Here is a 72,089-nt window from a genome sequence, read left to right on the forward strand (position 1 = left end):
CATTTGATGTAGCCTATGCCTTTTATTTAAATGCATTCGTAGGATTTATCTGGCATTATTTTCACATTGATTTTGGTATTTGATGTCAACGTTGATAGCGTGCATTATTCATCTATTTCATTGCACTGTATGCGTTGTTCCATAAGTAGGTTAAATTAGTCAATGTAGCCTATGTATGATGAGGTTGATTTAGTATTACATTGTACACACCATTCCACAGACCTTTAAACCTAACATTAACCTAATATTGCAGTAAAAAGGTATGTTTTGGGGCATTTTTGTTTTTTGCTGTTCTCCAAATAGCATTTTATTGATTTTAAATTGTGTAGAAGTACTGAGCTTCAACTGGTGCTTGTATTTCTACACAACCCACTTTGCCATACCCTAGGTTTATCTGAACTGACACCACTGGCCCCCTTCAATTTCAATTTATGTTAGAAGAAATAGTAAATCGTGCAAGGGTGTCAATATATTAGACTGCAACTGTATACACTACCCGTCAAGTTTTAGAACACCTACTCATTTAAGGGTTTTTCTATATTTTTACTATTTTCTACATTGTATAATAGTGAAGACATCAAAACTATGAAATAACACATGTGGAATCATGTAGTAACCAAAAAAGTGTTAATATATTTTATATTTGAGATTCTTTAAATATCCACTCTTTGCCTTGATGACAGCTTTGTACACTCTTGGCATTCTCTCAATTGCGGTGGTTGAATATAAGCCTATTGTGGCTTTAAGAATGTTTTGCACATACCTTTATCTGTAATGTGTGAGGCACCTCCACACAGCAGTCATTTTTGACCAATGTGCTCCTGTAGTCAACCTTAAACCTCTTGAGGTGTAGAGTCAGAATCTCTGGGGGATGTTCCATCTCACAAGCCTAGAGGACACAAAACAAACACACAAATTATTAGAATTATTATAACCACTAGATGTAGAGCCAGGAACATGAAATGTATTAATGGAGCACTTCAATCAATTATTTCAAGAAGCTTTTGAAACTTTTTGTGATATGAGAAATTAACTGACAACCCAATAACTCACAATGGTTGCTTCAGCTTTACCCTGACAGACATCACAGACATCACAGTACATCTTGTCCCCACAGATGGAGGCAGGCTGGAAAAACATATCAAACCCATCCGTCTGCAAACGGTTGCTTTATCAGTTCTAGTATCCAGTATTCTCCATACCACGCTGTAGTCCACCCATTGAGAGGGGCAGAGTCCAAATGGAATCCCTTCTGTCAATGGTCTCATGACCATTTGAACAGGTGTAGCTGTAATGTTTATCAATCTGATCATGTGAAACATTCTATTTTCACCAGCTAACAGGTTTTATCCAATATGAGCTTATGTGCATCATTATGAGTGCTTCAAATCTTCTCCAAACATTCAACAGCATTCTGTTGCTGGTGTAATAGGATAAAGGAATATTACCCTCAGGTGAGAGGATGAATTTCTTACTGAGGTTGCTGATGCATAAAACCACACTATTTTTAATCTCTTTCCTTTAGCTCACCATCTCTAATGCCCAGCTTAGAAGAAATGCACTTTGTATCAGTAGTTCTTAATTTAAAGTTTCAAACAACCATTTCAGCTCAGAAGCAACAGTCTTCTGATTATAGCCAAACTCCCGGGTGTAGGAAGACATTTGAGATAACTATTCAGTTCGAGATAATTATTTCACACTAATGAAAATTATTCTACAACATTTTGCAGTAATAGAGATAAATATGCTTTGAAAGAAGAGTAAGACTCCAAACCTTTTCACAGCTTTTCTGAAGTCCTTAGTCAAGAATAGGACCTGCAGGACACTTTAAATAACAGGTTGCTCCTTGATTTTCCAGGCCATGGTAAAAATACCTGTCTAATACAGAGAGTATTGTGAATTAGTGAGTTACCATAAACTGATCAGATGTATCATGTTGTAAATTGATGCAGTATTCTGTAACACACTGTTCAAATAACATCTGTAAATCAGTGTCAAGGCCCTGCGACCGTTGAGCGTCCTTTCCAGGAGGGATTACTTGTACATCAAGCTGCCACACTCCAAAATCAAGATGTATTTTTGTCCGCTCTTACAGGAGTAATAAATAACTTTATTTATTAAATATTTCAATTAATCAGTATGTTCTGCAGCACCCTCAGCACCCCTACTTCCCGTGGCATTGCTTGATCTGTAAGATTTATATAGCATGTTCATGTTGTTTCCCCAGGTGTAGCACTGAGCTATATTGCATAGACATATCGGTAACTTGTCTGGCAGTAGCTGCAGCATCAGGACTCCTTGTGTCACGTGGTATCTCCTTATTCATCTCAGACGTATCTGTGATATGGTCAAGGCAGGCGGGTACAAAGTCCAGAAACAGGCAAGGGTCAAAACCCTGGGTGACAGCATCACCCATCTCATATGTATATACTGTATTCTATACTATGCCAGTCTGAAATATATATTCTTAATCCATTCCCTACTTAGATTTACGTGTATTTTGGGTATATGTTGTGAAACTGTTAGATATTACTTGTTAGATATTACTGCACGGTCGGAGCTAGAAGCACACGCATTTCACTACACCCGCAATAACATATGCTAAACACGTGTATGTGACCAATACAATTTGGTTTGATTGTAGCGTACTGTCACAGTTTATGTTTGAGAAAAAGTAGGAGTGAAAAGTTTTATATTTTGTTCAAAATGTACTTGAATAAAAGTGAATGCATTACAATATAAAGGATGAGAATAGCTGAATAAATGCTAATTACGGGGATACAAAAATATATTCACAGATCTGGACCATTTATCAATTTTGAATGGCCCTTTGCTCAATTCTGAACATTCAATTAAAAAACGAGATTTGATGAAGTTAAATCACCACAGAGGTGGTGCTGTTTGTTATAGAGACCCGTTTTCTACTGATGAGGGGGAGAGAGACCTCTTCGCAAAAGCTAGTCAACAGTCAGCAATTTATCATCCAGGATGTCAATACCAGGTGTTTTGTCCATATTTATAGATAGCATCAATTGTTACCTTTTCCGCACCCACTTTGTGTAACTCAAAACTACAGTGCTTGTCTTTCATTATTTGGTTCATTATGCATGAATATGAATGCTCAGCATGTCATGCCTAAATTTGCTAATCTTGTCTACAAAAAAAGTTATTGAACTGGTTGGCAATATCAAAGGGTTTTATTAGGAACAAGCAATCTGCCTCAATGAATAATGGAGCCGAGTTTGCTTTTTTGACTAGAATTTAATTTAAAGTACTCAAGAGCTTTTTACTATCATTCATCTTTGTTCCATAGTATAGTTTCTTCTTCTTTTTGTTTAGTTTAGTTACATGATTAATCAATTTACTGTATGTTTGCCAGTCTGCTGTGTTGTCATACTTATTTGCTATTCCCTTTGCCTCATCCCGCTCAGCAGTACAGTTTTTCAATTCATCATCTATTCATGGGGATTAGGCAGTTCTTACCAGGGATGCCAATTTAGCCATTTTGTTGCTAGATTTAGCAACTTTTCAGAGTACCCTGGCAACTTTATTTTCAAACAGCACCTAACAACAAATTTAGCTACTTTTAAAAATGTATTTGGAACTTTTAGCAACTTTTGAAAAGTGACTCAAACGCTAAAATGCATTTCCCCTTTAAATGACACAAAACTGATTTTCTCTGTCACACTCAGTCACAAAAGTGGCTGCAAAAGTGCATTGTGAGTGATGTCAGCAGCAGGCGCTCAGCTCGTGCACAGGCAGCATTAGGCCAGCAGCAATTTCAGCAAATTGCAAGTTATTGTTGACTGACTGCAGCAGCAGTAGTATGCGTTCAACGAGACAAACCCAATGAATATAGTTGGTCACAAATGTTTGATCTTGAAAAGAACTTACAACATCAATCAACATGTCTCAATCAAAATTGTACAGCCAGAAGTACAGAAAAGAGTGGGAGTCTGTACCTGAATTTAAAGGGTGGCTGAAGCCAGTAATTGGGGATGATTGTCGGGCATACTGTGTGTACTGCAAATCAGATATGCTTGCAAAAATGTATGACATCAAAAAACATTGTGCTACAGCAAAGCATATAAATAAATCAAAACTGTACAACCCCACAACGCAGTCTACATAACCAACTGTGGTAAAGAAAGTGGATAACTGCAAAAGCGCAGAAGCTACTATGGCAATGGCCATTGCGGAGCATTGTTTGCGGCTAGCATGTGACCATTTAGGTATGGCTTGCAAAGCTGCCTTTTCAGATTCTGTGGCAGCAACAAACTTCCAAATGCACCGCACCAAGTGCACAGAAATGATTAGGGGAGTACTGGCTCCTTATTTTCTCAAAAGGGTAACATCAGATGTGGGGGATGAGAAGTTCAGTCTCCTTTTGGATGAGTCCACAGATGTCAGTGTCTCGAAATACCTGGGTGTGGTGATTCGGTATTTCAGTGCTAAAAAAAGAACCGTTGTGTCCACATTTCTCGGGCTGGTTGAATTGGAGGGGGACGATGCCAGATCAATAGCAAAGGCGGTAGTTGAGTTTCTTGAGAAGCGTAACCTTAAAAAAGAGAATCTTCAGGGTATTGGCACTGATAATGCGTCCGTGATGACTGTGGTGCACAATGGGATGCACAAGATTTTAAAGGAAGAATGTGCATTGCCCAATTTGGTACTCATCCGCTGTGTGTGCCATTCTTTATAATTGGCTGTCAGTGCAGCATCCAAAGAAACCATCCCTGGGAGTGTTGAGTACTTAATGAGGGAAACCTACAACTGATTTTCAATTTCCCCAAAAAGGCGCAAGGAGTACAAAGCAGTGTATGCCACCATTAATTGTGGCCAGAAACCCCTGCAGATCACCAAAGTGTGTGCCACACGTTGGCTATCGATTGAGCCTGCGGTAACTCGTATATTGAGCCAGTGGGAAGAACTGAAACTCCACTTTGAGGTGAAACTCCACTTCCAAGGCCAGTGAGCGTTGCTACATGGCGGATGTGCTCCACGCCATGTACATGGACAAGACCAATTATGTCTACCTGACATTCTTGAAATCAATCCTGTCCGACGTACAAGTTGCAGTGAAGTCATTTGAGAGAGAGCAAACAGATCCTGTCAAGCTTTTGGACAATCTGGTACACCTCTTAACATCAATTTGCAGCAGAGTAGTCAACCCTATGGCAAAAATTGATGTCCTGAAGGATGCCATTGATGGACATCTCAGTCCATCACCATACTTTGGGTACCTTTTCGAGAGCACGGTGTACCAACTCAGTCTTGCGCCAGAGGACAAAAAGGTCATTCGGAGACGGTGCATCAACTACATTGTTGCTTTAAGCAAGGAACTGCAAGCAAGACTCCCAGACAACCTTGAAAGCCTTGTGAAACATGGCCTTGTTCAGTGTTAAGTAAACGCTAAAGCATAATAAAGGCACCACTGAAATTATTAAAGTAGCTGAGCTACTGGAATACCAGCCCCAAACAATTGATAAAATTGTTTCCCAATGGAGAAACATCCATCTGTTTAGGTGGGACTCAACTGAAAATACAGTCGAGTTTTGGAGTGAAGTGAATAACTACACGGACTCTTCCGGGTCAAATCCATTTGAAGAACTGTGCAAAGCTGCACTCGCTGCCCTCTCCATGCCACACTCAAATGCGGAGGTTGAACGGCTGTTCAGCCAAATGAGTGTGGTCAAGTCAAAGTTAAGAAATAGAATGTCACTGCACACTCTCAACTCCATACTCCTGGTGCGGTATGGACTGAAGCTGGCTGGTGATACCTGTTACCAGCATAAACCAAGTGAAGTTCTGCAGCAGTTTGGCATACAGCTTTAAGGCCACTCCATCCTCTACTGCTGGTTCCAGCTCTGTGACAATGCAGTTGGACAGTGAAGATGAAGAGGATTTCCTTGCCAATCTATGATTCATAATATTTACAGTACGTATGCAAGGAGTGGACTTTCTGTAACTGGCGGAGACACACAGCTGATGGTGGCAGTGTGTACTGCAGTGTGTCTGAGAACAGTGGCAATATCTGGAGGAAAAAATTGAACAGCTAGCCAGCCAAGCAGCACAACAACCTGGAGAGAGCTGGAGAGAGATGCCTAGCGCGCACATAATTATTTTTGTTAAGTTGCTTGTTCAATAAGATAGCATATATTCCTTGTTATTAGCTTGTACCTATAATTGTTGATCAGTTAGTTAGCATGTTAACTACCAATACACTGCTTAAAACTATAATTGTTCCGAATGTGTAGGTATACTAGTTGAAAAGAAAAGAAATAAAATGTAATTGTTCAATAATGTGTAATTGTTTAATAATTTAATGTGTTGTGTTTAAAAATGAAAATATCTGATCATATAAAATGTGTTGTGTTTATATTACTTTAACAAATATAAATATATGATAATAAACAAACAAATCTAAACTAACAAATGTCAAATCATATTTTTCGAAGAGATGGCTAGTCAATTTGAGTAACGTTATTGTGTATTCTACATAATGATTCAGGTTTACGTTTACGTAATGACGTCATCGCGCAATGACATCACAACGTAATTTAGCTACTTTTAGCAACAAACCGACCTGCCTCTAGCAACTTCCCCTGAAAATTAGTTGGCAACACTAACAGTCAGTTTCTTTCTTGATGTACCCAGAAGAAGTAGTTTCATAAATGCTTCAAGTGTAGCGTCAGGATGTTCCTCATTACACACATCATACCTACAAATATTTTTCACATCTTCGACCTAGGAATCATTGCAAAATCTATTGTATGATCGTTTATACACAATTTTAGGTCCAGTCTTTGGAACGTTGGTTTTTCTAGATATAACTATTATGATCACTACATCCCATGGGTGTGTATCTTGCTTTAGAGCAGATTTCTGCAACATTACTAAAGATCAATACACGTGGATGATTTAGTTCCTGTTCTGTTTGTAAATACCCAGGTAGGTTGAATGAACTTGAACCAGATTGCAGGCACTGGTTACAGTTTACTTTTGAGTGGGCAGTTTGCTGACAGGCTACCTACATTATGAGATTATTGTGGATAAGAGCGATACGCCCATTATTTGTATTTGTCAAACGGCAGCCAAGCATCGAACATGTCACTAGAATAAGACCCTCGATATTTTTGGAAAAGAACATCAAGCTAGCTCATCACCTTCGACATTCAACACCCTGTGGAGTTAATCATAATGTATTTAATCTCTAGCCTAATAACCTGAATGCTTTCCCGCGTCGTTATGGGAGGACCACACAACATATCATCATGTGACTATACGCTTACTTCGACATGATGGTTATTATATCAATATTTACGCATAAAGGCGTTTCCACCGCAATTTCTCGCATAATTAATTTTACCGACACAAAAAGATCCCACCATGTCCAACGAACAAATTGTCTGTCGGCATTTATACATTTGTACCGGCATTTCATGTTTCCATCAGCCAGGTCGTGACTTTTTTCACGAGTCATGTAGGCTAAATCATCCGCATGAAATGGTTGGATGGAGCCGTGGTTACTGTCACACATGACTGTAGGTTATACATAGGCTATGCTGGGAAGTCCCGCCTACACTTTTATTTGCTGGTCGGGATGTAATTTTTGGGCGGAAGGGTAGTCTATACATCTCACCTTCACATGCATGAAATAGCCTACAATAAAGTTATTATACGGAAGTATAATACAGATTCAGAGAAAGATCGAAAGAGAAAGTGAAACCTAAGGATGTTGAAAAAGAGTTCAGGGGATAATAGAGGGAGAGCACGTTGCCTTGCTCAGTCTTACAGACTACCTTCAGTGAGTGAACTAGCAGCTGAGAGACAGTGAGTGAAGAGAGCAACACGATGGCAACTCAACTGCAGAAGCCAGAGAAGCACTATGACCCCAGAGACACAACGCTCAAGTTTGTCAAGAGACCGGATGATATTAGTAAGATTTATTGTCAGATTAACTCATTAGACAATGGATTTTCACTCAAACCAGTAAGCCTAATGGAATCGTTATTCTGCATGAATGTTATTTTGTAATAATAGCTTTGGTTAAAAAAAAACAACGTTTCTCCCATTCCAGACAGCACAAACGTTAATAAATTGAATGAATTGTGGTTACAATTGGGCAATTCTTGAATTGCGGTGGTAAATGCTGTCCGTTGGCTTTGGCACCATGTAAAAACACTTCAAAATTACAAAAACATTCGTTTTATTTAACTGTTATTTAATAAGAAAACATGCATATCCATTATACTGCAATACATCTGTTTGTATCCATTGTAGAAACGACTGGGAGATAGCAAATTGGCTTGCCCCATGTTTTGGGGATTTAGAGATATCTATCTATTATTTTGAATGCTAGACAGTGAACAAAAGTATATAATATATTGTATAGATCAATTAAAACAAAGAAGGCTATTAAAACGTTATTTTAAGGTACACCTATTACATACTAATTTGTAGTTTATAGGTATGTAGGCCTATGTAAGCAGCTTATAAGGCCTTTATTATGGCTCATTAGCCATATGATAGGCCTTAAGTGATTTGTTATTCAAACATGATTAGTTATGTGGTACTGGCCAATCATTAACATAATTATTAGCCATAATGCATATTTATAGTTAATAAAGCACAAGTTACACAAGAAACAGACTCAATATGGGCCTAATAAGGGCATAGTACTTCAATATGTTTTACCTATACTGAAGTGTGACCACCATTTTACTTGCAGAAATGACCTCATTGGACAGAATGGGAAATATCTCCCCTCATTTTTAAAAATTGTACCTTAATTTGACTAGGCAAGTCAGTTAAGAACAAATTTTTATTTTCAATGACAGACTAATGGGTTGACTGCCTTGTTCAGGAGCAGAACACAGATTTGTACCTTGTCAGCTCAGGGATTCGATATTGCAACCTTTTGGTTACAGGTCCAACGCTCTAACCACTAGCCTACGCTGCCACCCAATGGTGTTCAAGCAAAAATGTTATGTAAACAACTAAAGTTCCATATACAGTTGAAGTCGGAAGTTTACATACACCTTAGCCAAATACATTTAAAATCAGTTTTTCACAATTCCTGACATTTAATTCTAGTCAAAATGCCTAGTTTTAGGTCAGTTAGGATCACCACTTATTTTAAGAATGTGAAATGTCAGAATAATAGTAGAGAGAATGATTTATTTCAGCTTTTATTCCTTTCATCAAATTCCCAGTGATTTATTTCAGATATTATTTCTTTCATCACATTCCCAGTGGGTCAGAAGTTTACATACACTCAATTAGTATTTGGAGCATTGCCTTTAAATTGCTTAACTTGGGTCAAATGTTTTGTGTAGCCTTCCACAAGCTTCCCACAATAAGTTCGGTGAATTTTGGCCCATTCCTCCTGACAGAGCTGGTGTAACTGAGTCAGGCTTGTAGGCCTCCTTGCTCACACACACTTTTTCAGTTCTGCCCACAAATGTTCTATAGGATTGAGGTCAGGGCTTTGTGATGGCCACTCCAATACCTTGACTTTGTTGTCCTTAAGCCATTTTGCCACAACTTTGGAAGTATGCTTGGGGTCATTGTCCATTTGGAAGACCCATTTGCGACCAAGCTTTAACTTCCTGACTGATGTCTTGAGATGTTGCTTCAATATATCCACATCATTTTCGTTCCTCATAATGTCATCTATTTTGTGAAGTGCACCAGTCCCTCCTGTAGCAGAGCACCCCCACAACATGATGCTGCCACCCCCATGCTTCACGGTTGGGATGGTGTTTTTCGGCTTGCAAGCCTCCTCCTTTTTCCTCCAAACATAACGATGGTCATTATGGCCAAACAGTTCTATTTTGTTTCATCAGACCAGAGGACATTTCTCCAAAAAGTACGATCTTTGTCCCCATGTGCAGTTGCAAACCGTAGTCTGGCTTTTTTATGGTGGTTTTGGAGCAGTGGCTTCTTCCTTGCTGAGCGCCCTTTCAGGTTATGTCGATATAGGACTCGTTTAACTGTGGATTATAGGTACCTTTTTACCTGTTTCCTCCAGCATCTTCACATAGTCCTTTGCTGTTGTTCTGGGATTGATTTGCACTTTTCGCACCAAAGTACGTTCATCTCTAGGAGACAGAACGCGTCTCCTTCCTGAGCGGTATGACGACTGCATGGTCCCATGGTGTTTATACTTGCGTACTATTGTTTGTACAGATGAACGTGGTACCTTCAGGCATTTGGATATTTCTCCCAAGGATGAACCAGACTTGTGGAGGTCTACAATTTTTTGTTCTGAGGTCTTGGCTGATTTCTTTTGATTTTCCCAGGATGTCAAGCAAAGAGGCAATGAGTTTGAAGGTATGCCTTGAAATACATCGACTGGTACACCTCCAATTGACTCAAATTATGTCAATTAGCCTATCAGAAACTTCTAAAGCCATGACATCATTTTCTGGAATTTTCCAAGCTGTTTAAAGGCACAGTCAACTTTGTGTATGTTAACTTCTGACCCACTGGAATTGTGATACAGTGAATTATAAGTGAAATAATCTGTCTGTAAACAATATTTGGAAAAATCACTTCTTTCATGAACAAAGTAGATTTCCTAACCGACTTGCCAAAACTATAGTTTGTTAATTAACAAGACATTTTTGGAGTGGTTGAAAAATTTGTTTGAAAGACTCCAACCTAATTTTATGTAAACTTCCAACTTCAACTGTACATGCTTCGTTTTAAAATGATGTCTCCAAGATGGCATAGCAGTCAGACGTCCTTTGTCCTCGTCTTGTCGTGTCCCGTGTATATATATATTTACATCTTTCTTCGCATATCTTTTATATATTTTCTTTTCCAAAAACTCAAATTCAAAACACTCTCCTGCAACCCGCCTCATCAATAAAATAAAAAGGTATTATTTACCTCAAATCTGAAATCCACAATAGAAGCTAGCCAGAAGCTAACCAGAAGCTAGCCAGAAGCTAACAAGAAGCTAGCCAGTTTACTGGCTAACGTTAGTATTCAGCTAACCACGGTTGGTGGTCATCAGCTATCCTTAAGCTCGAAAAGCTATCGCCAGTTTTGTACAATGCGACTCAGACCAGAACATACCGGACCTATTTTTCTCTTCATATCCCTGGATTTCAACCGCAAGCTCTGGACATTTACACCTGGATCTCGCAGCTAGCTAGCTGCTATCCGTGTGACTATTGGCTTACATCGATCCCGGAGCAAACATCAATTATTCCGGAGCTAGCCAGCTGAAGAGTTCCATCAGCCACTCCTGGGCTACAATCACCTATCCAGACCCGTTTTACTGCCGATGCGGAGCCCCACCGGGCCTTCACAATTGGACTACCGACGTTTTCTGCCCGAGGGAGTTATACAACTGGCCCCTCCGTCGCGACGTTACCTGAACGCCCATCTGCGGCCCGCTAATCGTTAGCTGTCTTATCGGCTGCTATCTGAATAGGTCTATCGGACAATTTTTCTTGGGTCACTATAACTATATCTATTTTGCCAATTGGATTGATCCCCTCTACCACAGTGAACCCCACTAATCTACCGACGGAAATGCACAAGGTGGCTAAAAACAGACCGCCATACTATGCTAGCTTGCTACCGATGGCCCGGCTAGCTGTCTGAATCACCGTTACCCCAACCAACCTCACTACTCACTGGACCCTTATAATTCACTCGACTAAGCATGCCTCTCCTTAATGTCAATATGCCTTGTCCATTGCTGTTCTGGCTAGTGTTTATTGGCTTATTTCACTGTAGAGCCTCTAGCCCTGCTCATTATACCTTATCCAACCTTTCAGTTCCTACACCCACACATGCGATGACATCACCTTGTTTCAATGATGTTTCTAGAGACAATATCTCTCTCCTCATCACTCAATACCTAGGTTTACCTCCACTGTATTCACATCCTACCATACCTTTGTCTGTACACTATACCTTGAAGCTATTTCATCGCCCCCGGAAACCTCCTTTTACTCTCTGTTCCGGACGTCCTAGACGACCAATTCTCATAGCTTTTAGCCGTACCCTTATCCTACTCCTCCTCTGTTCCTCTGGTGATGTAGAGGTGAATCCAGGCCCTGCAGTGCCTAGCTCCACTCCTATTCCCCAGGCGCTCTCTTTTAATGACTTCTGTAACCCCAATAGCCTTGGTTTCATGCATGTTAACATTAGAAGCCTCCTCCCTAAGTTTGTTTTATTCACTGCTCTAGCACACTCTGCCAAACCGGATGTTCTAGCCGTGTCTGAATCCTGGCTTAGGAAGACCACCAAAAATTCTTAAATCTCCATCCCTAACTACAACATTTTTAGACAAGATAGAATGGCCAAAGGGGGCGGTATTGCAATCTACTGCAGAGATAGCCTGCAGACTTCTGTCCTACTATCCAAGTCTGTTCCCAAACAATTTGACCTTCTACTTTTAGAAATCCACCTCTCTAAAAACAAGTCTCTCACCGTTGCCGCCTGCTATAGACCACCCTCTGCCCCCAGCTGTGCTCTGGACACCATATGTAAACTGATTGCCCCCCATCTATCTTCAGAGCTCGTGCTGCTAGGCGACCTAAACTGGAACATGCTTAACACCCCAGCCATCCTACAATCTAAGCTTGATGCCCTCAATCTCACACAAATTATCAATGAACCTACCAGGTACCACCCCAAAGCCTTAAACACGGGCACCCTCATAGATATCATCCTAACCAACTTGCCCTCTAAATACACCTCTGCTGTTTTCAACCAAGACCTCAGCGATCACTGCCTCATTGCCTGCATCCGTAATGGGTCAGCGGTCAAACGACCTCTACTCATCACTGTCAAACGCTCCCTGAAACACTTCAGCGAGCAGGCCTTTCTAATCGACCTGGCCGGGGTATCCTGGAAGGATATTGACCTCATCCCGTCAGTAGAGGATGCCTGTTTTTTTTTAAATGCCTTCCTCACCATCTTAAATAAGCATGCCCCATTCAAGAAATGTAGAACCAGGAACAGATATAGCCCTTGGTTCTCTCCAGACCTGACTGCCCTTAACCAACACAAAAACATCCTATGGCATTCTGCATTAGCATCAAACAGCCCCCGTGATATGCAACTTTTCAGGGAAGTTAGAAACCAATATACACAGGCAGTTAGAAAAGCCAAGGCTAGCTTTTTCAGGCAGAAATTTGCTTCCTGCAACACAAACTAAAAAATGTTCTGGGACACTGTAAAGTCCATGGAGAATAACAACACCTCCTCCCAGCTGCCCACTGCACTGAGGATAGGAAACACTTTCACCACCGATAAATCCACTATAATTACGAATTTCAATAAGCATTTTTCTACGGCTGGCCATGCTTTCCACCTGGCTACCCCTATCTCGGTCAACAGCACTGCACCCCCCACAGCAACTCGCCCAAGCCTTCCCCATTTCTCCTTCTCCCAAATCCAGTCAGCTGATATTCTGAAAGAGCTGCAAAATCTGGACCCCTACAAATCAGCCGGGCTAGACAATCTGGACTCTTTCTTTCTAAAATTATCTGCCGAAAATGTTGCAACCCCTATTACTAGCCTGTTCAACCTCTCGTGTCATCTGAGATTCCCAAAGATCGGAAAGCAGCTGCGGTCATACCTCTCTTCAAAGGGGGGGAAGCTCTTGACCCAAACTACTACAGACCTATTTCTATCCTTCCCTGCCTTTCTAAGGTCTTCGAAAGTTAAGTCAACAAACAGATTACCGACCATTTAGAATCCCACCATACCTTCTCCGCTATGCAATCTGGTTTCAGAGCTGGTCATGGGTGCACCTCAGCCACTCTCAAGGTCCTAAACGATATCTTAACCACCATCGATAAGAACAATACTGTGCAGCCGTATTCATTGACCTGGCCAAGGCTTTCGACTCTGTCAATCACCACATCCTCATCGGCAGACTCGATAGCCTTGGTTTCTCAAATAATTGCCTCGCCTGGTTCACCAACTACTTCTCAGATAGAGTTCAGTGCGTCAAATCGGAGGGCCTGTTGTACGGGCCTCTGGCAGTCTCTATGGGGGTGCCAAAGGGTTCAATTCTTGGACCGACTCTCTTCTCTGTATATATCAATGATGTCGCTCTTGCTGCCGGTGAGTCTCTGATCCACCTCTACGCAGACGACACCATTCTGTATACTTCTGGCCCTTCTTTGGATTCTGTGTTAACAACCCTCCAGACGAGCTTCAATACCATACAACTCTCCTTCCGTGGCCTCCAATTGCTCTTAAATACAAGTAAAACTAAATGCATGCTCTTCAACCAATCGCTGCCTGCACCCGCCCGTCCAACATCACTACTCTGGACAGTTCTGACTTGGAATATGTGGACAACTACAGATACCTAGGTGTCTGGTTAGACTGTAAACTCTCCTTCCAGACTCACATCAAACATCTCCAATTCAAAGTTAAATCTAGAATTGTCTTCCTATTTCGCAACAAATCATCCTTCACTCATGCTGCCATACATACCCTTGTAAAACTGACCATCCTACCGATCCTCGACTTCGGCGATGTCATTTACAAAATATCCTCCAATACCCTACTCAATCAATTGGATGCAGTCTATCACAGTGCCATTCGTTTTGTCACCAAAGCCCCATATACTACCCACTACTGCGACCTGTACGCTCTCGTTGGCTGGCCCTCGCTTCATACTCGTCGCCAAACCCACTTGCTCCAGGTCATCTACAAGACCCTACTAGGTAAAGTCCCCCCTTATCTCAGCTCGCTGGTCACCATAGCAGCACCCACCTGTAGCACGCGCTACAGCAGGTATATCTCTCTGGTCACCCCCAAAACCAATTCTTCCTTTGGCCGACTCTCCTTCCAGTTCTCTGCTGCCAATGACTGGAACGAACTACAAAAATCTCTGAAACTGGAAACACTTATCTCCCTCACTAGCTTTAAGCACCAGCTGTCAGAGCAGCTCACAGATTACTGCACCTGTACATAGTCCATCTATAATTTAGCCCAAACAACTACCTCTCCCCCTACTGTATTTATTTATTTAGCTCCTTTTCTCACCATTATTTCTATCTCTACTTTGCACATTCTTCCACTGCATATCTACCATTCCAGTGTTTAACTTGCTATATTGTATTTACTTCGCCACCATGGCCTTTTTTTGCCTTTACCTCCCTTATCTCACCTCATTTGCTCACATTGTATATAGACTTATTTTTCTACTGTGTTATTGACTGTATGTTTGTTTTACTCCATGTGTAACTCTGTGTTGTTGTATGTGTCGAACTGCTTTGCTTTATCTTGGCCAGGTCGCAATTGTAAATGAGAACTTGTTCTCAACTTGCCTACCTGGTTAAATAAAGGTGAAATAAAAATAAATAAATAAAAATGTCTGAGTGATGGAGTGGGCCCCTGGCTAAAAAACAAGAAAATGGTGCAGTCGGTTTGCTTTTTGAAATGATTCATACTTTCAGTTTTGATACTTAGGTATATTTTAGAAATTACATTTACTTTTGATACTTAAGTATATTTAAAACCAAATACTTTTAGGCATTTACTCAAGTAGTTTTTTACTAGGTGACTTTCACTTGAGTAATTTTCTATTGAGGAATATTTACTTTCACTTAAGTATGACAATTGGGTACTCTTTCCACCACTGCTTGCTGTTAATTCATTTAAATCAAGGGAAATTACATTTTGAGCAAAATTATAAATCATATCACTTTCATAAATTTGTTTTAAAGAATTGACTACCTTTTGTGGCATCCATTTCAGAAAATGCAAGTGTACCTAATATGTCTCATGTTGCCATCATTGGTGTTACTACTCTCCTACTGGTGACACAATGTTATTGTAATGGTTAAAATTATTTAAAGCCATTAGGCAACCATATTAGTTGATTGAGAATGGGAAGATGTACCCAAATATATTTAAATAAATAAATAAATATATATAAAAAATTATGTCATGCCCAAATGCCACCATATCTCAAGAACGACCCAATTATAATATCTTGCATAGTATGTGCTTGGGTGCTTTTATTTAACAGCCATTGCACAATGACAACTATTTTTTTCCTAATAGTTAAAAGGTGTCAGGTTGAAGGAGAATGTGACATAAAAAATGAAGAAGTTTTGGCATAACAGCCCTTACAGACAATTGAATCACAATATTGTTCATGTAAAATCATTTTCTGATCAAATGTCTTTTGATGTCTCAGCCGGCGATGATTACCCTGAAATTCTGAAAGCAGAGATGTCCTGTGGTCACGCAGTCACACCTGAGTCACTGACAGAATGGTGTCGCATGCTGCTCAACCAGGTAGGCTACACAAAATGTTTTCAGACATTTCATATTACAAACATTCTCAAAATATAAAAGTGGCTAAAAACCTCCTATTCAGAAAACCCACTAGGATATAGACGGGTGAGGTGTTTACCAACACGGGTTATAGGCTGGGTTTTTGTACAGAACTTTGTGACATCAGCTGATGTAAGAAGGGCTTTATAAATACATTTGATTTGAAAGCCGGTGTGCATGCAATCACAAATAAAAACAGTTGGCTTACAAACAAAGGATTATTAACAACATGTAAGCTAATTTTGTCTGCAAATGTTAATTGAAAACGTTTGCCCAGTAAGCACTGTTTGTCTTTCAAATACATTGTTACAGTTGTTGGTTAGCTTGCTTGCTAACCCTAGCCATATTAGTTTTAGTTACCCAGAGGCCCAACAGGACGTTACTTCAGGAAAATCCTAGCGAAGCAAACTTGACAGACCATGCTTGGGTTTGGGAAGTCAATGAGAGAAGTGAAAAATGAATCCTTAGTTGTTTATTTTCTCAAATTCTAAAGGCACAACCTAGATTTGAACCAATATCTAGAGCTGAACATGTTATTACTCCAACCTCGGGAAAGTGACAAAGGATGTGTTCGTAAATTCACAATGGCAATCTACTCCGATATCAGAGCACTCTGGTTTTAGAGTGCCAGAGCGCAGAATAATTTATGAATTTGTTAATGCCCAAAACTCAGTTCTTATGACAGATGTCAGTAAACGTCGGAAAAAATAACTACATAAATATTTTGCCAGTAACACAGATACAAACAGGAACCCTCTTGATAACATGAAAACAGGCTGTGTTCCAAAATGCATACTGTGTTCAATCTAGAGCGTATACTGAGTATGGTAGTCAACTGTCATTCTTCAAGTACGATTCCAAACATAAGAACGCGAAAAGGCACGTATGTACATGGTTAACCGGAAGTTTCATAAGCATACTTGGGAGGTCTGGAAACCAAACCACGCGTAGGAGCATACTTTTTCATTCCCTTCGCCGGGGAGGCTATCCCATAACACCTAGCAATGCAGCGGAAATTCCCAAAACTTCAGAATTAAGGGTGTACTGAGGTCCTCACATATTCCAGTCTGTGCTAGCAAAACAGTCCTGTAGCGTAGCATCTGTGTCATCTGACCACTTCCGTATTGAGCGAATCACTGGTACTTCCTGCTTTAGTTTTTGCTTTTAAGCAGGAATCAGGAGGATAGAATTATGGTCAGATTTGCCAAATGGAGGGCGGGGAGAGCTTTGTATGCATCTCTGTGTGTGGAGTAAAGGTTTCCTCTTGTTGCACCTGTGGTAGAAATTAAGTAAAACGGATTTAAATGTGCCTGCATTAAAGTCCACGGCCACTAGAAGTACCACTTCTGGATGAGCATTTTCTTGTTTGCTCATGGCCTTAATCAGCTGGTTGAGTACGGTCTTAGTGCCAGCATCGGTTTGTGGTAAATAGACAGCTACGAATAATATAGATGAGAACTCTCTTGCTAGATAGTGTGGTCTACATCTTATCATAAGGTACTCTACTTCAGGCAGCCAGGACACGGTGAAACATAAGATATTACAGCATTTAATGTCCCGTTGGTAGTATAATCTTGATCCTAGGTCATCCATTTTATTTTACAATAATTGCAAGTTTGCCAATAGAACAGATGGCAATGGGAGTTCATTCATTAGCCTATGAATTCTCAGAAGGCAGCCCGACCTCCGCCCCCTTTTTCTCTGTCTTTTCTTCATGCAAATGACGTGGATTTGGGCCCATCCCCGTGAAAGCAGTATATCCTTTGCATCGGACATGTTAAAGAAAAATTATTATTCCAGTTCGAGGTAAGTAATCGCGGTTCTGATTCCCAGAAGTTATTTTTGGTCATAAGAGACGATAGCAGCAACATTATGTACAAAATAAGTAAAAAATAAGTGACAAATAACGCGAAAAAACTAACAAAATAGCACAGCACAGGTTAGGAGGACGTAAAACATCAGCCATCCCTTCCGGCGCCATTCTATTCTATTCTTTATGTCGCTCACTTGTGGATGCTAAAATGTTTATTCTATTCTGCTCAGCCATTTACTTTGTTTGTATTTTTATCTTTTATTATTCCTTGTTGCATTGTTGAGAAGGAACCTGTAAGTAAGCATTTTGTTGGACCTATACATACGACTAATAAGACTTTTGTTATGTTCCCCAGCAAGAAAACACAAAATTGTCACTCAAACATAAGGGGGAACTAACGAAGAGTCACTGACAACAAACAAAACGAAACAGGAGGGTTTTGTTTTGGAGGGTTTTTGGAGGGTTTTAGTAGGGTTCATTGTCCTGCTGGAAGACCCATGACCTTCGATGGAGACCCAGGTTTCAGACACTGGATCCGACATTGCGCTCCAAAATGCCTTGGTATTCTCCTGATTTCATGATGTCATGCACATGTAACCTCCTTTCATTCAGTTGGCGATGGATGGTGCGAGTTGAAACTGTCATACCTTGTATCTGAAGGTCAGCTTGAATATGAGTAGCAGTTGATCGAGGTGCTTTCTCCACCATTCAAACAATCTTTTGCTGCAATCTTCCATCAAGTTCTCTCTTGCAGCCACGTCCATACAGGAACATCAAGGTCTCTGGAGATGGACTTGTAGCCATGAGATTGTCCATGCTTGGCTACAACCTTGTGGTTGGTCTCCTCAGATAATTCTCTGGTTTTCTTTCTTTTTTCCATGCTCACTGCGGTACACACAGTGACACAAAACAGGAGAATGAGTCCTTTTCTCTATTTAAACTGGTTTAATTAGTGTTTCTTATAATGCAGGCACCTGCGACTCAATTCCAAAGTAAAGGAGAATCACCTGCTTAAAATCGAATCATTTCTAACTACTTCAAGAAGGTGGCAATAATATTGTCTGGGCCATTTTAGGATTTCTTTGTGGAATAAGCTAACATTTAGTAAATAATTCCGATTTTTTTCTCCGTTTTGTTCAACTGCAAACCAAAGACATACATATGTGGATACCAAAATAATTTTAAATTTCAACAAATATTTGTTTTTATATGCATAAATATAATTAGAAGGCCTTCTCCTTTATAATATGCCAGTATTTGTTTTCTATCCAATGCATTTAGCTTACATTAGGATTAAGTAGTCTAAGCCTTCTAATCTAGTTGTATTGCATCATATCACCTATCAATATTTGTTATCATTACATTTTTACATTTAAGTCATTTAGCAGACGCTCTTATCCAGAGCGACTTACAAATTGGTGCATTCACCTTATGATATCCAGTGGAACAACCACTTTACAATAGTGCATCTAACTCTTTTAAGGGGGGGGGGGGTTAGAAGGATTACTTTATCCTATCCTAGGTATTCCTTAAAGAGGTGGGGTTTCAGGTGTCTCCGGAAGGTGGTGATTGACTCCGCTGACCTGGCGTCGTGAGGGAGTTTGTTCCACCATTGGGGTGCCAGAGCAGCGAACAGTTTTGACTGGGCTGAGCGGGAACTGTACTTCCTCAGAGGTAGGGAGGCGAGCAGGCCAGAGGTGGATGAACGCAGTGCCCTTGTTTGGGTGTAGGGCCTGATCAGAGCCTGAAGGTACGGAGGTGCCGTTCCCCTCACAGCTCCGTAGGCAAGCACCATGGTCTTGTAGCGGATGCGAGCTTCAACTGGAAGCCAGTGGAGAGAGCGGAGGAGCGGGGTGACGTGAGAGAACTTGGGAAAGTTGAACACCAGACGGGCTGCGGCGTTCTGGATGAGTTGTAGGGGTTTAATGGCACAGGCAGGGAGCCCAGCCAACAGCGAGTTGCAGTAATCCAGACGGGAGATGACAAGTGCCTGGATTAGGACCTGCGCCGCTTCCTGCGTGAGGCAGGGTCGTACTCTGCGAATGTTGTAGAGCATGAACCTACAGGAACGGGTCACCGCCTTGATGTTAGTTGAGAACGACAGGGTGTTGTCCAGGATCACGCCAAGGTTCTTAGCACTCTGGGAGGAGGACACAATGGAGTTGTCAACCGTGATGGCGAGATCATGGAACGGGCAGTCCTTCCCCGGGAGGAAGAGCAGCTCCGTCTTGCCGAGGTTCAGCTTGAGGTGGTGATCCGTCATCCACACTGATATGTCTGCCAGACATGCAGAGATGCGATTCACCACCTGGTTATCAGAGGGGGGAAAGGAGAAGATTAATTGTGTGTCGTCTGCATAGCAATGATAGGAGAGACCATGTGAGGATATGACAGAGCCAAGTGACTTATCAATGCATAAGGTGAATATAAAATTAAACTAAACTACAGTATCTTGAACATCAGTGTCATTTAATAATGCATAGTTTTGCATTAGTGTATGAATGCATAGTTGTATGAATTTGCACTACACAACCTGAAGATCACTGACATCATTTTAACTTGTATTTTTCTGAATTCCCAGTTGTCTTGAAAGCACCATTATCCCCTATCTCCAGTGACCAGAACCTTACCTATATGACAAGTTACTACACGTTTTTTTGATTTCACAGACAGACCACTTATGGTGCTTTCAGGACATCTGGGAACTCTGAAAAATACGAGGTCAAATCATGACGTCAGTGATCTTAAGGTTGAAAAGTTGGAGCTTGAGAAAGAGTTCCTGAGTTCCCGAGTTGGAACTCCGAGTTTGTTGATCGTTCAAAAATATTTTGCCCAGTCAGAGCAAATTTTTTTCCCCAAGTTCTCAGTTGTCTTGAACACACTGAAGTCGGAAGTCTGAGATTTCTGAGTTTCTAGTTCCGAGTTCACAGTTCTGTTGTTTGCTGTTGATATGTACATCAACAACAACAAGATCAACAACTAATGCCAACCAAAGTGAGATGAACTAAAAACGAGGGAACACTGGGAAAACCCTCTCAAACTTTTTCAGCTAGCTAGTTGGCCGTAAGAATTACACTGATAAACGATGGAGAATAGTAGCCTGCTCATCTTTCTGTAGTTCGCTTCTTAATGCGCGCTTGTCCCAACCCATGTTTTGACAACTGAACGGGAACTTGACCGCCTGCCAAATACATTTGATTGACAACTAAGAGATATGCTAACTGTGAATAACAGTCATTCAAGTTCAGCATAGCTAGCTACAGTTGAAGTAGCCACTGTATCACAATTCCAGTGGGTCAGAAGTTTACATACACTAAGTTGACTGTGCCTTTAAACAGCTTGGAAAATTCCAGAAAATGATATCATGGCTTTAGAAGCTTCTGATAGGCTAATTGGCATCATTTGAGTCAATTGGAGGTGTACCTTGTGGTGGCTTTTTTCAGCATTACCAAATGAGGAGAGTTACAAACTTCACACACCAATCAGAGTTATACTTAAATTACATCTTTAATAATAATAAGAGCTTTGCAATAGCAATTTGACTTTCAATGATGCGCCATCTCTAATGAACCATTGAAAGTACCAACAGAAAAGTACAAAGATCTTTTATAGATACACACCTCTCAACTTACATGACGAACAACAGATACATAGAATGGTCACAAGGTTAAGATTTGTATGAAAGATATCTATAAAACATAGCAGACAGCAACTGCTGTGTCAACAGATTTCATTGTAAAGACCAGTTGATAATGGAATTTATATGCTTCAATTAATGATTAGAATATTCCACCCTGAAACCATATAATTGTATGAAATTGATTAGAATCATAAAAGTATTATTAATGATGTGTGTAGTTTTAGTCAGTAAAATTATAATAAATGATGAGTGTAGGTTTAGTCAGAATTAGGGTAAAACAATATATCTGTACAATATGTCTTTATAGTATCTTAAACACAGACTGTCTGAGCAAAATCCGGTGCCGACCTTGCTAGGGGCCTCTGAGAGATTTGGGAGAGGGCAGGGAGGACTTCTCACGGTCGCCCTAATCTTTGTCGGCTGGGTAGTGATACAGTATGTGCATAGGATACCTACTGTTTGTGTGTGAATGTAAGTGCTTAAGGAGCCAGTATTAAATTAATGGTTTTGTACAACAGACTAGCGCTCTCGTGAATAAACATTTTGACTATCGTAGCTGGGCCTCCGTCTGTTTCATTCAACCAGAATCTTACAAATTCTGGCTTGCAGACTGAGTAGTTTAATTGAAATGGTTTATGAACATTGAGAACATAATTCTCGTAACAATTTGGTCCTTCGAGAGCCGGATTCCAATACCTGTCCCCGCCGTCTGAAGGTACCACGCCGAAAACCGTGCACGAGCGGGTCGTTGACCCGTAAATTAAAGACCTGTCCCCTGACATTGGGGTTCTATAACAGGCCGGTATATATCTAAGGTCGGCAGAGACGGTGACGGAATCTAACCCACATTGCTTTTCCCAGTCTATGAGACGAAGGTCAGTAAACCTTTATTCACGAATTTGGGGAATTGACGCTCGGGCTACATTCAGAAAAATATTTGATTGTTTTTGCATAGTTTAGGTGTTGATTTTAAAAATCCCACAGGGCATTCTTACCTGGTGACCTATTTTTGGAATTTTGTGTAGAGAACCCTGATATAGGTAGTATTCTAGGCAATTGGAAAATAGGAATTGGGTGTAGAGCCATCTAGGCAGCTGGAGAAGGGGGTCCGTAATGACCCCAGGTATCTGTGGCCACTTCCAATGTAAACTATCTAATGTTGAGACCTAACCGTTAAATTGGTCAATATACATTAGTCGATCTAACATACTAAGATCTAACAGTAATTGATCTAGAGTGATATGAGCAGGAAGGGGAGAGTCAGATCTTCGCACATCTAAGTCTGATTATCCAACGAAGAAGGGAAGCCTAATATAGTGGAGTGAGAAACGAGATATTAACGTCAAAAGAACAAGGAACAACAGAAAAATAGGCTGCTGACTAGGGATTTATGTCCCCTGGAAAATAGCTTACAGGTTGTTTACAGGTGAGACCTAATGTCTGATCGAAAGACACCTCTATAGATAAAGTTTCAAGAAAGGAAAAACACACATAGATTGTGCAGGATAACAACTATAGTAATTGGATAACGGTAAAAAGCACATACATAGATCATAGAAATACATACACATAGATTTTGAGAATAAGCATAGTAACTACAAAGTTTACTAACAATGGGCAGTAAATCCTCTAAGGGAATCCCGGAATTAACGGGAGATGAGAAATATATGCAGGGAAAAGCTAAGAGAGATAATAATAAGATAATATTTTGGCCTGAAATGGAGGAAAAAGTATGAATGTGACGGACGTTTAAATATAGAAAAACTGGAATCAATGATTAAACAAATAAATAGGGTTTGTGGGGACAAGGTAGAAGAGCAACGGACAGAAGGGCTCGACACCACTCGTATTTGGCTGGCTGAAGCTAGAGAAAGAGCGGAGGGGGCAAAGAAAAAGGGAGCTACTAAGGAGGAAGAATTAGGTAGCCAGGAGCAGACAGAGAGGACTCCCACGTCTCCCACAGAGACATCACCTAAACCCAAATTATACCCGTCCCTGGCAGACCAGGGGGAGAGGGAAAATCCAGATGACGAGGTGGTGGTAATGAAACGGAGGCAGCCGCATCAGGTGCCGCCCGTCCCGTTACCCCCTCCCCCATATGCTGGTCCTCAGGGAGCTGAGGGAGGAAGAGAGAAAGGAGGACAGGATTTAGCAAACTTATTGAGAAAGTGGATAGAGGTAGAGAAAGTTGAGAAAAGTGGATAGAGACAGTCAAAAGAAAAGAAAAAAAAGAAAAGAAAGGATAGATGCTTTAACTGTCACAAACCGGGTCATTTTCCTAGAGATTGTGAGGCACCGTGTAAACACTGCAATAAAGTAGGCCATAATCACCGAGTGTAAACAGAGAGAACAGGTTGAGTCAGAGCATCTGACAGTAACTATCAGGGTAATTGTAGACAAACATAAAGGAGGCCTTAAGGGGAAGGGACCTAAGAGAGAAGGGAAAAATGGACAGGATCAGACGACAGAAAATGTTTCAATTGTGATGAGACAGGACATTTTGCCCGGGAGTGTAAGGCTCCCTGTAAACATTGTGACCGAGTAGGACACAACCACCGAAATTGCAAACATAAAGGGAAGGACAGGCGCGACAATCGGGAGAGGAAGAGAGAGGCAGAGACAACGAGAGCGAGATTAATGAGAATCCTCGCTGGGGAAGCGCTTGGACCTTTAAATTAGGGCTATTTTCTGGGAATTGTCTCGGTAGTACGTGCCTGAGTTTACGACTACAGACAATTATAATAATAGGGTTATTTGCGTCTCTGTCATTTCAATAGTGTTGATGGTCCAGCGGTAGAATTCTTGCCTACAATGCGGGAGACTCGGGTTAGTATCCCAGCCTATGCACCAATAGACTTAAATTCAACTATTGATATTTTTTGCCTGGAAAGATACGGTTGTTGGTGTTTGTTTAAGATATAAACTGAACGTTTTAATAGCTTGTCTAGGTTAAATTGAAAGACTAATTCATTCTAAATAATAGCGAGGCAATTTCGATGTAATACGTTGTCTTGCCTAAATGGTCTGCTGGAATAACCTATTGAGAATGGAGTCGTATTTAAATTACTGAATCATAGAAGAGACAGTTACCTAAATCTAATGAATTCTAAATAATAGCGGAGAGATAATTGCGATAGAGTTGTGCCTACCGAAATGTGTTTTTATTCTTATGGATTGACTGAAGTAGGTTATACATTTTGGCGATTTACATATTACTTTTAAGTCTGGGACAATTCATAAGGGTGAAGCCGAAAGAGAAGGGAAAGGTGTAGATTGGTTAGGTAACACCAGGGAATTGGAACAGGAAGTTAAGATATTCTAACATTATAATTGGTTTCCATTACGTGGAACAATGTCAGGTCAGTAAAGTGGATTTCAGGTTGAGTTAATTTTATTTTGCAGGGACAGGGCAGATTAATCACAGTTGTGTGTGTCTAATGGCAGGGTATCCCTATCAAGCATTTCGAGAGACTGTTTGCAGACAGACTGAATGGGTTTTACATATAACCATTGAGGAAATGTAAAACTAATGATTGGAAGGAGTACAATGGAATGATCATTAGGTTTTGCTTGTAGTCAACGTTTGGGTTTCTGAATCGGGGTAGTATAATGAATGCTGACCAGGTGGTTTTTCTGGGAAAAGGAGTGCTTCATTGTCTTTCTTTGGAATGTTTTCTGGGGGCTGTAATCTTGAAGGGAGCGAGTGTGATAAAAGCATGTTTCTACCAAATTGAAAAGGCCTGGAAATGTTTTGTTTGTTTAGAACCTGGGGGTTGCCTTTGGGTTTGAGGACATTACCATTTTTCATAGAGACACGATATCTTAAAGGGGTACACACACATATGGAATATTAGAAGTTTTATTTTCTGAGTATTAATTAAACACGTGAATTCTTTAGATAAAGGGAATGTTCTGGGAAGCTGGGATACAAATGTAGAAAATGTTTGATGGTTTTTCTTTAATTTGTCTAATATAGTAAGAAACACGACTGTAAAAGGGTGGTATGACTTCTGACCTCTATCATGGTTTTCCTTTGTGGTCTGATCAGCCTCATGGGAGGGCCATTTGGATAATGAATTTAAGGTCATTTGTGATACTGATTTTAAGGTCCTTTATGTAATTGATAATTATGAACGAGTTTATAGTTTTTTGACATATTTGTAATTTGAACCAATGAGAAGATAGAAATGGCATAGCCTTGGATTAATGGTAGACTTATGTTAAGCATTTAGAACCTAATCCAAGCCAACAGGACAGGGATATATGACATCTGTGGTGATTCAGGATCATTGAGACCATCGAGATAACCTTAATCAAACTATGTAATAACCTTAGAGATTGCCACCACAGACAGGTGAGACAGTGAGACATTTAGTCATTGACATTTAGTCAATATTTGGAAACAACCCATATTTGATACTGACTGTTATAAGAAAGAGCGACAGACAGATAGAAGGAAGGGCAGACGGAGAAGCCCTCCCCGCACTGCTGAGACCTTGATGGTTGGGGAGTAGCATGAGAAGAGAAGATAGAAGTGACACAGAATGGGTAGATAACAGTTACTGAGTAGAGACAAAAGGGGAATGAAAGCTTAGTTGGTTTCAGGAACTAAGGTGTTAGACACCGAACCATTGCCTAGAAATTATTGTGCACAACAGGCCGAAATAGTAGCATTGACTAGTGTCTGCGAAATAAGAAAGGTGAGAAAGGTTACTATTTACACAGACAAGCACATAGGCATTTAAAACCATACAAAGCAGCACAGATACATCTTAAAGAAGATAAGACACTTGACAGAGAATTGTTACAGGATAGCCATGAACGAACGCCCCAGAAAGAATTGGACATGTGGAAAATGAAAGGGACGATCCTACAAGATAATGTCAGACATAAGGATAATTTACAGTACTAATCAAAGGACCTTGTGAAGATGCTGGAGGAAACAGGTGCAAAAGTATCAATATCCACAGTAAAACGAGTCCTATATCGACATAACCTGAGAGGCCCCTCAGCAAGGAAGAAGCCACTGCTCCGAAAACACCATAAAAAAGCCAGACTACGGTTTGCAACTGCACATGGGGACAAAGATTGTACTTTTTGGAGAAATGTCCTCTGGTCTGATGAAACAAAAATAGAACTGTTTGGCCATAATGACCATCGTTATGTTTGGAGGAAAAAGGGGGAGGCTGTCAAGCCAAAGAACACCATCCCAACCGTGAAGCACAGGGGTGGCAACATCATGTTATGGGGGTGCTTTGCTGCAGGAGGTTCTGGTGCACTTCACAAAATAGATGGCATCATGAGGTAGGAAAATGATGTACAGTGGGGAGAACAAGTATTTGATACACTGCCGATTTTGCAGGTTTTCCTACTTACAAAGCATGTAGAGGTCTGTCATTTTTATCATAGGTACACTTCAACTGTGAGAGACGGAATCTAAAACAAAAGTCCAGAAAATCACATTGTATGATTTTTAAGTAATTAATTTGCATTTTATTGCATGACATAAGTATTTGATCACCTACCAACCAGTAAGAATTCCGGCTCTCACAGACCTGTTAGTTTTTCTTTAAGAAGCCCTCCTGTTCTCCACTCATTACCTGTATTAACTGCACCTGTTTGAACTCGTTACCTGTATAAAAGACACCTGTCCACACACTCAATCAAACAGACTCCAACCTCTCCACAATGGCCAAGACCAGAGAGCTGTGTAAGGACATCAGGGATAAATTGTAGACCTGTACAAGGCTGGGATGGGCTACAGGACAATAGGCAAGCAGCTTGATGAGAAGGCAACAACTGTTGGCACAATTATTAGAAAATGGAAGAAGTTCAAGATGACGGTCAATCACCCTCGGTCTGGGGCTCCATGCAAGATCTCACCTCGTGGGGCATCAATGATCATGAGGAATGTGAGGGATCAGCCCAGAACTACACGGCAGGACCTGGTCAATGACCTGAAGAGAGCTGGGACCACAGTCTCAAAGAAAACCATTAGTAACACACTACGCCGTCATGGATTAAAATCCTGCAGCGCACGCAAGGTCCCCCTGCTCAAGCCAGCGCATGTCCAGGCCCGTCTGAAGTTTGCCAATGACCATCTGGATGATCCAGAGGAGGAATGGGAGAAGGTCATGTGGTCTGATGAGACAAAAATAGAGCTTTTTGCTCTAAACTCCACTCGCCGTGTTTGGAGGAATAGAAGGATGAGTACAACCCCAAGAACACCATCCCAACCGTGAAGCATGGAGGTGGAAACATCATTCTTTGGGGATGCTTTTCTGCAAAGGGGACAGGACGACTGCACCGTATTGAGGGGAGGATGGATGGGGCCATGTATCGCGAGATCTACACCAACAACCTCCTTCCCTCAGTAAGAGCATTGAAGATGGGTCGTGGCTGGGTCTTCCAGCATGACAACGACCCGAAACACACAGCCAGGGCAACTAAGGAGTGGCTCCGTAAGAAGCATCTCAAGGTCCTGGAGTGGCCTAGCCAGTCTCCAGACCTGAACCCAATAGAAAATCTTTGGAGGGAGCCGAAAGTCCGTATTGCCCAGCGACAGCCCCGAAACCTGAAGGATCTGGAGAAGGTCTGTATGGAGGAGTGGGCCAAAATCCCTGCTGCAGTGTGTGCAAACCTGGTCAAGAACTACAGGAAACGTATGATCTCTGTAATTGCAAACTAAGGTTTCTGTACCAAATATTAAGTTCTGCTTTTCTGATGTATCAAATACTTATGTCATGCAATAAAATGCAAATTAATTACTTAAAAATCATACAATGTGATTTTCTGGATTTTTGTTTTAGATTCCGTCTCTCACAGTTGAAGTGTACCTATGATAAAAATTACAGACCTCTACATGCTTTGTAAGTAGGAAAACCTGCAAAATCATCAGTGTATCAAATACTTGTTCTCCCCACTGTATATATATTGAAGCAACATCTCAAGACATCAGTCAAGAAGTTAAAGCCTGGTCGCAAATGGGTCTTCCAAATGGACAATGACCCTAAGAATACTTCCGAAGCTGTGGCAAAATTGCTTACGGACAACAAAGTCAAGGTATTGGAGTGGCCATCACAAAGCCCTGACCTCAATCATATAGAACATTTGTGGGCAGAACTGAAAAAGCGTGTGCGAGCAAGGAGGCCTACAAACCTGACTCAGTTACACCAGCTCTGTCAAGGGGAATGGGCCAAAATTCACCCAACTTATTGTGGGAAGCTTGTGGAAGGCTACCCTAAACGTTTGATCGAAGTTAAACAATTTAAAGGCAATGCTACCAAATACTAATTGAGTGTATGTAAACTTCTCACCCACTGGGAATGTGATGAAAGAAATAAAAGCTGAAATAAATCATTCTCTCTACTATTATTCTGACTTTTCACATTCTTAAAATAAAGTGGTGATCCTAAATGACCTAAAACAGGGAATTTTTACTTGGATTACATGTCAGGAGTTGTGAAGAACTGAGTTTAAATGTATTTGGCTAAGGTGTATGTAAACTTCCGGCTTCAACTGTATAGTGTACTTGTTCACTCATAAGCAGAGTTTCTTACCATAAAAATATGTGCTTCAAATTAAAAACAACTCCAAGTGTATTTTGAATGAATATATATTCAAGTTATTTAAGTTATAATTAAAGCGATTGAAATCCAAGTACAGTTTTAATGAGTGTGTTTAAGTTTAATGATAGTGAACATATGATATACTTAGACTGAATTAAAAAAAATTGAAAATACACTTTTAAGAAGTGTATTTAAGGTTGATGATATGATATTTATAGTAGTCTAAAAGACATAAAAACCATGAATTTAAAGTACACTTTTAATAAGTGTGTTGAATTGTAATGATAGTATATTTATAGTATATTTAATATATACTAGAAAAGTACATCTCATATTTGACGTATATTGTTTAAAAAAATATATTTAAAAGAAAATATATATATTTTCAAAAAATCACGTTGGACATTAATGCAGGAAATAATGAATGTAATAAATGTATAATAAAAGTGAATGCTGGAATTTAACAATTAACTACGCAAATTAGCTAAACCTGTGTGCATTAAGGAAATAGACGCCTGGCTCAAATAGAAGCCTGTCTCTAATAAGGGCCTGTTGTGTCCAGTGATTTAGGCAAATACACTCCCAGGCTATTAAATGAAGTTTTACCACATTTTCATGAATTTGACGATTTCATCTTGAATCCCGTTTAAAACCGTATGGGAAAGGATACGGAAGTAAAGCGGAAGGAGTCATCACTTTCACAGCGAATTGTTCTTCAAGCTGAATTCCTAGAGTATTTCTAGAGTAACTAAAATAGCTTTTTGTATTCCCAGAAAAAGTTCAAGTTCACTTGTCCTGCTACTGACAAACATGGGAAAGAATGTGGTACGGAGTGGACTTACCAAGAGGTGCGTAAGAAGGCTCTTCTGACCAGCGAGGAGATACACGAATTTGAGGAGACATTGGCGTATTTATTTTCACTCCAAAACTCTTCTGAATACAAACCAGTGAGTGTTAATTTATTCAAATGCATTCAGCTGTCAATGAAAAGTGACTATCACTTTTCCCAGCACTATTTACAAGGCTGCTATACTGCAGGAGCAATCCCATTTTGCTTAATAATGTCAACAACCTCTTTTCTTACCCATACCCAACCAAGTGCCCTGGCTGCAGGTCAAATGTTTCTAGAAGCAGCCCCTCCAACCTGTGTGTCCACTGCATAATGTGCTCAGCAGAAAAAGGCCAGCTCTACGAGTTCTGCTGGCAGTGCCTACGGCAGTGGAAAGGTTCAAGACCACGCTCTGACCGCTGTGACAATGATGGCTGCACCAATTCAGCCCGGGAACTGCTAAAGAACTGCACTACCATCTCATTTACTAAGGTGGCGGGGGTCACCAGCTGTCCTTCTGTACGTGCCTGTCCCACCTGTGGCGCGCTGACTACGCATGATCAGACTAAATGTAAGAATATAACCTGTGTAAATTGCAAGAAAGAGTTCTGCTTTGTTTGCCTTAAGCTCTCATCTGAGTGCAGCAACAAGGATAACGGGTGGTTCAAACCCTGCTCTGATGGTGTGGCTCCTAGACAGACCTCTATACCCTCCTGGAGTGGCAAGTAAAGATTTTATCACTCTCCTTCCTCAAGATGTCACCTGATAAATAACCTTACACTGATTCTCACAATGGCACACAGAAGTGAACATGTATTAACACATAAATGGCAATGTAACCGCCAATCTATACATCTATGAACACATTATAATTATGTCCCCCTCAACCTGCATATGTTTATGGATATCAATGCCATTGTTGTCTACAAGGCAAACATTTTCTTAGTGTCTGTATAATCATAATTGTAATGTCAGTATTGTTCAGTAGTCCTCTTCTAACTAATATTGTGAGTTTATTCCCTTTATTAATGACAAAGAAAACTATTTCAATAAAGCTTATGTCTTACATCAAATGATGTGTTTATGTCTGATTATTTGTTAACATTGTTTACTACAGATCTAGTAACTTCCCATTGGGTACAAGAACACAAAGTAAGGAAACAACAGAATTGCTTGTTGTCTTGGGTTGAAATAATTCCAACATGGCCAAACAAAATCACATTAGGCCATTTAAATGAATTACTCTAAATTGATTACTGTAATTGTTTAACGGATTACATGTTTTCACAAGTGAGGTGAGCAAGCAAATTTTTATAAAATAAGAAAGGAAAAAAAACAGCACTATGGCCGGGTTTGTTTTTTATAACCCGGGAGGAAGTTGTGTATCTCTTTACTGGAAGCTTGAAAACAGTTATACTTTAAAGTGTAGGTGCGCAGGATTAAAAATTACAATACTGGAAGAGATGGAGACCCGCACACTATCAAAACAGGAATAAATCATAAACTGAGACTCAAATGCTCTAAACCAGGACCTCAGACTGGGGCGAAGGTTCACCTTCCAACAGGACAATGACCCTAAGCACACAGCCAAGACAACGCAGGAGTGGCTTCGGAACAAGTCTCTGAATGTCCTTCAGTGGCCCAGCCAGAGCCCAGACTTAAACACGATCGAACATCTCTGGAGAGACCTGAAAATAGCTGTGCAGCAACGTTCCCCATACAACCTGACAGAGCTTGAGAGGATCTGCAGAGAAGAATGGGAGAAGCTCCCCATATACAGGTGTGCCAAGCTTGTAGCATCATATCCACGAAGACTCAAGGCTGTAATCACTGCCAAAGGTGCTTCAACAAAGTACTGAGTAAAGGGTCTGAATACTTATGTAAATGTAATATTTCTGTTTCTTATTTGTAATACATTAGCAAAAAAATCTAAAAACCTGTATTTGCTTTGTCTTTATGATGTATCGTATGTAGATTGAAGATGGAAAATGGAAAAAAATTATTGAATCCATTTTGGAATAAGGCTGTTACGTAACAAAATGTAGAAAAAGTCAAGGGGTCTGAATACTTTCCGAATGCAATGTATATAGCTCAGTATTTGAATGATTTATTTTATACAGTCATTTTTGCTCATCTTTATCAAGGGTGTCAATTTCGAACCCCACTGTACATAATATACATAAGCGGACAGAGAAATGTGAAGAGCAGCATCCGTTAAACTGTAAATTAACTTTGTCTTAGGAAATAAACATTTTGATGTCAATATACAAAAACACAAACAGATTTATGAAATAATTAAATGTTGTTGTGAAAAAAATATATGTAAACAACAGAAGATCCATGATAAAGGCTAAAATCCAGGCCCGGTCAAAAGCAGAGTTATGATGCATGTGGTAGGCCTAACTGTTTTCCAACCGTTCATTTTATTTTTCAATTCAACTGAATTCAATAAATCTTTATTTTTCCTGAATAAAATATTTATTTACCTCATTAATAAATTCCATAAATATTAATAAATATTTGCCTCATTAATAAATTCCATATAATTCCCATTTTGTCCCGTAGAATAAATGTTGTGGATCTTAATGTTTTTCCTCATGATCCTGGACTTTCGGACCACAATTTTATTACGTTTGCAATCGCAACAAACAATCTAATCAGACCCCAACCAAGAATCATCAAAAGCCGTGCTATAAATTCTCGGACAACCCAAAGACTCCTAGATGCCCTTCCAGACTCCCTCCACCTACCCAAGGACGTCAGAGTATGTATTCCCTAAAAATCTCCTAACTGAGGAACTCAGTTTAACCTTGCGTAATACCCTTGATGCAGTCCCCTAAAAACAAAAAACATTTGTCATAAGAAACTAGCTCCCTGGTATACAGAAAATACCCAAGATTCGAACGGAAATGGCGCTACACCAAACTGGAAGTCTTCCCGACTAGCTTGGAAAGACAGTACCGTGCAGTATCGAGGAGCCCTCACTGCTCGATCATCCTATTTTTCCAACTTAATTGAGGAAAATAAGAACAATCCGAAATGTATTTTTGATACTGTCGCAAAGCTAACTAAAAAGCAGCATTCCCCAAGAGAGGATGGCTTTCACTTCAGCAGTGATAAATTCATGGATTTCTTTGACGAAAAGATCATGATCAATAGAAAGCTAATTACAGACTCCTCTTTAAATCTGCATATTCCTCCAAAGCTCAGTTGTCCTGAGTCTGCACAACACTGCCAGGACCTAGGATCAAGGGAGACACTCAAGTTTTTTAAAACTATATCTCTTGACACATTGATGAAAATAATCATGGCCTCTAAACCTTCAAGCTGTATACTGGACCCTCTTTCAACTAAACTACTGAAAGAGCTGCTTCCTGTGCTTGGCCCTCCTATACTGAACATAATAAACGGCTCGCGATCCACCGGATGTGTACAAAACTCACTGAAAGTGGCAGTATAAAGCCTGTCTTGAAAAAGCCAAACCTTGACGCAGAAAATATACAAAACTATCGACATATATCGAATCTTCCATTCCTCTCTAAAAACAAATGAAAAAGCTGTTGCGCAGCAACTCACTGCCTTCCGGAAGACAAACAATACATATGAAATGCTTCAGTATGGTTTTAAACCCCATCATAGCACTGAGACTTTACTTGTGAAGGTGGTAAATTACCTTTTAATGGTGTCAGACCGAGGCTCTGCATCTGTCCTCGTGCTGCTTTTGATACCATCGATCACCACATTCTTTTGGAGAGATTGGAAACCCAAATTAGTCTACACGGATAAGTTCTGGCCTGGTTTAGATCTTATCTGTCTGAAAGATATCAGTTTGTCTCTGTAGATGGTTTGTCCTCTGACAAATCAACTGTACATTTTGATGTTCCTCAAGGCTCTGTTTTAGGTCCACTATTGTTTTCACTATATATTGTACCTCCTGGTGATGTCATTCGGAAACATAATGTTAACTTTCACTGCTATGCGGGTGTAACGATTTTCCTCCTCTTCAGACGAGGAGTAAGAAGGATCGGCAATGTGCAGCGTGGTAAGTGTCCATTTTAATTTATTAAAACTGAACACTAAAAAATACAAAATAACAAAGTGAATGATACAAACGAAAATCGAAACAGTCCCGAATGGTGCAAACACAAAACAGGAAACAACCACCCACAAACACAGGTGGGAACAGGCTACCTAAATATTATTCTCAATCAGAGACAACGATAGACAGCTGCCTCTGATTGAGAACCATACCAGGCCAAACACACAGAAATACAACACAAGGACAACATAGAACACCAGACATAGAATGCCCACCCAAACTCATGCCCTGACCAACCAAAACAGAGACATAAATAGGATCTCTAAGGTCAGGACGTGACAGCGGACGACACACAGCTGTACATTTTGATGAAACATGGTGAAGCCCCAAAATTGCCCTCCCTGGAAGCCTGTGTTTCAGACATAAGGAAGTGGATGGCAGCAAATGTTCTACTTTTAAACTCGAACAAAACAGAGATGCTAGTTCTAGGTCCCAAGAACCTAAGAGATCTTCAGTTGAATCTGATAATTAATATTGATGGTTGTACAGTCGTCTCAAATAAAACTGTGAAGGACCTCGGCGTTACTCTGGACCCTGGTCTCTCTTTTGACGAACATATCAAGACTGTTTCAAGGACAGCTTTTTTCCATCTACGTAACATTGCAAAAATCAAAACCTTTCTGTCCAAAAATTATGCAGAAAAATGTATCCATGCTTTTGTCACTTCTAGGTTAGACTACTGCAATGCTCTACTTTCCGGCTACCCGGATAAAGCACTTAAAACTTCTTATGGCTGCAGGGGCAGTATTGAGTAGCTTGGATGAAAGGTGCCCAGAGGTGCCCAGAGTAAACGGCCTGCTCCTCAGTCCCAGTTGCTAATATATGCATATTATTATTAGTATTGGATAGAAAACACTCTGCCGTTTCTAAAACTGTTTGAATGATGTCTTTGAGTATAACAGAACTCATATGGCAGGCAAAAACCTGAGAAGAAATCCAAACAGGAAGTGGGAAATCTGAGGTTGGTCGATTTTCAATCCAGCCCCTATTGAAAAGACAGTGGGATATGGATCAAGTTGCACTTCCTGGGGCTTCCACTAGATATCAACCGTCTTTAGAAACTTGAATGAGGCTTCTACTGTGATGTGGGGCTGAATGGGAGCTGAATGAGTCAGGTGTCTGGCAGAGAGCCAGGTCCTGGTCATGCGCATTTCACATGATAGCGACCTGCGTTCCATGGCTTCTCTACAGACAAAATAATTATCCGGTTGGAACGTTATTGAAGATTTATGCTAAGAACATCCTAAAGATTGATTCTATACTTAGTTTGAAATGTTTATAAGACCTGTAATATAACTTTTTGAAGTTTTTGTCCAACGTTATGCTGGACCTGCACGAGCGTTTGGATTTGTGTACTAAACGCCCTAACAAAAGTAGCAACTTGGACATAAATAATGGACATTATCGAACAAATCAAACATTTATTGTGGAACTAGGATTCCTGGGAGTGCATTATGATGAAGATCATCAAAGGTAAGGGAATATTTATAATGTTATTTCTGATTTATGTTGACTCCAACATGGCGGATAATTTAATTTGTTTTCTGTGCGCCGTTCTCAGATTATTGCATGGTTTGCTTTTTCCGGAAAGTTTTTTTGAAATCTGACACAGCGGTTGTATTAACTTCTCTAGTGTAGGGGGCAGCATTTTCACGTTTGGATGAAAAGCATACCCAAATTCAACTGCCAGCTACTCATCCCCAGGAGATAAGATATGCATATTATTAGTAGATTTGGATAGAAACACTCTGAAGTTTCTAAAACTGTTTGAATCATGTCTGTGAGTATAACAGAACTCATTTAGCAGGCGAAACCCCGAGGACAAACCATTCAGATTTTTTTTTTGAGGTCACTGTCTTTTCAATGAGGTTTCATTAGGAAAACAGATTTCTAAGTGAATTGCTTGCAGTTCCTACGGCTTCCACTGGATGTCAACAGTCCTGAGAAATAGGTTAAGGTTATTCCTTTGTGTAATGAAGAAATACGGCCATCTTGAAGTCGAGTCACTCCAGGCGTCCTGGACATGCGCTTCAATCAAACAGAAGGCATGCTACATTTAGTTGTAATCCTGTATTGAACACAGATCATCCCGTCTTCAATTTTATCGATTATTAATGTTAAAAAATACCTAAAGTTGTATTACAAAAGTAGTTTGACATTTTTTGGGAAAGTTTACAGGTAACCTTTGAGATATTTTATCGTCACGTTTGAGCAAGTTGGAACCTGTGTTTTTCTGGATCAAACGCGCCAAATAAATGGAAATTTGGATATATATCGACGGAATTAATCGAACAAAAGGACCATTTGTGATGTTTTGTGTCGCGCCTGCAGGTTTGAAATGTTTTCTCTCTTTTGTTTACTCAGATAATATGCTCAGATAATAGCATTGTATGCTTTCGCTGAAAAGCCTATTTGAATTCTGACATGTTGGCTGGATTCACAACCAGTGTAGCTTTAATTTGGTATCTTTCATGTGTGATTTAATGAAAGTTTGATTTTATAGTAATTTTCATAGTAATTAATTTTAATTTGGCGCTCTGCATTTTCTCAGGCTTTTTGTCAAGTGAGACAGTAGCGTCTTGCCTAAACTCAGATCTTTTGATATAAATATGAACTTTACCGAACAAAAATACATGTATTGTGTAACATGAAGTCCTATGAGTGTCATCTGATGAAGATTATCAAAGGTTAGTGATTAATTTTATCTCTATTTCTGCTTTTTGTTACTGCTCTCTTTAACTGGAAAAATGGCTGTCTTTTTCTGTGACTTGGCTCATACCTAACATAATCGTTTGGTGTGCTTTCGTCGTAAAACCTTTTTGAAATCGGACACTTTGGCTGGATTTACAACAAGTGTAGCTTTAAAATGGTGTAAAATACTTGTATGTTTGAGGAATTTAAATTATGGGATTTCTGTTGTTTTGAATTTGGGGCCCTGCAGTTTCACTGGCTGTTGACGAGGTGGGACACTACCGTCCCACATACCCTAGAGAAGTTAAGGAGAGGTATATCTATAATTCCATGTGTATAACTTGTATTTTCATCTACATTTATGATGAGTGTTTCTGTTGAATTGATGTGGCTATGCAAAATCACTGGATGTTTTTGGAACTAGTGAACGTAACGCGCCAATGTAAACTCCGATTTTTTGATATAAATATGAACTTTATCAAACAAAACATACATGTATTGTGTAACATGAAGTCCTATGAGTGTCATCTGATGAAGATCATCAAAGGTTAGTGATTCATTTTATCTCTATTTGTGCTTTTTGTGACTCCTCTCTTTGGCTGGAACAATGGCTGTGTTTTTCTTTGACTTGGTGGTGACCTAACAATCGTTTGTGGTGCTTTCGCTGTAAAGCCTATTTGAAATCGGACACTGTGGTGGGATTAACAACAAGATTACCTTTAAAACAGTATAAGATACATGTATGTTTGAGGAATTTTAATTATGAGATTTCTGTTGTTTTGAATTTTGCGCCCTGCACTTTCACTGGCTGTTGTCATATCGATCCCTTTAACGGGATTGCAGCCATATTAATAAACTTCAGTTAGTGCTAAACACGGCTGCTAGAATCTTGACTAGAACGTAAAAATGTTATCATATTACCCCAGTGCTAGCCTCTCTACACTAGCTTTGTCACGCCCTGATCTGTTTTACCTGTCCTTGTGATTGTCTCCACCCCCTCCAGGTGTCGCTTATTTTCCCTGGTGTATTTATCCCTGTGTTTCCTGTCTCTCCGTGCCAGGTCGTCTTGCATGTTCAAGTCAACCAGTGTATTTTTCCTGTGCTCCTGCTTTTCTATTCTCTTTTAATAGTCCTCCCGGGTGTGACCTTTGGCTGTTTTTCTGGACTCCATTCCCGCCTGCCTAACCATTCTGCCTGCCCTGACCTCGAGCCTGCCTGCCATTCTGTACCTCTGGAACTCTGAACTGGTTTTGACCTTTTGCCTGTCCACGACCATTCTCTTGCCTACCCCTTTTGGATTGTTAATAAACATCTTGGACTCTAAACATCTGCCTCCTCTGTCTGCATCTGGGTCTCACCTTGTGCACTTATAGGCTTCCTGTTAAGGCTAGGGATGATTGCAAGGTTTACCTGCTAACCTACAAAGCATTACATCGGCTTGCACCTGCCTATCTTTCCGATTTGGTCCTGCCGTACATACCTACACGTTACGGTCACAAGACGCAGTCCTCATTCCTGTCCCTAGAATTTCTAAGCAAACAGCTGGAGGCAGGGCTTTCTCCTATAGAGCTCCATTATGGAATGGTCTGCCTATCCATGTGAGAGACGCAGACTCAGTATTGACCTTTAAGTCTTTATTGAAGACTCATCTCTTTAGTAGGTCCTATGATTGAGTGTAGTCTGGTCCAGGAGTGTGAAGGTGAATGGAAAGACACTGGAGCAGCGAACCGCCCTTGCTGTCTCTGCCTGGCCGGTTCCCCTCTCTCCACTGGGATTCTCTGCCTCAAACCCTATTACAGGGGCTGAGTCACTGGCGCTCTTCCATGCCGTCCATTGGAGGGGTGTGTCACCTAAGTGGGTTGAGTCACCGATGTGATCTTCTTGTCCGGGTTGGTGCCCCTCCTTGGGTTCGTGCCGTGGGGGAGATCTTCGTGGGCTATACTCGGCCTTGTCTCAGGATAGTAAGTTGGTGGTTGAAGATATCCCTCTAGTGGTGTGGGCTGTGCTTTGGCTAAGTGGGTGGGGTTATATCCTGCCTGTTTGGCTCTGTCCAGGGGTATAGTCGGACGGGACCACAGTGTCTCCCGACCCCTCCTGTCTCAGCCTCCAGTATTTATGGTGCAATAGTTTGTGTCGTGGGGCTAGGGTCAGTCTGTTATATCTAGAGTATTTCTCCTGTCTTATCCGGTGTCCTGTGTGAATTTAAGTATGCTCTCTCTAATTCTCTCTCTCTCTCTTTCTCTCTTTCTTTTTCTTTATTTCTCTCGGAGGACCTAAGCCCTAGGACCATGCCCCAGGACTACCTGGCCTGATGACTCCTTACTGTCCCCAGTCCACCTGGTCGTACTGCTGCCCCAGTTTCAACTGTTCTTATTGCGGCTATGGAACCCTGACCTGTTCACCGGAAGTGCTACCTTGTCCCAGACCTGCTGTTTTCAACTCTCTAGAGACAGCAAGAGCGGTAGAGATACTCTGAATAATCGGCTATGAAAAGCCAACTGACATTTACTCCTGTGGTGCTGACCTGTTGCACCCTCTACAACCACTGTGATTATTATTATTTGACCCTGCTGGTCATCTATGAACATTTGAACATCTTGGCCATGTTCTGTTATAATCTCCACCCGGCACATGCAGAAGAGGACTGGCCACCCCTCATAGCCTGGTTCCTCTCTAGGTTTCTTCCTAGGTTCCGGCCTTTCTAGGGAGTTTTTCCTAGCCACCATGCTTCTACACCTGCATTGCTTGCTGTTTGGGGTTTTAGGCTGGGTTTCTGTACAGCATTTTGTGACATCAGCTTATGTAAGAAGGGCTCTATAAATACATTTGATTGATATAAAATGAACACACTGATTTTTGTTTAGTATTGAAGTTTTTCTACAAACCATATCACAATACTAGACAAATGTATATTCTTGTCTTCTGTACTTTAAAATAATGCACTTGAGTGAATACTCCCTTAAAGCTGGAATACCTAGTTGCTACATCAAGTTTTTGACTTATATCAAGTTATGAGCTTATAAATTAATGATATATACCCATTGATTGTTTATTAAAAATGTATATGTAAACAAACACTGTATATCCTCAAAACATGGTTTAAACTGTCATTTTACTATCATGGATGGTCAGCCCTTGCATCTGTGGCTTATTCTATGATTTTGAGAGTGGTTACATACCTCAGTTTATTCCTAAATACAAGAGGAGTGACCACTTTGTTATTGTTTCAATTAAGGATTCAAGCTTTAATGGAAAATTAAATTTCGTGCCTAGCGTATACAGATTTCTTTTTTTGTAGCTTTTACCCATTTTTCTCCGCAATTTCGTGGAATCCAATTGGTAGTTACAGTCTTGTCCCAACACTGCAACTTCCGTACGAACTCGGGAGAGGCGAAGGTCGAGAGCCATGCATCCTCCGAAACACGACCCCGTCAAGCCAGTGCTTCTTGACACACTGCTCGCTTAACCCGGAAGCCAGCCCCACAAATGTGTCAGAAGAAGCACAGTACAGCTGGCGATCAATGTCAGCGTGCATGCGCCCGGCCAGCCACAAGGAGTCGCTAGAGCGTGATGGGACAAGGAAACACTCCCGTAACCCGGACAATGCAGTTTTCCTGTCGATAGTATTGCCTACCGATAGAAATGTTTTTGCTTTGAATAGAATCCATTTTCTACTTGTCTGTTTCTGTTAAGCTAGCGCCACATGGCTAGCTATCGAGGAAGGTCAGCCCTTATCTTCGGTTAGGTTAGCACACACCGCAAGGTTTTAGTTAACTTGGCTAGCTAGCTGCAAAGCTATATAACCACATTAACAAGGGGCTAGTTCCCACCGCAATTCTTAAGCTAACCTATCTAGCTAACTCCAAGCAAGCTAGCCACACCATAATTACTACCTGCAACCCCGTACTATTGCTAGCTCTCTTCTCTCGTCTGGCTCCAAAAGTGCAGTAGTATCTAACAATTCACAACAAAACACACAAATCTAAAAGTTAAATAATGGAATAAAGAAATATATAAATATTAGGACAAGCAATGTCAGAGTGGCATTGACTAAAATACAGTAGAATATAATACAGAATATACATATGAGATGAGTAAAGCAGTATGTAAACATTATTAAAGTAACTATTGTTCCATTATTAAAGTGACCAGTGATTCCATGTCTATGTATATAGGGCAGCAGCCTCTAAGGTGCAGGGTTGAGTAAACGGGTGGTAGCCGGCTAGTGATCGCTATTTAACAGTCTGATGGCTTTGAGAGAGAAGCTGTTTTTCAGTCTCTCGGTCCCAGGTTTGATGCACCTGTACTGACCTCACCCTCTGGATGAACAAGCCGTGGCTCAGGTGGTGATGTGCTTAAAGATCTTTTTGTTCTTCCTGTGACATCGGGTGCTGTAGGTGTCCTGGAGAACAGGCATTGTGCCCCCGGTGATGCATTGGGCAGACCGCACCACCCTCTGGAGAACCCTGCGGTTGTGGGTGGTGCAGTTGCCATACCAGGTGGTGATACAGCCCGACAGGATGCTCTCAATTGTGCATCTGTAAAAGTTTATGAGGGTCTTAGGGCCAAGATTAATTTCTTCAGCCTCCTGAGGTTGAAGAGGCGCTATTGCACCTTCTTCACCAAACTTTCTGTCTGGGTGGACCATTTCAGATTGACAGTAATGTGTACGCCGAGGAACTTGAAGCTTTCCACCTTCTCCGCTGCGGTCCCGTCGATGTGGATAGGGGAGTGAGTGCTCTCTCTGCTGTTTCCTAAAGACCACGATCAGCTCCTTTGTTTTGTTGACATTGAGGGAGATTTTCCTGGCACCACTCCGACAGGGCCCTCACCTCGTCCCTGTAGGGTGTCTCGTCATTGTTGGTAATAAGGCCTACTACTGTTGTGTCATCTGCAAACTTGATTATTGAGTTGGAGGCGTTCGTGGCCACGCAGTCATGGGTGAACAGGGAGGACAGGAGGGGGCTGAGCATGCACCCTTGTGGGGCCCCTGTGTTGATGATCAGCGAAGCGGAGGTGTGTTTTCTACCTTCACCACCTGGGGGCGGCCCGTCAGGAAGTCCAGGACCCAGTTGCACAGGGTGTGCTTCAGACCCAGGGACCCATGCTTAATGATGAACTTGGGAGGGTACTATGGTGTTGAAGGCTGAGCTATACTCTTGTCCAGATGGGATAGGGCAGTATACAGTGCGATGGCGATTGCATCGTCTGTGGATCTATTGGGGTGGTAAGCAAATTGAAGTGGGTCTAGGGTGTCAGGTAAGGTAGAGCTGATATGATACTTAACTAGCCTCTCAAAGCACTTCATGATTACAGAAGTGAGTGCTACTGGGTGATAGATATTTAGTTAATTTACCTTTGTTTTCTTGGGTACAGGAACAATGGTGGACATCTTAAAGCAAGTGGGGACAGCAGAATGGGATAGGGAGATATTGAATATGTCTGTAAACACTCCAGCCAGCTGGTCTGCGCATGCTCTGAGGATGGGGCTAGCGATGCCATCTGAGCCGGCAGCCTTGCGAGAGTTAACTTCTTTGGGCTGCAAGCCCGAAGCCGGGCACAATATGACAACAGCCACTTCAAGTGCAGGGCGCGAAATTAAAAATATATTTTTTAGAAATATTTAACTTTCACACATTAACAAGTCCAATACAGCATATGAAAGATAAACATCTTGTGAATCCAGCCAACATGTCCGATTTTTTAAATGTTTTACAGCGAACATCACATAACACCCACCTCTCACTTCCGGCGCCGACCGAGATGGCCGCCTCGCTTCGCGTTCCTTGGAAAATATGCAGTATTTTGTTTTTTTATGTGTTATTTCTTACATCGGTACCCCAGGTAATCTTAGGTTTCATTACATACAGTCGGGAGGAACTACTGAATATACGATTAACGTCAACTCACCATCGTTCCTACCAGGAATATGACTTTCCCGAAACGGATCCAGTGTTTTGCCTTCCACCCAATACAATGGATCTGATCCCAGCCGGCGACCCTATGCGCCGCCGTAAAAGGGGCAAACGTAGCGGTCTCCTGGTCAGGCTTCGGAGACGGGCACATCGCGCTCCACTCCCTAGCATACTACTCGCCAATGTCCAGTCTCTTGACAATAAGGTTGATGAAATCCGAGCACGGGTAACATTCCAGGGAGACATCAGGGATTGCAACGTGCTCTGCTTCACGGAAACATGGCTAACTCAAGAGACGCTAACGGAGTCGGTGCAGCCAGCTGGTTTCTTCACGCATCGCGCCGACAGAAACATACATCTTTCTGGTAAGAAGAGGGGCGGGGGGGTATGCCTTATGATTAACGAGACGTGGTGTGATCATCATAACAACACACAGGAACTCAAGTCATTCTGTTCACCTGATCTAGAACTCCTCACAATCAAATGTCGACCGCATTATCTACCAAGGGAATTCTCTTCGATCATAATCACAGCCGTATATATTCCCCCCCAAGCAGACACATCGATGGCCCTGAACAAACTTTATCTGACTCTTTGTAAACTGGAAACCACACACCCTGAGGCTGCATTCATCGTAGCTGGGGATTTTAACAAGGCTAATCTAAAAACAAAACTCCCTAAATTCTATCAGCATATCGATTGTGCTACCAGGGCTGGTAAAACCCTGGATCATTGTTATACTAACTTCCGCGACGCATATAAGGCCCTCCCCCGCCCTCCTTTCGGAAAAGCTGACCACGACTCCATTTTGTTGATTCCAGCCTACAAACAGAAACTAAAACAACAAGCTCCCGCGCTCAGGTCTGTTCAACGCTGGTCCGACCAATCTGATTCCACGCTTCAAGACTGCTTCGATCACGCGGATTGGAATATGTTCCGCATTGCGTCCAACAACAACATTGAAGAATATGCTGATTCGGTGAGCGAGTTCATTAGGAAGTGCATTGACGATGTCGTACCCACAGCAACGATTAAAACATTCCCAAACCAGAAACCGTGGATTGACGGCAGCATTCGCGTGAAACTGAAAGCGCGAACCACTGCTTTTAACCAGGGCAAGGTGACCGGAAACATGACCGAATACAAACAGTGTAGCTATTCTCTCCGCAAGGCAATCAAACAGGCTAAGTCCCAGTACAGAGACAAAATAGAGTCGCAATTCAACAGCTCAGACACAAGAGGTATGTGGCAGGGTCTACAGTCTATCACGGATTACAAAAAGAAAACCAGCCCCGTCGCGGACCAGGATGTCTTGCTCCCAGACAGGCTAAATAACTTTTTTGCCCGCTTTGAGGACAATACAGTGCCACTGACACGGCCCGCTACCAAAACCTGCGGGCTCTCCTTCACTGCAGCCGAGGTGAGTAAAACATTTAAACGTGTTAACCCTCGCAAGGCTGCAGGCCCAGACGGCATTCCCAGCCGCGTCCTCAGAGCATGCGCAGACCAGCTGGCTGGTGTGTTTACGGACATATTCAATCAATCCTTATCCCAGTCTGCTGTTCCCACATGCTTCAAGAGGGCCACCATTGTTCCTGTTCCCAAGAAAGCTAAGGTAACTGAGCTAAACGACTACCGCCCCGTAGCACTCACTTCCGTCATCATGAAGTGCTTTGAGAGACTAGTCAAGGACCATATCACCTCCACCCTACCGGACACCCTAGACCCACTCCAATTTGCTTACCGACCCAATAGGTCCACAGACGACGCAATCGCAACCACACTGCACACTGCCCTAACCCATCTGGACAAGAGGAATACCTATGTGAGAATGCTGTTCATCGATTACAGCTCAGCATTTAACACCATAGTACCCTCCAAACTCGTCATCAAGCTCGAGACCCTGGGTCTCGACCCCGCCCTGTGCAACTGGGTCCTGGACTTCCTGACGGGCCGCCCCCAGGTGGTGAGGGTAGGTAACAACATCTCCACCCCGCTGATCCTCAACACTGGGGCCCCACAAGGGTGCGTTCTGAGCCCTCTCCTGTACTCCCTGTTCACCCACGACTGCGTGGCCATGCACGCCTCCAACTCAATCATCAAGTTTGCGGATGACACTACAGTGGTAGGCTTGATTACCAACAACGACGAGACGGCCTACAGGGAGGAGGTGAGGGCCCTCGGAGTGTGGTGTCAGGAAAATAACCTCACACTCAACGTCAACAAAACAAAGGAGATGATTGTGGACTTCAGGAAACAGCAGAGGGAGCACCCCCCTATCCACATCGACGGGTCAGTAGTGGAGAAGGTGGAAAGTTTTAAGTTCCTCGGTGTACACATCACGGACAAACTGAATTGGTCCACCCACACAGACAGCGTTGTGAAGAAGGCGCAGCAGCGCCTCTTCAACCTCAGGAGGCTGAAGAAATTCGGCTTGTCACCAAAAGCACTCACAAACTTCTACAGATGCACAATCGAGAGCATCCTGTCGGGCTGTATCACCGCCTGGTACGGCAACTGCTCCGCCCACAACCGTAAGGCTCTCAAGAGGGTAGTGAGGTCTGCAGAACGCATCACCGGGGGCAAACTACCTGCCCTCCAGGACACCTACACCACCCGATGTCACAGGAAGGCCATAAAGATCATCAAGGACAACAACCACCCAAGCCACTGCCTGTTCACCCCGCTATCATCCAGAAGGCGAGGTCAGTACAGGTGCATCAAAGCAGGGACCGAGAGACTGAAAAACAGCTTCTATCTCAAGGCCATCAGACTGTTAAACAGCCACCACTAACATTTAGCGGCCGCTGCCAACATACTGACTCAACTCCAGCCACTTTAAAAATGGGAATTGATGGAAATTATGTAAAAATGTACCACTAGCCACTTTAAACAATGCCACTTGATATAATGTTTACATACCCTACATTACCCATCTCATATGTATATGAATATACTGTACTCTATATCATCTACTGCATCTTGCCATCTTTATGTAATACATGTACCACTAGCCACTTTAAACTATGCCACTTTATGTTTACATACCCTACAGTACTCATCTCATATGTATATACCGTACTCTATACCATCTACTGCATCTTGCCTATGCCGTTCTGTACCATCACTCATTCATATATCTTTATGTACATATTCTTTATCCCTTTACACTTGTGTGTATAAGGTAGTAGTTGTGGAATTGTTAGGTTAGATTACTGCATTGTCGGAACTAGAAGCACAAGCATTTCGCTACACTCGCATTAACATCTGCTAACCATGTGTATGTGACTAATAAAATTTGATTTGATTTGATTTGATTTATTTATGTTAGCTCACCACCAAATACAAAAAAGGACAGACATTTTTCACAGCACAGGTAGCATGCACAAAGCCAACCTAACTAACCAAGAACCAACCAAACTAACCAAGAAACAACTTCATCAGATGACAGTCTTATAACATGTTATACAATAAATCTATGTTTTGTTTGAAAAATTTGCATATTTGAGGTATAAATCAGTTTTACATTGCAGCTACCATCACAGCTACCGTCACAAATAGGACCGAAGCAGCCAGAGTAATTACAGACACCAACGTCAAATACCTAAATACTCATCATAAAACATTTCTGAAAAATCGATGGTGTATAGCAAATTAAAGACAAACATCTTGTGAATCCAGCCAATATTTCTGATTTCTTAAGTGTTTTACAGCGAAAACACAATATAGCATTATATTAGCTTACTACAATAGCCTACCACACTACCGCATTCATTCATCAAGGCACGTTAGCGATAGCAATAGGCACGTTAGCGATAGCGAATAAACCAGCAAAAGATATATAATTTTTGACTAACCTTGATAAGTTTCATCAGATGACAGTCCTATAACATCAGGTTATACATACACTTATGTTTTGTTCGAAAATGTGCATATTTAGAGCTGAAATCAGTGGTTATACATTGTGCTAACGTAACATCTTTTTCCCAGAATGTGCGGATATTTTTATGGCACTCAACTATTCTGACCAAATAACTATACATAAACGTTACTAAAAAATACATGTTGTATAGGAAATGATAGATACACTAGTTCTTAATGCAATCGCCGTGTTAGAATTCTAAAAATAACTTCATTACGACATCCAGCTTAGGTATAGCGAGAGAGTACCCAAAATCTGGGCGCCTACGACTATTTCACATGTTCGACAGATATATGAAATAGCATCATAAAATGGGTCCTACTTTTGACGATCTTTCATCAGAATGTTGTACAAGGGGTCCTTTGTCGGGAACAATCGTTGTTTGGATTTAGAATGTCCTCTTCTCCAGTCAATTAGCACGGAAAGCTAGCAAAGTGGCGCGAAGCTCTTCTTCCTGAACAAAGGCACACAACGCAACACGCCTAATGTCCCGAAAAAATTTAAATAATCTAATAAAACTATATTGAAAAAACATACTTTACGATGATATTGTCACATGTATCAAATAAAATCAAAGCTGGAGATATTAGTCGTCTATAACGACAGCTGTACAGAAGGCAAAACCAGGTCCCTTCACAAGTCTTCTGGACATGTTTCATGGGAATTTTGCAAGAACATTGATGTTCAGTTCCAATCAAATGTTATTTGTCACATGTACCGAATACAACATGTTTACAGTTGCTTACTTACAAGCCCTTAACAAACAATGCCGTTTTAAGAAGAAAATGTAAAAGTATGAGATTAGAAAAACAAATTATTAAAGAGCAGCAGTAAATAACAATAGCGGGGCTATAAACAGGGTGTACCGGTACAGAGTCAATGTGCGGGGGCACCGGTGTCGAGATAATTGAGGTTATATGTAAAGTGACTATGCATAGATAATAACAGAGAGCAGCAGCAGCGTAGGAGAGGGTGGAAGGGCAATGCAAATAGTCTGGGTAGCCATATGATTAGCTGTTCAGGAGTCTTATGGCTTGGGGGTAGAAGCTGTTTAAAAGCCTTTTGGACCTAGACTTGGCACTCCGGTACTGCTTGCTGTGCGGTAGCAGAGCAAACAGTCTATGACTAGGGTGGCTGGAGTCTTTGACAATTTTTAGGGCCTTCCTCTGACACCGCCTGGTATAGAGGTTCTGGATGGCAGGAAGCTTGGGCCCTGTGACGTACTGGGCCGTATGCACTACCCTCTGTAGTGCCTTGCGGTCGGAGGCCGAGCAGTTGCCATACCAGGCAGTGATGCAACCCGTCAGGATGCTCTCGATGGTGCAGCTGTAAAAGCTTTTGAGGATCTGAGGACCCATACCAAATATTTTCCGTCTCGTGAGGGGGAATAGGTTTTGTCGTGCCCTCTTCGACTGTCTTGGTGTGATTGGACCATGTTAGTTTGTTGGTGATGTGGACGCCAAGGAGCTTTGAGGGTACTATGGTACTATGGTACTATGGTGTTGAACGCTGAGCTGTAGTCAATGAACAGCATTCTCACATAGGTGTTCCTTTTGTCCAGGTGGGAAAGGGCAGTGTGGAGTGCAATAGAGATTGCATCATCTGTGGATCTGTTTGGGCGGTATGCAAATTAAGGTGGGTCTAGGGTTTCTGGGATAAAGGTGTTGATGTGAGCCATTACCAGCCTTTCAAAGCACTTCATGGCTACGGATGTGAGTGCTACGGGTCTGTAGTCATTTAGGCAGGTTGCCTTTGTGTTCTTGGGCACAGGGACTATGGTGGTCTGCTTGAAGCATGTTGGTATTACAGACTCAATCAGGGACATGTTTAAAATGTCAGTGAAGACACCTGCCAGTTGGTCAGCACATGCCCGGATCACACATCCTGGTAATCCGTCTGGCCCCGCAGCCTTGTGTATGTTGACCTTTTTTAAGGTCTTACTCACGTCGGCTACGGAGAGCGTGATCACACAGTTGTCCGGAACAGCTGATGCTCTCATGCATGCCTCAGTGTTGGTTGCCTCGATGCAAGCATAGAAGTGATTTAGCTTGTCTGGTAGGCTCGTGTCACTGGGCAGCTCGCGGCTGTGCTTCCCTTTGTAGTCTGTAATAGTTCGCAAGCCCGGTGTAGTATGATTCAATCTTAGCCCTGTATTGACGCTTTGCCTGTTTGATGGTTCGTCGCAGGGCATAGCGGGATTTCTTGTAAGCTTCCGGGTTAGAGTCCCGCACCTTGATAGCGGCAGCTCTACCCTTTAGCTCAGTGCAAATGTTGCCTGTAATCCATGGCTTCTGGTTGGGGTATGTACGTACAGTCACTGTGGGGACGACGTCCTCAATGCACTTATTGATAAAGCCAGTGACTGATGTGGTGTATTCCTCAATGTCATCGGAAGAATCCCGGAACATGTTTCAGTCTGTGATAGCAAAGCAGTCCTGTAGTTTAGCATCTACTTCATCTGAAAAAAAAATTATAGACCGAGTCACTGGTGCTTCCTGCTTTAATTTTTGCTTGTAAGCAGGAATCAGGAGGATAGTGTTGTGGTCGGATTTACCAAATGGAGGGCGAGGGAGAGCTTTGTACGCGTCTCTGTGTGTGGAGTACAGGTGATCTAGAATTGTTTTCCCTCTGGTTGCACATTTAACATGTTGATAGAGTATGGTAGAACTGATTTAAGTTTCCCTGCATTAAAGTCTCCGGCCACTAGGAGCACCGCCTCTGGGTGAGTGGTTTGCTTATTTCCTTATACAGCTGACTGAGTGCGGTCTTAGTGCCAGCATCTGTCTGTGGTGGTAAGTAAACAGCCACGCAAAGTATAGCTGAGAACTCTCTAGGCAAGTAGTGTGACCTGCAGTTTATCACAATATACTCAACTTCAGGCGAGCAAAATCTAGAGACTCCCTTAGATTTCGTGCACCAGCTGTTGTTTACAAATATGCACAGACTGCCCCCCCTCGTCTTATCGGAGTGTGCTGTTCTATCCTGCCGGTGCAGAGTGTAACCTTCTAGCTGAATATCCATGTCGTCATTCAGCCACGATTCCGTGAAGCATAGGATATTACAGTTTTTTATGTCCTGTTGGTAGGATATCCATGATCTTACCTCATCTAGTTTATTGTCCAATGATTGCACGTTGGCGAGTAATATTGATGGTAACGGCAGCTTTCCTAGTTGTTTGCTGCGGGTCCGGACAAGGCATCCGGCTCTTCGTCCTCTCCGTCGCTTCCTTTTGCGAATATTTGGGATGTCTGCCCTGTGGGTTGTTTGGAGAATATCGTGTGAGTCCTGCTTGCTGTTGTTGTTGTTGTTGTTGTTGAAGAAATCTTCGTCTAATCCGAGGTGAGTGATCGCTGTCTTGATATCCAGAAGCTCTTTTCTGCCGTAAGATATGGTTGCAGAAACATTATGTACAAAATAATTTCCAACTATCGCGAAAAAAAACACATAATAGCACAATTGGTTAGGAGACCGTAAAACGGCGGCCATCTCCTCCGGCGCTGGCGCTACAATTGGTAGTAGTTACAGTCTTGTCTCATCGCTGCAACTCCCGTACGGACTCGGGAGAGGCAAAGGACGAGAGCCATGCGTCCTCCGAAACACAACTCAACCAAGCCGCACTGCTTCTTGACACAATGCACATCCAACCCGGAAGCCAGCCACACCAATGTGTCGGAGGAAACACCGTACACCCGGCGACCTGGTCAGCGTGCGCCCGGCCCGCCACAGGAGTCGCTAGTGCGCGATTAAAAAAATATATATATATTATTTCACCTTTATTTAACCAGGTAAGCTAGTTGAGCACAAGTTCTCATTTACAACTGCAACCTGGCCAAGATAAAGCAAAGCAGTGCGACAGAAACAACAACACAGAGTTACATGGAATAAACAAGTACAGTCAATAGAAAAAAAAGAAAGTCTATATACAGTGTGTGCAAATGGCATGAGGACGTATGGCAATAAATAGGCCATAGTAGCAAAGTAATTACAATTTAGCAATGAGACAAGGATATCCCTGCCGGCCAAACCCCCCCTAACCCGGACGACGCTGGGCCAATTGTGTGCAGCCCCATGGGCCTCCCGGTCACGGCTGGCTGCAAACCCAGAATCTCTGGTGGCACAGCTAGCACTGCGATGCAGTGCCTTAGACCACTGTGCCACCCGGGAGGCCTAGAACACATTTCTTTTTTGCAAATCCAATTGATTTTAAACATAGATTCCATGTCACAATATGTTGACAAATTACATTGAAACAACATTGATTCACCAAGTTTGTGCCCAGTGGAATAGTTATTTTAAATGATGGTTATTCATCTTGTTGACATTTATCCAAGGGCCACTTTATTTGCATTACACACCCTCACTGCAGAAACATTTCTCCATGAAATCATGTGACTTATAGTTAGAGAAAAGGATTCCTGTAAACGCGCACTACTACAGTACAAGCAGGAAACAAGTCAGAGGAGTGTGACTCCCCATAATATGTTGTACCTCGTTTTTCAACTTCAGGGAACAGTAGTTTCAGTTATAACGTTACATTTCCATTCATCAACAGAGATCTTGACTGATACAGTAGACAGTTTCAGAACAGCAAGAGCGTACAGTTACCACAATGGCAATCAGACATGTTTTCATGTTTTTAAAATTGTTCACGGTTATGAAGAAGTAAATAATTGTAGCCCTCTCAGAACTCAACAGTAACTAATCTGCTCAGAGCAGCATAACTTGAGCTATGATGAAATTGAACTCAGGATGTAGATTGATGCTATCGGCTGGACTTTTCACAGAGAAACAGATCTGACTTATTTTTTGGTTGTCTCTGATTCATTCTCAATCTTTTTTCTTGCTTCATGGAACAAATTTGCCTATTGAAGAAACAAGTACCCTAATCCCTAGACACAATGTATTTGGTGATATAGTACAGTGTCAGATGATTTGCCCCTCTATTAAATGATGTGACTTCTTGTTAACACTAGGTACCTGAATGATAAAAGCATTATGACTCAACAGAAATCCCCCTTAATGGATAGACCTTTTCACACAGCCTCACCACTTTTTGTTTCACAATCTCTCTTGATATAGTCCAGGCAACTAGGTTTGTTTCAATCTGGTCATATTTTTATATATATACAGTATATAAATTTCACCCTCAAAACAACAGTTTACTTTGATTACTTTTTGCAAATCCAATTGATTTTAAACATATTCCATGTCACAACATGTTGACAAATTACGTTGAAACAACACTGATTCACCAGTTTTTTCCAATTGGGATAGTTCTTTTAAAAATGCTGGTTATTCATCTTGTTGACATTTTGTCACGTTCGTGGGAATGGACGGACCAAGGCGCAGCGTGTCTAAACTAGAACACCCCCTAGTCACGCCCTGACCTACTACACCATAGAGAACCAAGGGCTCTCTATGGTCAGGGCGTGATACATTTATCCAAGGGCACCTTCATTTGCATTACACACCCTCACTGTAGAAACATTTTCTCATGAAATCATGTGACATAGTTAGAGAAAAGGATTCCTGTAAACGCTCCCTGCTACAAGCAGGAAACAAGTTATGAATGACTCAGAAATGTGACATCTGTTTTATAGCAACCCTAAATGATAAATGTGTTACTTATTGTAGTGGAATTTTACTGTGTCTCTCTCTTTTCACGTTCAGCATGTATGTTTGACTTCTTGTATACTTAGAGTTTCCTGTTGTTGACAGACAGGATGTTTAAGGTTTGCTCACAGGGAACTTTGGCTGAACGCCCAGACTCTGTGGTTGCCAAGTGTTCTTTCGAGAGCAGCCTCTCCCCAGCCGCTCCCTGAGAGCAAGCACTTAGCTGAGGAAGAATGTGCTTAGTTATTCTTGTGTAACTCATTGTTATCATTATATAAATATGCTGTGCTTAGTTATAATTCAGCCCAATGCGTTCCACCAGTCATCCATTAGGCTGTTGTCTGTCTGTCCATGCAAATGCGTGTTTCCTTGTTGTCAAGTGGGGTGCTGTTTCAAAAAACGTTTTCCTGTCGATGGTGTTGTGTACTGATAGAAAGGCTTTTGCTTCAGGTCTGTCTCTGTTAAACTAGCGCCACATGGCTAGCTATCGAGGAACGGTTAGCCCTTGCCGCAAGGCTTCGGCTGACTAGCACACGCCGCAAGGTTTTAGCTAACTTGGCTAGCTAGCTGAAAAGCGAATTAATCAAATCAATAAGGGGTAGCTCCCGCAAACAAGGCTTAAGCTAAAAGCTAACCTGGTTAGCTAGCTAAAAGAAGCAAGCCACACAAGAATTTCTACCTGCAACCCCGTACCATTGCTAGCTGTTCTCTTGTTCGGTTCCAAACTACGTTTACTTGTTCGTGTTAAACCGACTGTTAGGCTCACGGCTCTACGGTCATGGGAGAATACCTACCGAAGTCGAACTGCCCACACGCGGTTCCGTTCAAATAAAACATTGCTAGCTACTGCATGCCCTAGCAATGGTAGCTACTAACCAAGTAACACGAAACGTTGCCACAACTTTAGAGAATGTTCCATTCAAAGTCTCATTAGGTCATTAACTAATGTTTTTATTGGAATGTTCCTGTGACGTTCAAGGAATGTTTCCAAGAGACCATTCCCTCAATGTCAAATAGAACTTGGTTACCATGTTCTATTTGGTTACCAGAACATGGTTACCATGTTCTCAGAATTAAAGATATTAATCTTCTAGATACGTTGTCACGTTCCTGACCTGTTTTATGTTATTTTTGTATGTGTTTAGTTGGTCAGGGCGTGAGTTGGGGTGGGCATTCTATGTTTTGTGTTTCTATGTTTAGGTCACTTGTAATTAGCCTTATATGGTTCTCAATCAGGGACAGGTGTTTGACGTTTCCTCTGATTGAGAACCATATATAGGTTGGCTGTTCACACTGTTTGTTTGTGGGTGATTGTCTTCCGTGTCTGTGTATGTTGCACCACACGGGACTGTTTCGGTTTGTTCGTTCGTTTGATGTAGTCTGTTCCTGTTCGTGAGTTCTTCGTGTATTTATGTAAGTTCCATGTTCAGGTCTGTCTACGTCGTTTTGTTATTTTGTAGTTTGTTGAAGTGTTTTCGGTTTTCGTCATTACTTTAATAAACTTCGTTATGTCAAACCATCACGCTGCGCTTTGGTCCAATCCCTACTAGGACAGCCGTTACAGAATCACCCACCAACCAAAGACCAAGCGGCGTGGGAGAGCGCAACAAAGAAACCAGGACTCGTGGACATGGGAGGAAATATTGGACGGAAAAGGACCCTGGGCTCAACCAGGAGAATATCGCCGCCCCAAAGCTGAGCTGGAGGCAGCGAAAGCAGAGAGACGGCGATATGAGGAGGCAGCACGGAAGCAAGGCTGGAAGCCCGTGAGTACTACCCAAACATTTCTTGGGGGGGGGCTTAAAGGGAGTGTGGCGAAGTCAGGTAGGAGACCTGCGCCCACTCCCTGTACTTACCGTGGAGAGCGAGAGTACGGGCAGACACCGTGTTACGCAGTAGAGCGCATGGTGTCTCCTGTACGTGTGCATAGCCCGGTGCGGGTTATTCCACCTCCCCGCACTGGCAGGGCTAGATTGAGTATTGAGCCGGATGTCATGAAGCCGGCCCTACATATCTGGCCACCAGTACGTCTCCTCGGGCCGGCTTACATGGCACCAGCCTTACGCATGGTGTCCCCGGTTCGCCTACATAGCCCGGTGCGGGTTATTCCACCTCCCCGCATTGGTCGGGCGACGGGGAGCATACAACCAGGTAAGGTTGGGCAGGCTCAGTGCTCAAGGGAGCCAGTACGCCTGCACGGTCCGGTATTTCCGGCGCCACCTCCCGCTCCAGACCAGTGCCTACACCACGCACCAGGCTTCCAGTGCGTCTCCAGAGCCCTGTTCCTCCTCCACGCACTAGCCCTGTGGTGCGTGCCTCCAGTCCCGGCACCACGCACCAAGCCTCCTGTGCGTCTCCAGAACTCTGTACGCACTGTTCCTTCTCCCCGTACTCGCCCTGATGTGCGTGCCCTCAGCCCGGTACCACCAGTGCCGGTACCACGCACCAGGCCTATAGTACGCCTTGAGAGTCCAGTGTGCCCTGTTGTTGTTCCCCGCACTAGCCTGAAGGTGCGTGTCCTTAGCCCGGTACCTCCAGTTCCGGCACCACGCACCAGGCCTACAGTGCGTCTCAGCCGGCCAGAGTCTGCCGTCTGCCCAGCGGCGCCTGAACTGCCCGTCTGCCCAGCGGCGCCTGAACTGCCCGTCTGCCCAGCGGCGCCTGAACTGCCCGTCTGCCCAACGGCGCCTGAACTGCCCGTCTGCTCAACGGCGCCTGAACTGCCCGTCTGCCCAACGGCGCCTGAACTGCCCGTCTGCCCAACGGCGCCTGAACTGCCCGTCTGCCCAACGCTGTCTGAACTGTCCGTCTGCCAAGCGCCGCATGAACTGCCCGTCTGTATTGAGCCTTCAAAGCCGCCCGTCTGCCATGAGCCTACAGAGCCTTCCGCCAGACCGGATCAGCCAGAGCCTTCCGCCAGACCGGATCAGCCAGAGCCTTCCGCCAGACCGGATCAGCCAGAGCCTTCCGCCAGACCGGATCAGCCAGAGCCTTACGCCAGACCGGATCAGCCAGAGCCTTCCGCCAGACCGGATCAGCCAGAGCCTTCCGCCAGACCGGATCAGCCAGAGCCTTCCGCCAGACCGGATCAGCCAGAGCCTTCCGCCAGACCGGATCAGCCAGAGCCTTCCGCCAGACCGGATCAGCCAGAGCCGTCAGCGAGCCATGACCAGCAAGAGCCGTCAGCGAGCCATGACCAGCCAGAGCCGTCAGCGAGCCATGACCAGCCAGAGCCGTCAGCGAGCCATGACCAGCCAGAGCCGTCAGCGAGCCATGACCAGCCAGAGCCGTCAGCGAGCCATGACCAGCCAGAGCCGTCAGCGAGCCATGACCAGCCAGAGCCGTCATCCAGCCATGACCAGCCAGAGCCGTCATCCAGCCATGACCAGCCAGAGCCGTCATCCAGCATTAAGCCATCATCCAGCCAGGATCCGCCAGAACCAGCCAGCCAGGATCCGCCAGAGCCAGCCAGCCAGGATCCGCCAGAGCCAGCCAGCCAGGATCCGCCAGTCATTCTGGTGTTGCCCCTCATTCTGGTGTTGCCCCTCATTCTGGTGTTGCCCCTCATTCCGGTGTTGCCCCTCATTCCGGTGCTGCTCCTAATCCTGGTGATGCCCCTTAATTTAGGTGGGAGTATTTGGAGGGTGGTCATTGTGAGGGGGATAAAGAAGCGGGGATTTATTATGGTGGGAAGGGAACCACGCCCAGAGCCTGAGCCGCCACCGTGGACAGATGCCCACCCAGACCCTCCCCTAGACTTTTGGTGGTGCGTCCAGAGTTCTCACCTTGAGGGGGGGTTTCTGTCACGTTCCTGACCTGTTTTATGTTATTTTTGTATGTGTTCAGTTGGTCAGGGCGTGAGTTGGGGTGGGCATTCTATGTTTTGTGTTTCTATGTTTAGGTCACTTGTAATTAGCCTTATATGGTTCTCAATCAGGGACAGGTGTTTGACGTTTCCTCTGATTGAGAACCATATATAGGTTGGCTGTTCACACTGTTTGTTTGTGGGTGATTGTCTCCCGTGTCTGTGTATGTTGCACCACACGGGACTGTTTCGGTTTGTTCGTTCGTTTGATGTAGTCTGTTCCTGTTCGTGAGTTCTTCGTGTATTTATGTAAGTTCCATGTTCAGGTCTGTCTACGTCGTTTTGTTATTTTGTAGTTTGTTGAAGTGTTTTCGGTTTTCGTCATTACTTTAATAAACTTCGTTATGTCAAACCATCACACTGCGCTTTGGTCCAATCCCTACTCCTCCTCTTCGTCCTCTCCTCTTCGTCTGAAGGAGGACAGCCGTTACATACGTTTCATGGGAATGTTGCAAGAACATTGATGCTCAGTTCACATTTTAAGGTCACATGCACAAATACAGAGAAATGCCTTTCTTGCAAACTCAAACCCAACAATGCAATAACCAATAACAATGTAATATTAGAAGAAAAAAAACAGGTACGTACGCATACTATATACAGGGTCAGTTCCAATACAATATTTACAATGTGCAGGGATACTGGAGTGATGGAGGTAGATATGTACAGGGGTAAGGTGACTAGGCAACAGGATATAAGATACACAGTGTAGCCACAGCTTGTAGGTAAGTGGGAGTGCCAAGAGTCAGTATAAATGTATGTGCATATTATGTGTGAGTGAGCATGTTATGGAGTGAGTGTGTGTGAGTGTTTATGGCCCTGTGAGTGTGCAGAGAGAGAGTGTGTACAGTTTTTTGTGGTTTAGGAGAGTATTCCATCAATGTCCCACCAAACATACACATACACTGTGTATTTAATTACGCATGACAAATTGTTACTGTTTTTTTTTTAAATATATGTATTTCACCTTTATTTAACCAGGTAGGCTAGTTGAGAACAAGTTCTCATTTACAACTGCGACCTGGCCAAGACAAAGCAAAGCAGTGCGACACTAACAACACAGAGTTACACATGGAATAAACAAAACATACAGTCAATAATACAATAGAAAAATCAATATACAGTGTGTGCAAATGTAGTAATATTAGGGAGGTAAGGCAATAAACAGGCCATAGTTACAATTTAGCAATTACACACGAGTGATAGATGTGCAGAAGATGAATGTGCAAGTAGAGATACTGGGGTGCAAAGGAGCAAAAAAACTAATAACAATATGGGGGTGAGGCAGTTGGGTGGGCTATTTACATATGGGCTCTGTGCAGGTGCAATGATCGGTTAGCTGCTCTGACAGCTAATGCTTAAAGTTAGTGAGGGAGATATAAGACTCCAGCTTCAGTGATTTTTGCAATTTGTTCCATTGGCAGCAGAGAACTGGAAGGAAAGGCGGCCAAATGAGGAGTTGGCTTTGGGGATGACCAGTGAAATATACCTGCTGGAGCGCATGCTACGGGTGGGTGCTGCTATAGTGACCAGTGAGCTGAGATAAAGTGGGTTTTTACCTAGCAAAGACTTATAGATGACCTGAAGCCAGTGGGTTTGGCGACGAATATGAAGCGAGGGCCAGCCAACGAGAGCATACAGGTCGTAGTGGTGGGTAGTATATGGGGCTTTGGTGACAAAACGGCTGGCACTGTGATAGACTACATCCAATTTCCTGATTAGAGTGTTGGAGGCTATTTTGATAATGACATCGCCGAAGTCAAGGATCAGTAGAATAGTCCGTTTTATGAGGGTATGTTTGGCAGCAGAAGCCGATTCTAGATTTAATGTTGGATTGGAGATGCTTAATGTGAGTCTGGAAGGATAGTTTACAGTCTAACCAGACACTTAGGTATTTGTAGTTGTCCACCTATTCTAAGTCAGAACCGACCAGAGTAGTGATGCTAGACGGGTTGGCGGGTGCGGGCAGCGATCGGTTGAAGAGCATGCATTTAGTTTTACTTGCATTTAAGAGCAGTTGGAGGCCACGGAAGGAGTGTTGTATGGAAATTGAAGCTCGTCTGGAGGTTTGTTAACACAGTGTCCAAAGAAGGGCCAGAAGTATACAGAATGGTGTTGTCTGTGTAGAGGTGGATCAGAGACTCACCAGCAGCAAGAGCGACATCATTGATGTATACAGAGAAAAGAGTCGGTCTGAGAATTGAACCCTGTGACACCCCCATAGAGACTGCCAGAGGTCCGGACAACAGGCCATCCGATTTAACACACTGAACTCTATCTGAGAAGTAGTTGGTGAACCAGGCGAGGCAGTCATTTGAGAAACCAAGGCTGTTGAGTCTGCCAATAAGAATGCGGTGATTGACAGAGTCAAAAGCCTTGGCCAGGTCGATGAAGATGGCTGCACAGTATTGTCTTTTATCGATGGTGGTTATGATATCGTTAAGGACCTTGAGCGTGGCTGAGGTGCACCCATGACCAGCTCGGAAACCAGATTACATAGCGGAAAAGGTACGGTGGGATTCGAAATGGTCGGTGATCTGTTTGTTAACTTGGCTTTCGAAGACTTTAGAAAGGCAGGGTAGGATAGAAATAGGTCTGTAACAGTTTGGGTCTAGTGTCTCCCCCTTTGAAGAGGAGGATGACCGTGGCAGCTTTCTGATCTTTGGGGATCTCAGACGACACAAAAGAGAGGTTGAACAGGCTAGTAATAGGTTGCAACAATTGCGGCGGATCATTTTAGAAAGAGAGGGCCCAGATTGTCTAGCACAGCTGATTTGTAGGGGTCCAGATTTTGCAGCTCTTTCAGAACATCAGCTATCTGGATTTGGGTGAAGGAGAAATGGGAGAGGCTTGGCCAATTTGCTGTCGGGGGTGCAGAGCTGTTGACCGGGGTAGGGGTAGCCAGGTGGAAAGCATGGCCAGCTGTAGAAAAATGCTTATTGAAATTCTCGTTTATCGCAGCTTTATCGGTGGTGACAGTGTTTTCTAGCCTCAGTGCAGTGGGCAGCTGGGAGGAGGTGCTCTTATTCTCCATAGACTTTACAGTGTCCCAGAACTTTTTGGAGTTTGTGCTACAGGATGCAAATTTCTCTTTGAAAAAGCTAGCCTTTACTTTCCTAACTGCCTGTGTATATTGGTTCCCAACTTCCCTGAAAAGTTGTATATCGCGGGGGGCTATCCGATGCTAATGCAGTACGCCACAGGATGTTTTTGTGCTGGTCAAGGGCAGTCAAGTCTGGAGTGAACCAAGGGCTATATCTGTTATTAGTTCTAAATTATTTAAATGGAGCATGCTTATTTAAGATGGTGAGGAAAGCACTTTTAAAGGATAACCAGGCATCCTCTACAGACGGAATGAGTTCAATATCTTTCGATTAGAAAGGCCTGCTTGCTGAAGTGTTTTAGGGAGCGTTTGACAGTGATGAGGGGTGGTCGTTTGACCGCAGACCCATTACGGACGCAGGCAATGAGGCAGTGATTGCTGAGATCCTGGTTGAAGACAGCATGAGGGTGCCCGTGTTTGCGGATTTAGGGTTGTACCTGGTAGGTTCCTTGATAATTTGTGTGAGATTGAGGGTATCTAGCTTAGATTGTAGGACGGTGTTAAGCATATCCCAGTTTAGGTCGCCTAACAGTACAAACGCTGAAGATAAATGGGGGGCAATTAATTCACATATGATGTCCAGGGCACAGCTGGGGACTGAGGGGGGTCTATAACAAGCGGCAACAGTGAGAGACTTATTTCTGGAAAGGGGGATTTTTAAAAGCTGTTTGGGCACAGACCTGGATAGCATGTCAGAACTCTGCAGACTATCTCTGCAGTAGATTGCATCTCCACCCCCTTTGGCAGTTCTATCTTGATGGAAATTTCTGAATTTTTAATGGCCTTCCTAAGCCAGGATTTAGACACGGCTAGGACATCCAGCTTGGCGGAGTGTGCTAAAGCAGTGAATAAAACAAACTTAGGGAGGAGGCTTCTGATGTTAACATGCATGAAACCAAGGCTTTTACAGTTACAGAAATCAACAAATGATAGCGCCTGGGGAATAGGAGTGGAACTGGGGGCTACAGGGCCTGGGCTAACCTCTACATCACCTTAGGAACAGAGGAGAAGTAGGATAAGATTACGGATAAAGGCTATAAGAACTGGTCGTCTACTGCGTTGGGTACAGAGAATAAAAGGAGCATATTTCTGGGCGTGATAGAATAGATTCAGGGCATAATGTACAGACAATGGTATGGTAGGATGTGAGTACAGTGGAGGTAAACTTAGGCGTTGAGTGACGATGAGAGAGATTTTGTCTATAAGGGCACCAGTTAAGCCAGTTGACGTCTCCGCATGTGTGTGGGGTGGGACAAAAGAGCTATCTAAGGCATGTTGAGCAGGACTGAGGGCTCTACAGTGAAATAAAACAATAAGAACTAGCTAAGGCAGCAGTAGACAAGGCATATTGACATTAGAGAGAGGCATAAAGCAATCACAGGTGGTGATTAGGAGAGCTAAGACAACAACTGGTAAATGGCGATGAATGGGCAGAGCGGGGCAGTTAGGTAAATACAGGACCTGAGTTAGAGGCTGGGGCCGACAGGTAAACAAAATGAGGTACTGTGTTATTGAAACAGTCCAGGGGGCATCAGCTGTGTAGCCGAGTGATCATAGGGTCAAAATAGCAGCAATAGGTGAGTCAGGGTGACGTTCGGTAGTCACTACTACGCTAGGCAAGCAGGGGACACAGTGTTCAGAAAAGCTAGCGGGCCGGGGCTAGTAGATGGTTCTTCGGCGACATCGTAACAGTATAGCCTGTTGAGACCACATCGGGCGATCACATCTGCAGTCCAGTCGTGATGGATCGGCGGGGCTCCGTGTTGACAATAAATGGTCCAGGCCAATTGGAAAATGAGGTATTGTAGCCCTAGAATTAGCTGGTATATGGGCCTAGCTCGAGGCTAGCTCAAGGCTGGCTGGTGCTTGCTTCGGGACAGAGGCGTTAGCTAACAGTAGCCACTCGTTTCAGCTAGCTAGCTGCAATGATCCGGAATAATGATCCGGTGTAATGCTCCAGAGCTGCAGGAATCCGGTGATGTATTAGAGAGAAGCAGTCCGATATGCTCTGTGCAGACTGGTAGACTGGCAGTTCCTGATGGAAGTTCCAGTTATGAGGATTAAAATTAGCAGATACGTACCACATTGGGTGAGACGGGTTGCAGGAAAGTATATTTAGTTCGTAGATAGAAAGTGAGATTAAGACCTATATGAAAAAGACTGGCTATTTACACGGGATAAGACACAGGATAAGACAAACACAAACACACATGTCCTACTGCTACGCCATCTTGGGGGTGTAAAACAAACCAAGCCAATCAATGCCAATCAAAACAAAGTCAAGCCAGTCAATGCCTTGATTGTTGAACCACCATTCATAGCTCTTCATCTGATGGCAAGGTTATGGATTCTCACAAACACTGCTTTTAACATAGTGTTTTCAATTTGTAAATTTGACGTAGTTGATTACATTATGCATGTTTTGTCCTTACCTGGGATTAGAACTGAACTCACAACCTCTTGGTTCACGGTAAGCACTACTCCATCATCATTGATTTGACTTATTTCAGCAATTTAAGGGCTTTCTGTATAGTTGTCTAATGTTGGTGGGGCGTGTTAACCAGTTTTAATGAAACTCCTGACAAACTATGATCAATAAAATCATTTTTTGTGTAGTTTCAGCAGTATGATAGCATTGCGCCACCGTTAGGAGTAGTAGCCCAACACCAATGACACATTTTAGGTAATTGAGGATTTTATTAAATGGAGGTCAAATCTAGGCCTGGTCTAAGGTCATTAACCCGAAAATTGCTAACTCTGTTTTGAAAACTTTAGTCCATAAACCATGCCTTGGCAGCAAGTGTGAATGTGGATATACATTCCCGTGCCATGGAATTTGAATTGTGCTATCATTCAAATTACTATAAGGAGGTTAGATCAATATTGATGATAATATAATGAATAATGAGAAATACATAACTTGATTCAACTGTTGCTTGAATATTCAATTTATGTAGGCATTGTCCTCTTCACAAATGCCCCCCCAGAAAAATTCCCCCCCCCCCCCCCCCCGCCCATACAATGGCAGCATGAGTGAGGGATGCTTTGTTGCGAAACAGGGAGACGATTCTAGATTTAATGTTGGATTGGAGATGCTTAATGTGAGTCTGGAAGGAGAGTTTACAGTCTAACCAGACACCTACAGTTGAAGTCAGAAGTGTACATACACCTTAGCCAAATACATTTAAACTCAGTTTTTCACAATTCCTGACATTTAATCCTAGTAAACATTCCCTGTTTTAGGTCAGTTAGGATCACCACTTTTTTAAGAATGTGAAATGTCAGAACAATAGTAGAGAGAATGATTTATTTCAGCTTTTATTTCTTTCATCACATTCCCAGTGGGTCAGAAGTTTACATTGTAACTGACAGTTAGACTTACAGGTTATGTCGTTGTTTTGTGTTTGAATTGTTTACGTGTCCGCTGTGCGGGGGAAATAAGACAAGCGGAACTACGTAGCTAATAACTGTTGTAACGGGGATCCTTATTGTAGCAACACACTTTTGGAGGGAAGGCAATCCCGCGCTGTGTTAGCTAAGTTTTCATGTCATCGGGTGTAGTTCATAAAGGTTGAAGCGTGTATGTTAGGATGGTAACGTTCTAATAATTAAGGATGAAGCGTGAATTCATGCCAGGAATAATAAGTGTGAAGTTTGATTTCCTCCCTTCTGTAATAAGCAGCCAATGGGGTATTTTTCCTTTATTCATGTGTTTAATCTGATACTGTTATAGCGCCGGCTAAACTGTTTATGTATGTAAGCACTTCAGAGTTATACCAAACTAATAAGTCACTCGTAAGATAAGGTTGTAAGAGTGTGCTTAACTGTATTTTTCATTTACTTTATAGTTCTCACGGAAGGTGATAATTCTGACTAAATCTACAGAATAAAGCCGCCAGTTAAAATCAAGGAACGGTTGTGCTCGTGGTTACTGGAGGGAGATACAGTGAGAACTCAATGCTCTTCACGAGCAAGAGAGAAAGAAGAATCTCACCCAGCTGTAAAACGTCTACAAGATTCCCAAATCCTGGTAGGCCCTGTCATCTGCCAGATAAGAGTTTTGCACCTACCTGCAACCTAAGAAGAAAATCTCCACATGAGGAAGCATCGTGAGGCAACATAAGGTCAAGACTAACAGGAAAGTCAGACACGCAAGTACAAGTCAAGGTGTTTGAAGGTGGTCCTAGCCTTGTGAACAGCTAATAAGAGACTTTAAGATTACAATTCGTAAGGACTGGAGATAGTTGTGTATTTCAAGAGGCTGGTATTATGCATTTGTTCTTTCTATCTTAATGTATCGCTGGTATGTGTATTACTGGAACAATATTCTTTGATACTTACTAAAAAAAAAATATACACTGCTCAAAAAAATAAAGGGAACACTTAAACAACACAATGTAACTCCAAGTCAATCACACTTCTGTGAAATCAAACTGTCCACTTAGGAAGCAACACTGATTGACAATACATTTCACATGCTGTTGTGCAAATGGAATAGACAAAAGGTGGAAATTATAGGCAATTAGCAAGACACCCCCAAAAAAGGAGTGATTCTGCAGGTGGTGACCACAGACCACTTCTCAGTTCCTATGCTTCCTGGCTGATGTTTTGGTCACTTTTGAATGCTGGCGGTGCTCTCACTCTAGTGGTAGCATGAGACGGAGTCTACAACCCACACAAGTAGCTCAGGTAGTGCAGTTCATCCAGGATAGCACATCAATGCGAGCTGTGGCAAAAAGGTTTGCTGTGTCTGTCAGCGTAGTGTCCAGAGCATGGAGGCGCTACCAGGAGACAGGCCAGTACATCAGGAGACGTGGAGGAGGCCGTAGGAGGGCAACAACCCAGCAGCAGGACCGCTACCTCCGCCTTTGTGCAAGGAGGTGCACTGCCAGAGCCCTGCAAAATGACCTCCAGCAGGCCACAAATGTGCATGTGTCAGCATATGGTCTCACAAGGGGTCTGAGGATCTCATCTCGGTACCTAATGGCAGTCAGGCTACCTCTGGCGAGCACATGGAGGGCTGTGCGGCCCCACAAAGAAATGCCACCCCACACCATGACTGACCCACCGCCAAACCGGTCATGCTGGAGGATGTTGCAGGCAGCAGAACGTTCTCCACGGCATCTCCAGACTCTGTCACGTCTGTCACGTGCTCATGTGCTCAGTGTGAACCTGCTATCATCTGTGAAGAGCACAGGGCGCCAGTGGCGAATTTGCCAATCTTGGTGTTCTCTGGCAAATGCCAAACGTCCTGCACGGTGTTGGGCTGTAAGCACAACCCCCACCTGTGGACGTCGGGCCCTCATACCACCCTCATGGAGTCTGTTTCTGACCGTTTGAGCAGACACATGCACATTTGTGGCCTGCTGGAGGTCATGCTACCACTAGAGTGAGAGCACCGCCAGCATTCAAAAGTGACCAAAACATCAGCCAGGAAGCATAGGAACTGAGAAGTGGTCTGTGGTCACCACCTGCAGAATCACTCCTTTTTTGGGGGTGTCTTGCTAATTGCCTATAATTTCCACCTTTTGTCTATTCCATTTGCACAACAGCATGTGAAATTTATTGTCAATCAGTGTTGCTTCCTAAGTGGACAGTTTGATTTCACAGAAGTGTGATTGACTTGGAGTTACATTGTGTTGTTTAAGTGTTCCCTTTATTTTTTTGAGCAGTGTATATATATATATATATATATATATATATATATAGTTACAAAACATTAAGGGTCAGCGTACACCTATTAATTCTATTTTCACCTGTAAGTTAATAGTGTAATTGTTTGGTAAGGTGTTTGTTCAAGCCTTTGTTACAAGCATTATACATGTTTATACCACGTACTAAGGTTTAAATTACAGTGAATTAGAGTATAAATTACCTACTCACTTATCCAAACCTTACCTAGAATTGATTTGATTTAGAATGTCAGAAAGAGGTAGTTTCACTGAAGGTGATAGAGATGGGGTGGGTCAAGTTGAGCAGCTGCAGCAACACCTCGCAAACTTCAAGCCTTCATCAGAACAAACAGAGCAGCAGGAAGAGGGCCAGACTGGTGTGGAGTCACTTCTGCCAGCGAATGATGATACAGAGGCTGCTAATGAGATATCACAACAAGAGCCACGAAAAGGTGAGAGGGTCCGCAGGTTAACTGAAAAGGGCAGAGAACTGCGCGACGAAAGGTGGAGACAGCTCGAACATCGTTTCAGGGTCAGCTATGAGAAGTGGAAGGCTCTGGTAAAGGAAGCAAAACTATCACTGACAGGCTGTTGCTCTGAAGACCTACTAGAAGACCTCTTAAACAAGATTAGCCATACCTCTACAGAGCTAAAACCTTGTCTATGTAAATTTGCGTCAAATCTACATTCCCGACAACAATATACAACGCAGAGTTGATACTTGTGAAGCAGTTACAATGTCTATTATCAAGATTGTAAGGTGTCATTTAAAAGGCATGGAAGAAGGTCAAAGTAACCAGATAGAGCTGCACTGGAAGGACAGCAATTCCTTGTGCATGTCCGAACTCTCACATAGGTCAAGTCTCAACTATCAGCCCTCAAGTGCTTCCTCCCAGTCTCAAAGCAACTCAAAGGTCAACTCCAGACGCTCAAGCGTGTCATCTGTCAAGAGACAAGAGGCTGCGGCGGAAGTTGCTGCTAACCAAGCAGCTTTAGAAGTAATGGTTAAGCAAGAACACCAACTAGAAGAGCTTCAGAGACTCAAAGATGAAGATAAGAAGAGGACAGCGGAGCAAGAAGCTGAGGCTGTGAAACGCAGCTTAGAAGAAGCTAGGCTGCGAGTCAAGTTAGAGGTAGAAAATGCTGCCAGACGAAGGACGCTAGAAGACAAGCGTAGAGAGTTAGAGCGCCTAGAAGTGCTCAAGAAACTAAATGCTGCCAAGGCGCGGATGCAAGTGTATGAGCAAGATGAAAACTCAGAGGACGAGAAGAGAGAACTACTCTCTAACTGCAAATCTGTGAAAGAAGTCATGCACAGAAGTGGCTCATTTCACAGTCTCTCACCGCAACATGTTGTGACAAGCACACAACAAGAAGATGGCACCAAGACCATGTTCAGGTTACTAGCGGAATCAATCATTGAAAGCCGCCTCCCCATACCAGAACCAGTAACATTCAATGGAGAACCACTCTCGTTCACTGACTGGAAGGTCTCTTTTCAGACTCTGATAGACAGGAAGAACATACCAGCAACTGAGAAGATATATTACTTAAGAAAATATATCGGTGGGCCTGCCAAGAAAGCCATTGAAAGTTACTTTATGTTAGGAACAGAGTCAGCCTACCATGCTGCGTGGACCATTCTTGAAGAAAGGTACGGAAACAAATTCCTCATTGCCAAGTCCTTCAGAGATAAGCTCAATGCATGGCCTAAGATAGGATCCAAGGACAGTCTTGAACTTAGAGACCTTGTAGACTTTCTTCGCAGCTGTGAGGCTGCTATGTCTCAGAATAAGGGCCTGGAGGTGCTTAATGACTGTAATGAAAACCAAAAGATCCTTGCTAAACTTCCAGATTGGCTAACTTCAAGATGGAATAGAAAGGTCATAGACATCTTAGAAGAAACTGAGACATTTCCAAGATTCAGTCAGTTTGTGAAGTTTCTCACGAGAGAAGCAAAGATAGCTTGCAATCCTGTGACATCCCTTCATGCTTTGAAACCAAGTGAAGATGGAAAACCTAAGACGCCAAGGATTCAAAGCCCCGGAGCAAGGGTATTAGCAACTAACTCTGATGAGAAAGATACTGTTACTAGTTGTATCTTCTGTGAGAAGTCAGGTCACAGTCTCCACAAATACTGGAAGTTCATGGATAAGCTCACCGCAGAGCGACAGAAGTTTGTTCAAGAGAATAAATTGTGCTTTGGCTGTTTAAAGCCTGGGAATCGCTCGAAAGATTGTGATAACAGGAACACCTGTGACACGTGTCAGAGGAGGCATCCATCCTGCCTGCACGAAGATCGTACTAAAGAAAGGTTAACCTGTTTGGGCTGCAGGGGCAGTATTGAGTAGCCTGGATAAAAGGTGCCCATTTCAAACGGCCTCGTACTCAATTCTTGCTCGTACAATATGCATATTATTATTACTATTGGATAGAAAACACTCTCTAGTTTCTAAAACCGTTTGAATTATATCTGTGAGTAAAACAGAACTCATTTTGCAGCAAACTTCCTGACAGGAAGTGGAAAATCTGAAATCGATGCTCTGTTCTAGGGCCTGCCTATAAATGTCCTTGATATATATCAGTATACATGCACTTCATACGTCTTCCACTAGATGTCGACAGGCAGTGAGAGAAGAAATGGAGTGTATAACTTGATCTGGGGTCGAATAAAAGCTCTTTGTATGACGTGTCACCAGTTTCCTGTTTTCTGGAGAGCGCGTGAAGGGACCTGGTTTTGCCTTCTGTAAAGCTGTCGTTATAGAAGACTAATATCTCCGGCTTTGATTTTATTTGATACATGTGACAACATCATCGTAAAGTATGTTTTTTCAATATAGTTTTATTAGATTATTGAAATTTTTTCGGGACGTTAGGCGTGTTGCTTTGTCTGCGTATGTTCAGGAAGGAGAGCTTCGCGCCACTTTGCTAGCTTTCCGTGCTAATTGACTGGAGAAGAGGACATTCTAAATCCAAACAACGATTGTTCTGGACAAAGGACCCCTTGTATAACATTCTGATGGAAGATCATCAAAAGTAGGACCCATTTTATGATGCATTTCATATATCTGTCGTACATGTGTACTAGTAGTTTGCGGCCAGGTTTTGGACACGCTCTCGCCATAACGTAAACTGCATATCGTAATGAAGTTATTTTTAGAATTCTAACACAGCTCTAAATATGCACATTTTCGAACAAAACATAAGTGTATGTATAACCTGATGTTATAGGACTGTCATCTGATGAAGCTTATCAAGGTTAGTCAAAAATGATATATCTTTTGCTGGTTTGTTACGATCGCTAACTTTTGCTGCTAGGGAATGGCTTGTGTTTCTGGCTATTGTGGTAAGCTAGTATAATGCTATATTGTGTTTTCGCTGTAAAACACTTAAGAAATCGGAAATATTGGCTGGAATCACAAGATGCATGTCTTTCATTTGCTGTACACCATGTATTTTTCAGAAATGTTTTATGATGAGTATTTAGGTATTTGACGTTGGTGTCTGTATTTACTCTGGCTGCTTCGGTGCTATTTCTGACGGTAGCTGTGATGGTAGCTGCAATGTAAAACTGATTTATAGCTCAAATATGCACATTTTTCGAACAAAACATAGATTTATTGAATAACATGTTATAAGACTGTCATCTGATGAAGTTGTTTCTTGGTTAGTTTGGTTGGTTCTTGGTTAGTTAGGTTGGTTTTGTGCATGCTACCTGTGCTGTGAAAAATGTCTGTCCTTTTTTGTATTTGGTGGTGAGCTAACATAAATATACGTGGTGTTTTCGCTGTAAAACATTTTAAAAATCGGACATGTTGGCTGGATTCACAAGATGTTTATCTTTCAAATGCTGTATTGGACTTGTTAATGTGTGACAACAGCCAGCTCAAGTGCAGGGTGCAAAATTCAAAATATATTTTTTAGAAATATTTAACTTTCACACATTAACAAGTCCAATACAGCAAATGAAAGATAAACATCTTGTGAATCCAGCCAACATGTCCGATTTTTTAAATGTTTTACAGCGAAAACACCACGTATATTTATGTTAGCTCACCACCAAATACAAAAAAGGACAGACATTTTTCACAGCACAGGTAGCATGCACAAAACCAACCTAACTAACCAAGAACCAACCAAACTAACCAAGAAACAACTTCATCAGATGACAGTCTTATAACATGTTATACAATAAATCTATGTTTTGTTCGAAAAATGTGCATATTTGAGGTATAAATCAGTTTTACATTGCAGCTACCGTCACAAATAGCACCGAAGCAGCCAGAGTAATTACAGACACCAACGTGAAATACCTAAATACTCATCATAAAACATTTCTGAAAAATACATGGTGTACAGCAAATGAAAGACAAGCATCTTGTGAATCCAGCCAATATTTCAGATTTCTTAAGTGTTTTACAGCGAAAACACAATGTAGCATTATATTAGCTTACCACAATAGCCAGAAACACAAGCCATTTACCAGCAGCAAAAGTTAGCGATCGTAACAAACCAGCAAAATATATATAATCTTTGACTAACCTTGATAAGCTTCATCAGATGACAGTCCTATAACATCAGGTTATACATACACTTATGTTTTGTTCGAAAATGTGCATATTTAGAGCTGAAATCAGTGGTTATACATTGTGCTAACGTAGCATCTTTTTCCCAGAATGTCCGGATATTTTTATGACACTCACCTATTCTGACCAAATAACTATTCATAAACGTTACAAAAAAATACATGTTGTATAGGAAATGATAGATACACTAGTTCTTAATGCAATCGCCGTGTTAGAATTTTAAAAATAACTTCATTACGACATCCAGCTTACGTTATAGCGAGAGAGTGCCCAAAATCTGGGCGCAAACTAATAGTACACATGTTCGACAGATATATGAAATAACATCATAAAATGGGTCCTACTTTTGATGATCTTCCATCAGAATGTTGTACAAGGGGTCCTTTGTCGGGAACAATCGTTGTTTGGTTTTAGAAGGGCATTTTTCCCTCTTGAATTAGCAAGCACACTAGCGAAGTGGCGCAAAGCTCTCCATCGTCAACAAACGCAGACAACGCAACACGCCTAACGTCCCGAAAAAATTTCAATAATCTGATAAAACTATATTGAAAAAACATACTTTATGATGATATTGTCACATTTATCAAATAAAATCAAAGCCGGAGATATTAGCCGTCTATAACAACAGCTTTTCAGAAGGCAATACCCGGTCCCTTCTCGAGCGTTCCAGAAAACAGGAAATTGGTGTCACGTCATGCCAAGAGCTCTTATTCAACCTCAGATCAAGTTATACACTCCATTTCTTCTCTCACTGCCTGTTGACATCTAGTGGAAGGCGTATGAAGTGCATGTATACTAATACATATCAAGCACATTTATAGGCAGGCCCTAGAACAGAGCATCGATTTCAGATTTTCCACTTCCTGTCAGGAAGTTTGCTGCAAAATGAGTTCTGTTTTACTCACAGATATAATTCAAACGGTTTTAGAAATTAGAGAGTGTTTTCTATCCAATAGTAATAATAATATGCATATTGTACAAGCAAGAATTGAGTACGGGGCCGTTTGAAATGGGCACCTTTTATCCAGGCTACTCAATACTGCCCCTGCAGCCCAAAGAAGTTAATTAACCACCGCCGCCTTTATCAATTCCCTGCGTTCATTCATTGCCATACGTGGTAATGTTCGTCAAATCAGATGTGATCAAGGCAGCAACTTCATTGGCGCAAGACGCGAGTTTGTGGACGCCCTGAAAGAAATGGATCAAACACGACTGAAGGAACTTGGATGCGAGTTTATCATGAACACCCCATCTTCAAGTCACATGGGTGGTGTTTGGGAAAGGCAAATCCGCATGATACGAAGTGTCTTAACATCCATTCTTGATCAGTCAGATGGAAGACTCGACAGCGCTTCTCTGTGTACCTTTCTCTATGAAGTCATGGCGATTTTAAATAGTAGGCCCCTAACTACGGAATATCTGAATGATCCATTAGGTCCAGAACCTCTCACGCCAAATCACATCTTGACAATGAAGTCCACAGTTATCTTACCGCCACCTGGACAGTTCATCAAGGAAGATCTTTATCTCCGCAAGAGATGGCGCAGAGTACAATTCTTAGCCAATGAATTCTGGACAAGGTGGAAGAAAGAGTACCTCCTAAACCTCCAACACAGACAGAAATGGAATAAAGACAGAAGAAACGCAAGGATTAATGACATTGTCATCTTGCAAGATGATACTGCAACACGCAACCAGTGGAAATTGGCAAAGGTTACAGAAATGTACCCGAGACAGGATGGCCGGGTGAGAAGATTCAAGTTACTGATCAGCGACTCAACCCTGGATGAGAGAGGTAAACGCATCACCAAACCCACCTATCTGGAGAGCCCCATCCATAAGACAGTCACCCTCCTGGAAGCCGATCAAGAAACCTGCAGACCCCTTTCACAGAAATCACCGGTGATTGGTGGGAGTGTAACTGACAGTTAGACTTACAGGTTATGTCGTTGTTTTGTGTTTGAATTGTTTACGTGTCCGCTGTGCGGGGGAAATAAGACAAGCGGAACTACGTAGCTAATAACTGTTGTAACGGGGATCCTTATTGTAGCAACACACTTTTGGAGGGAAGGCAATCCCGCGCTGTGTTAGCTAAGTTTTCATGTCATCGGGTGTAGTTCATAAAGGTTGAAGCGTGTATGTTAGGATGGTAACGTTCTAATAATTAAGGATGAAGCGTGAATTCATGCCAGGAATAATAAGTGTGAAGTTTGATTTCCTCCCTTCTGTAATAAGCAGCCAATGAGGTATTTTTCCTTTATTCATGTGTTTAATCTGATACTGTTATAGCGCCGGCTAAACTGTTTATGTATGTAAGCACTTCAGAGTTATACCAAACTAATAAGTCACTCGTAAGATAAGGTTGTAAGAGTGTGCTTAACTGTATTTTTCATTTACTTTATAGTTCTCACGGAAGGTGATAATTCTGACTAAATCTACAGAAT

General features: G+C 42.4%; 1 protein-coding gene and 1 long non-coding RNA gene across 2 annotated transcripts in view; both read left to right on the plus strand.

Moving 5' to 3' along the window:
• The first annotated feature begins 7,572 nt into the window (after window positions 1-7,572).
• Window positions 7,573-31,252, plus strand: LOC139561194 (E3 ubiquitin-protein ligase RNF19A-like). Its single transcript, XM_071378140.1, has 4 exons — window positions 7,573-7,939; window positions 16,190-16,290; window positions 30,124-30,297; window positions 30,450-31,252. The coding sequence occupies exons 1-4, from the start codon at window positions 7,855-7,857 to the stop codon at window positions 30,906-30,908; spliced, it is 819 nt and encodes a 272-aa protein (XP_071234241.1). The 5' UTR covers window positions 7,573-7,854; the 3' UTR covers window positions 30,909-31,252.
• A 39,422-nt stretch (window positions 31,253-70,674) lies between these two features.
• LOC139561313 (uncharacterized) overlaps window positions 70,675-72,089 on the plus strand; it is a 1,436-nt gene continuing 21 nt past the window's right edge. The window contains exons 1-2 of the long non-coding RNA XR_011672104.1: window positions 70,675-71,891; window positions 72,050-72,089. The exon at window positions 72,050-72,089 is cut by the window's right edge and continues 21 nt beyond it. This is a non-coding gene — a long non-coding RNA (uncharacterized lncRNA). The remainder of the gene's footprint in view (window positions 71,892-72,049) is intronic.

This window comes from Salvelinus alpinus, chromosome 31, assembly GCF_045679555.1.
Source record: "Salvelinus alpinus chromosome 31, SLU_Salpinus.1, whole genome shotgun sequence".
NCBI classification, from domain to species: Eukaryota; Metazoa; Chordata; class Actinopteri; order Salmoniformes; family Salmonidae; genus Salvelinus; species Salvelinus alpinus.

Coding starts and splice junctions, on each gene's coding strand:
- LOC139561194 (XM_071378140.1), top strand. CDS start 7,855: ATGGCAACTCAACTGCAGAAGCCAGAGAAGCACTATGACCCCAGAGAC. Junction 16,291..30,123: donor GTCGCATGCTGCTCAACCAG/GTAGGCTACACA, acceptor TTGTATTCCCAG/AAAAAGTTCAAGTTCACTTG. Junction 30,298..30,449: donor ACTCTTCTGAATACAAACCA/GTGAGTGTTAAT, acceptor TACCCAACCAAG/TGCCCTGGCTGCAGGTCAAA.